This window comes from Haemorhous mexicanus, chromosome 14, assembly GCF_027477595.1.
Source record: "Haemorhous mexicanus isolate bHaeMex1 chromosome 14, bHaeMex1.pri, whole genome shotgun sequence".
NCBI classification, from domain to species: domain Eukaryota; kingdom Metazoa; phylum Chordata; class Aves; order Passeriformes; family Fringillidae; genus Haemorhous; species Haemorhous mexicanus.
Genome location: NC_082354.1, coordinates 5035700 through 5099836, shown reverse-complemented (window position 1 = coordinate 5099836; position 64137 = coordinate 5035700). Strand labels below are relative to the sequence as shown.

At 53.3% G+C, this 64137-nt stretch overlaps 2 protein-coding genes across 2 annotated transcripts; both read right to left on the bottom strand.

Annotated features, from left to right (window-relative positions):
* Nucleotides 1–3762: 3762 nt before the first annotated feature.
* Nucleotides 3763–15843, bottom strand: PRPS1 (phosphoribosyl pyrophosphate synthetase 1). The gene is made up of 7 exons (XM_059859740.1): nt 15559–15843; nt 13179–13362; nt 12746–12844; nt 10953–11077; nt 9044–9217; nt 8150–8309; nt 3763–5856 (listed from the first exon to the last, which is right to left on the bottom strand). Exons 1-7 carry the CDS (start codon nt 15678–15680, stop codon nt 5764–5766), a joined length of 957 nt encoding a protein of 318 aa, XP_059715723.1. The 5' UTR covers nt 15681–15843; the 3' UTR covers nt 3763–5763.
* A 9676-nt stretch (nt 15844–25519) lies between these two features.
* FRMPD3 (FERM and PDZ domain containing 3) lies at nt 25520–53795 on the bottom strand. Its single transcript, XM_059859468.1, has 13 exons — nt 53693–53795; nt 53303–53348; nt 52084–52188; nt 50947–51054; nt 50314–50445; nt 49175–49294; nt 48910–49046; nt 48044–48167; nt 47351–47440; nt 45819–45998; nt 35190–35334; nt 30176–30997; nt 25520–29374 (listed from the first exon to the last, which is right to left on the bottom strand). Exons 4-13 carry the CDS (start codon nt 51049–51051, stop codon nt 26517–26519), a joined length of 4713 nt encoding a protein of 1570 aa, XP_059715451.1. The 5' UTR covers nt 51052–51054; nt 52084–52188; nt 53303–53348; nt 53693–53795; the 3' UTR covers nt 25520–26516.
* Between the last annotated feature and the right edge of the window lie 10342 nt (nt 53796–64137).

Below are 64137 nucleotides of genomic sequence, written 5' to 3'. Positions count from 1 at the left end.
CTCAAATAAAATAAAGCAAGCTTTGGGCTAAAGCCAGCACCCCATTCTCCCACCTGTGAGAGGTGCTTGGCCACTGCCCAGCTCACATCTACACTGCCTCTGGCCACAGCACTTCTTGGGGAGGTCTGGTAACTAAATAAGCAGCATGGGTGGACAAGAAGCTGACCATACTCACAGGCTCTTGCTTGACAGCAGCAAGCTTGGGGAGCAGCCCAAACTGTGCAGATGGGCTGGTGTGCAAGTGGAAGAAACACCTTTGGTGGTAAAAAGCCAAGGGTAGCGCAGGCGCCCTGTCTGATCCCAGCAGGAAGGACAGTGGCAGTCTGGGGGGCACTTGCATGCTGGCCACCAGCATAGAGAGCAGTAGAAGGCCAGCAGGGTTTTCTAGGTGCTGAAGGGAATGAGGCAAAGGAAAAAGTATCCTGACTGCCGATGAGGCTTGCCAAAACCTTTCTGCAGAGATCCTGGTGCCGTAGTGAACAGGAACCTGTTACTGAGCACCAAGGGGTAGCAGCTGTGCTGCAGCAGCTCTCACCTCCACCTCCTCCTGGCCTGCCAACCTCTGGGTTTTGCTCAGGGCTTATTGGAGATTTTGCAGAGAAAATCCCCAGCAATCCGGAGGGAACACTTGCTTTGTGTTCTTTAGCAAGACGACTGCCTTCTTGGCAGGAGGGACTGGTGCTATCCAGCGACAGCAGGTCACGGCCGGAGGTGGCCCTTTGCCGCAAACCCCGAGGCACCTTCTCACTCCTGCCAAAATATGGGCTCTGAATTCAAGAAGCACCAAGAGCTGGCAAACGCTGAAAAGACAAAGGCCAAGATCTAAGGCCAGGTTGCTCCTCCAAGAGGAGTCTGGATGAGAAGCAGCCTCCCGTTCCTGTGCTGGGGGGAGGGAGGGAAAGGCTGCAGGCACATCTCCAGGCCAGGCTGCTCCCAGAGCAGCTCTGATTTGGTGGTGCAGCCCCAGGCAGGGCTGCCTTCATGAGCATCCCTCAAACCCACCCTGCAGAGCCCGCATCACACAGCCCAGCCCCAGTGAGAAAAGGCTCATCTTTCCTGCACAGCCAGTGAGAGCCAAAACATCCATTCAGTTTCAAAATGAACGCAGGAAGTGCTTTTTGCCTTCATGCAAATAGTCAGACAAGTATTTTACCATGTGTTTTACTCTCTGGCTGTGCTCACCTTCCCCTCAGCTTCCCCCTTTGCTTGCCTGTTCTCCACATGCTTCTCCTTTGTGGATGCTGCAGTCTGACGTAGCTTTTGTCCCTGGCAGGCAGCGAGTGCAAAAGAACCTGAACCCCACCCTGCCCGTGCACAGCCCCTCACCAGCACCAGCTGCACCCAAAAACCTGCTCACCATCCCCCCAGCTCCTCAGCAGATCAGCTGCACCCGGCACTGGCAAGGCACAGCCCCTGGGCAATGTGTTGCATCTCCTGATGCTGCAGCACTTTGGAACCCCCGGGTCTTTGTCTAGGCACAAAGCCACCACGGTGGCCATGCAGGCAGGGGAAGGGGAGCTCCCCCTTCCTCAAGCCACACAGGCACCACCACACTCGTACAAACCACGGCCAGAGCAGCTTTAAAGCCAAGCTTGTGCACTGCCAGCAGGGGAGAGGTGGGGCTGCTGCTGGGGAGCTGCTAAAACCCATCTTGCACAAAGAACAAGAAAGGAGCTTATATCCCAGCAAGAGCTTTTCCCCGACAAATTAGCAAAGCCTCCCATAAAAGCACAACCAGCTTCTTTCTTACGTCTTTTGGCATTTCTGCTTTCAATAATTTATAACAAAAGAACTGAGACATCAACAGATAGGGAGAAAGCAGAAACAGCCCTGACCTGAAATAGCACAGACTGATTGCCAGCCATTTTAGATGGGTTTTAAATCTCGCACAGAACAAGGCTGCCAGGCTGATACAGCCTCCCCAAGAGCCATTTCCAGGAATGCCTTATTCTCCTGTACAGGAAGGAGGCAGTTTTCTCTGATCAGAGGTTTTTCTCAGCCTCCTGACCCATCTGCCTGCAGGGCACCACCGTGACAGCTGCCAGGCTGAGCCACTCCACAGGGTGACAGCACTTTCTCCCATTTTCACCTCAGCCTCCTGCCACAACCCTTCACATCCATCAGGGCAGGAGCAGCACACTGGGGAAGGCAGCAGCATACTGGGGCTGTTGTGTCTTACAGGAAGGCTCATCCCTCCTGTTGACGTTGCTGCAGTTCACAAAAGGGCTTGCTAACACCACTTTCCCCTTGCCCAACTGCAGCAAGGCAAGAAGGTGCTTTCTTTAGATCACAGCAACACAGGCTCCAGGAGACCTCCTAACATCCGTATGGCAAGAGGGAGGTGCCAGCAAATGATTTTGAGGTGTCTCATTGTGCTTGTAACATCCTGCTACCTGCAAGGCACACCTGGCAAGCTCAGCTTCCCCCCCCTCCCCATGCATTAGTTTCAGGTACCCAGGCAGGTGAGTGAGGCTGATACCGGACTAGTGATTGATGTGTGCCTTGTTGTGGTGAATTAACAGTAGGCAGCAGACAGGCATGAGATGGCTACCAGCACCAACATCAGCATCCTCACACCTGCAGCCACACTCTGGCTGTGCCTGTGGCACATGGAGCTGCTGGAGCCCTATCCTGGCTCCTCCCGACCTCCAACTGCAGGAGCACAGCAAATGACTCAGTTGAGATTTTCTCCTGGGAAATAACTTGTTTTGTGCAGTAGTAACTCAGGCAGCTGTGAGGAAAGCCTAAGACACCCCACAGCTCACCTTCAGACGTTGGTAAAGTCTCCATCCCTTCTGATCTGAAGGCTTCAGAGCAGTGTAGCTTTACACAGGTATGAGAACACTCCCAAGGAGATATCTCCCGTCCTCTGTAAGAGCTACAATGTCATACAGCACATTAAGTCTGTGCCCTCTTCCAACTCAAACTCCTGGTTTTATTAAAGTAACTAAGAAAACAATATATACTCACTAATAGCACTGGTCTCCTGTGTGCAAATGGCTGTAAAGCTATGTTCTGTTTTTTTATCAAAGGAAGGTGAAATCTGCTACATAATCCTGATTAGACCCACAGCACCCACCCTGCTATTTGTGGCAAAAACACCCCATTTTTTTTACTTATTCACTGGCCAGTACTACAAGACATTTTAACAGATGGACAACAATTGTGATCCTCAGCAAATGCCTGCCTGAGGCTGTGGTCATGTTCAGTCTAGGCCTGGAGGTCTATTTGTAATGCCAAGGACCTTTCTCTAGACCTGCCATCTCATCCTTCTGACTTCAAACTTTCCCATCTGCAACACACAATGAGAAAGGATCAGGGCTTAGTCAGAACAAGTGCTCCTAAGGACATAATCCTACTGTCTCTGATCATCAGCTTTGTGCGAGACACTTACAAATTCTTCATTTGTACTTGTTAAAATATTCAAGCTTCCCCTACCTGAACATGATGTGAACAAATCTGCTCAGATACATAATTGAACAGTACCAGAGAAGCTGCACTACCACCTCTAACAATTAAGTCCAGGACATCAAACATGGACAAAAGGAATTACTCAGTGCTTGGCCCCATGCTTTTCCTTCCATGCAATATGAGCAGAGCCAAGCTGAACCTCACAGCTGGCCACATGCACAAGGGTTAAACCAGATGACCTCCCAAGGTATCTTCTAAAATAAAAGCACTTCATGATCTGCCCTTAAAATGATCCAACTCAGAAGATTCATCTCACTTAAGATATTTAGAAGTATTTACAGGCAGAGGCCATGGTTTTTAAATAAAAGTTTAATTCCTTCATCAGGTCTTAACTTTGAACACAAATGCTGCTGAAAATCCTCCCAGCACTGCTCTGATGTCCTGGCTTTTGGCTCTCAGAGCAGCAGCAGGATGGCAGCAGGGGCTCCCATACAGGAGGTGGGATCACAGACTCTCAGGAGAGCTCAGTGCAGGATGCAAAGCAAAGAAGCAAGAGATGCACAGTTTCCAGACAAACACCAATTCTTATACAAAAAGAAAAGCTCTACACTAATAGAAGTGTTAATGTTGCCACAGGACAGGAGTTTAGGAAGGGAGAGAAGTCTTCAGTAAAAGGCACAACTAAAGAAGTACTTCCCTAGATTTTAACCACATCTTTCAGTCAGTTCCACTTATACCCCAGCCCCCAGCCTCTCAAAGCCATGCTGGTTACTGTAGAAAGTAATTTCAAGTTCCTTCTTTTCCCTTTTTCCCTTCCTCCAGCTCAAAAACAAATAAAAAAGGAGTGCTTATTAAAACAAACAAATAAAAAAAACAAAAAACAAACCAAAAGAAAACCAGAATAAAACAGTTTGGTCTATAAACCGTAAGAGTTCAAGAGAGACTTAGCAGTTTACCTTACGATTGTCTGGTACATTTTCAAAGTATTCAAGTTTCAGATGATACTTATTACATCCAAGAGCCTCAGCCAGCTCTCGTTTTGGTATTTTTCTTTCAGGCACTTTGTGGCCTGTCAGGTTGGTGTTAAATCTGCAGTTCTCCCAGTTATTATGTATCACCAGCCTCTTCAACCCATTGCCATAAACACTCCTGGGAAGCATCAGTCCCACTCCAAGGGCTCCTTCAGGTGTTGTTGTCCTGCAACCTGCAGCGCTCCTTGGCTTAAGGTATTTTGCAAGAAGCAAGGCTTTCAAGGCAAGGCAGACAGTGAGCAGGACAAGGTGTCAGTAACTTCCAGGATAACAGGACTGTAACAGGCACTGAGTGAGAGGCTGAGCCAGCTGGACACAAAGCTGCTGTGTTTCAGGTCACCCCAGCATCTGAGCAGGCACTTGCTAGATGCAACAACTAACAACCTTGCTGCTGTTGGACAGAGGCTCTGTTTACTACTGTACTGGTAAAAAAAGAGTTGGGGGTTGCACAGCAGGTCAAGGTGCAGCTGCAGCACATGACAGCAGTGCTCTAGTTAGCTAGCAAGGCTAACAGGAAGCTGTGAAGTTGAGAAGCTGGTTTTAGCCTGCACTAGAAACCAAAGCACATAACCACCACAAGTTTTCAGAGCTTTTGGAAAAGAACACTTGTCCAGGATGCACCTTCCCCACTAAGCTAGCACAGCACTGCACAGACTCTGCTCTCACCCTCACTTTGCTGTGTAGTGCACTAAAGGGCATTTAATTTCATCAACAATTAAGAGGAATTCAAGTTTGCAAGCTACACTGATCTCCTTTTATGGGAGGAAGCTGCAGCAGAACCACTCCCAAGGTGTCTCCCAGGGCTTCACCAAGGGTCAAGCTTGGCCAAGACACAAGCCTTCCCCCCATCACTCTCCAAGGGCTCTGTCAGGTACAGAGTGGTAAGACAGCCAGCAGTCTCTTGGGCTCTTGCTGTAGATCCAGATCAACATGTCCTAGGGAGCTCTACTTCCCAAACAATTTAGGATGCACATGCCAGATCATCTAACCCTGCCCACAGACAAACCCTCTCCCTCCCCCCCTCAAAATAATTGTGGCAATTAGCCATGTGTCAGTCCTGCTCTCCACAGACCTGCAGAATTGAGTCAGTGCTACTGATAAGCTCCATGCACAGGGGTGCTGGTGGAGTTGGCTGTCACAAAGATGAGCTTTCCCCCTCCAGCCTCCCAGTGCTGGGAACAGAGCCGGTAAGCCTGACTTAAGCAGGAGATGTGGAGAACTGCACTGGAACAAGCAGAGTCTTCTACTGAACTTTACAACAAGCTGAACAACTTTTGGTTTTAAAAAAAAAAGCCATACAAGCAGCAGCTGACATCTGTTGTTATAAAGGGACATGGCTGAATAGGTAGGAAACAGATTCCCCATTATGAGTCCTCCTGATGGCCTCTGCAAGGATCATGGAGATGTCAATCACCTGGAAGGGAAGAAAGATGCATCAGTGCCATTGGGAAAAGGCATCAAGCCTGAAAGAACTGCTGGGAAGTCAGGAACAGCCTAAAGAATAAACTCATCACCCACATTTTAACATGCCGGATGCAGATAAATTACTTCTACAGGATTAGGATTTAATTACATCTAAACCTGAAGATACCCTGCAAAAAGCACTACAAATATTCTAGCTGGTCTGTCAGTTACAGCTACTGTCACCCTGCTTTGCTCAGACTCCCTAGGCTCAATCTGTTTACCACAGGACTCTCTTATTCACTTTGTGCAGAGAAGTTAGGGCAGTCTAAATCAAGATGAAATCACTTCCCTGAGCCAAGAGGTTTTACCACTGCTGCCAGCAGTCTGAGAGATGAAGCTGCTGTGCTGCAGCTCAGCTCCTGGGTGCTGTGCTGGCTCCATCTGGTGGGGTCAGAAAGGTACCAGGAGGGAAAGCTGAGTCTCAGCCAAATCCCAGCTCTGAATCCCCACAGCTAAAGCATTTCAATATATGTAGTCTAGTAAGAATCACTATATTCATGGTGCATTAAGGAAACCAAATGAAAATAATATTTGATATTTTTTACCTTCTAGATAGTTTGTCTCTGAAGGAAAGAAAAAATGAACAAGCTGCAGAGTAAAGCCTGAGATTTGTGACAAATCCTTTACCTCTGTGCTCCTCAACACAAGACACCAGTGTAAATGTGAGGTATTAAAGGAGAGCCTGGAAAACTGCTCCACTGCAGTCTTTGGCTACAGCTACTTGCACAGAGGTTGCCAATTTAGCATTTTACCTACACCAGCTGCTGCGTGGAGCCTGGAAACAACGTAAAGCACCAGAAATGTTTTAGACACTGCAGGAATATCATCCAGAAGTTAGTGCTGAAAGAAATGCAACACAACAGCAGCTTGCAATCAGCTTATAACATATTTCCAAAAGCAGCTTAAAAATGACTGCAGCTTCAACTAGTTCAGCTTGCCTCTCACCAGCAGCCCAGTACTGGGGAAGCCTCTACACCCACACCACAGTACTGGCTGAGTGTGAGTAGCACCAGAACTTCTCCAAATGCTCGTGTCATAGGTTTTGGTGCTGTGAAGCCAAGGCTCTTCTGGAATAAATCTGGTAAAGGACATCAGGGACAAAAAGAATGCTTTCCTTTTGTTATTGATGTATTTGGAAAAACCTAAGAATAATGTGGGCCTGTTCCTAAAGGGAGGGAGGACCCTGGTGACAGAGGATGCAGAGAAGGCAGTTAGTGAGCACCTTCTTTGCATCAGTCTGCAGTGACAAGCAGGAGACCTGGGTAAGGGAATGTTGGAAGGAAGACTTCCTTAGGGAGGACTGAGTTAGAGGACACTTGGCCAGACTTGATATCCATAAGTCCATGGGGCCTGATGGGATACATTCATGAGTACTGAGAGAGCTGGCAGACATCACAGCCAGGCACTCATGATCAGCTCTGAAAGGTCCTGCAGATCAGAAGAGGTGCCTGAGGACTGGAAGAAAGCAAATACAACCCAGAATTACTGGCCAGTTAACCTCACATCAAACCCTGGGCAGGTGACAGAGCACTTCATTCTGGAGGCCATCTCTATGCACATGATGACAAGAACATGATCAGGAATAGCCAGCATGGATTCACCAAGGCAAATCATGCTTCACCAACCTGATCACCTATGAGGAAGCAACTACCCAGATGGTTAAGGGGAGAGAAGTGGATATTGTCAACTTCAGCAAGGCTTCTGACACTGCCTGTCATGAAATCCTCACAGGCAAAACTCAAGAAGTGTACACTGCATGAGTGGATTGAGAACTGGCTGAACAGCAGATTCTGGGGCTCATTATCAGCTTTTAGTTTTCATATGGATGGCAGAGGCTGGGCATAAAGTGACAGATACACAACAAAGCTGTCAGCACCAACATCAGAAGCTCCTGTCTACCTCTGTTTCAGCACTGCACATCAGCACATCACTCCTCCAAAGGGCACACATCCAACTACTTGCCTACATCATGGCCCCATTAAATCAAACACCTGATCTGGATAAAACAAGCCCTGAAAAAGATCCTTTGTGGACTGTTTGAAATGAGCTGCAACAGAAGCTGCTTTATAGCAGTGTAACATGTCTGTTACCCCACAGCAATAGGGCCAAGAGAACTAGGCAACACTGATGGCAGTACCAACAGAACCACTGCCAGCACCACACAGTATTGTGGGATTTTCACCCCCAACACGTGAACAGACAAGGCTACCACCCCCCAGGAATGACAGAAAATAGATGCTCACCTGGATTTTAGGGCACTGCTTCATCTTGTCCTCCTGGGGTATTGTGTTTGTCACTACAACTGCCTCAAAACAGGCATTGTTGATCCGGGAAATTGCTGGCCCAGAAAAGATCCCATGAGTTAAGATGGCATAAACTTTGGTGGCTCCAGCTGACACAAGCCTGCAAGGGGGGAGTAAAGGAGAAGGATGAGTAATTCTCAAGTATTAAGTGACATTAGTGCAGGGCAAACATGACTGGAGACAGCACCATGTGCTATGGGAACAGGTTACCTTTGATTCCCCCACTCTACTGACTCAGGAAAAAAAGACAGTTTTACAAGTACCATGAAATCCACTACAGGCAAAGCACACACTGAAAAAAACCCTTTGTTCTTAGCTCTAGAATATTTGGAACAGATCATACAAGTGACCCTCTGTAATTTTTGCTTACACAAGGTAGCAGATATTTAATACTGTGCTAATACTTTAATACTTGTATTTAATACAATATGAAATAATGAAATACTGTACTAATTTTTAATACTGTACTTAACAGTTAACCATCTTGCATATATTGCTGCTTCTAGTGTAAAAGGCATGAATGATATCAAAGTTTGAAGAGCTTATTTCAAATACAAAACCAGCTGATGGACCACACAACACTTAGTTCTACCCGGCATGGTCAGTGATGGTCCATTTTCAATGCAGGGAAAAAAAGAGACACTATGGTCTTCTACCTATTCCCACTGCAAGAACTTTTACTGTTTTTTTTCCCTTATTTTGTATGACATGAATAATCAAGAGACTGCATGAGCCTTGTGAAACTTGTCATGCAAATAATCTGCTTAACCCATTACACAGTGCTCACTCAGAGCAGGTTCCTGGGTTAGGAGGGCAGCAGCCAGCCCCACTCACTTGTCTGCAGCGTGGCAGATGGTGCCACACGTGTCTGCCATGTCATCCACCAGGATGGCCACTCTGTCCTTGACGTCCCCCACCAGCACCATGCGATCGACCTCGTTGGCCTTCTTGCGCTCCTTGTGGATGAGGGCAAAGTCTACGTTCAACCGATCTGCAATGGAGGTCACTCTGAAGAGAGAACAGTTCCCAAACAACACTTAACTCCACACAGCAGCTTCAGGCAAAGCTCTTTCAATATCAAACACACTGCACTAAGAGGAGCTGTCACCACATCTGCTACTGCTCCCAAGCAATTAATAGAAGGCACTCTGCCACCTTAGTTTCCCTTTGAGCAGCTAAACTGCAACCTCTGATCTAATCTCTCTCAGTGACTGCATATAGATCTCATCTTTCATCATGACCACTGTAAACTAATTTGCATTTAAGCTGGAAACAAATCTTAATCAGCAAGGTCAGCAAACTTGAAGTGATCCAAACACTTGGGAAGTTGTCATCCTTGTAACACTACACTGGAAGGGCTTAAGTTGTGCTATGACAGGGCTTTACTGTCACTCCTGTAAGCACTCAATCATCATGCACACAAGCACTGGCACAGATTGTGGCAGGATTACACATCCAGGAAATTCAAATACACCACCTCACATTTATTTCCATTTAAGTGACTGCAGAGCAACTTTACTAGAGGGATCTTAGCCTTATATATTGATACTGATGAACAGTAAAGAGTTTAAAAGCATTAAGAGTGGAAGGAGTAAAACACACATGCCCCCAAGAAACTCTACACTTGAGGCAAGTAGACTCTTAGCCCCACTAGATCAGACTTACCATCCTGGTGGTCCTACACAAGACTGTTATACTAAACTGAAGTATTTGGCTTTGCATATCTCCATAAAATACTGCACCAGCCAAGATCGACACATTTCAGTATAAGAGGCTTTTGAGCAGATTTTTTCAAGAGTCAGATTATATCTGGCTGGCTTGGCACTTCATATACTGTGTTATGCAACAAGCTACAGAAATAGCTGAATGTACAGGAGGTCTTGCCCAATTCAGGGACCACAGCAAAGCTACAGAAGACAGCCAGTGACCTCCACTGTGTCTCTTGGCTCTCTGTAGCACATCACTTCAAACATTCTGAAGCATGTGAATCAGATCAGCACCCACCAACATTTTGGTATGACAGCCCATGATTAAAGAATACATCTGTGTCCCTCTACTGTTCACATGTAGCCCTCAGACAGAAGCATCATGGAACAGCCTAGTTTCTCCTAAAAAGCCTCTGAGAACATTCTGGGCTGCCCACAAACTGGCATGTTTGTCTGCAGAGAGATGGGAGATTGTAAGGCTATCAAAATAGAAATGTGCTATAGCATATGCTGCTGCTTTTTGGAAAGGAACCATCTATCTTCCTCGTTCTCAGGGAAGATGAAGAGAGGCAGCAGGCTTAAATCACAGCTAGACATTCAAATCCAAGGTAATGAAGTAAGAAAATACCTCAAGAGATTACGTTTAATTCTGCAAAGAAAGCAGATAGAACTGTATCATTAATCAATCATCAGCAGTAAGCTTGCCTTGGTATAGGGGTGTAAGCTACACTATTTCCTCCTTCAGTTGGCATAAACACCCTTGTACAAATTGATTTAGTCCAAGGGAGGTAGCTGTTGTGCAATTCCTAGCTATGCAGCTGTGATTCTAGAAGCTATTAAATCCTCCATGTAGCCCAAGAAACCTTCTAAACATTCCCTAGGAAGAATAACTGACCACTCTTCACTCGCTGCCCCAGACTGTCTGAGAGAAGGCAGACTGAAAGAAGGAACATGTTTTAAAAACAGAGTCACAAGTATTCTTAGGAACTGAAGTTGACACAGAAGCAGCATCTCAAGCTACCTGCCTGACAGCTCACCTCTTGGCTCCACCAGCATCTGGTGAAACAATGGTGCAGTTCTTCCACTCTGGAATATTCTCTTTGATCCATTTCAGTACAGCAGGCTCGGCATATAAATTATCAACAGGGATATCAAAAAAACCCTGCAAGGAAGACAACAGGAACAGATGTAGCTGAAAGCCCCATTCCAGAAACAGTTGTAGGAAGCCTTCTATATTATCAGACATGCAGACATCACCTTTCCACAGCTTTCAGCTTTCCTTTTTATTTCCCTTGATGTAAGGGCAGTAGTCTTTGGGATACACAGCATAGTAATGCAAGAAGTCTTCAGACTCAGAATTAGTTCAGCAGCATAAATAACACTTTATATTTAACACCTCCACAAAATGAAACTAGTTCCGTCCTGGGGGCTGCAGAAAGCCTGCAGCAAATGCACTCATTTCCAGAGCAGCTGGCTGCCTGTTTACAGTCAGTCTTTAAAGCTCATTATCCAAACTGTTCACATCTACAGAACAGGCTTGAGCAACATCTGTCTTTAAACTAATGCAGCTGGTTCCATAACTTTACAGTGACCCTGTGGACTTCTCCAAATCTCACAGGTCACTAAATGCCAGAAGTTAACCCTGGAGTAAACAGTCAGGAGAGTGAGGGGCAGCAACTCCTGAGGAATGCTTCAAGGTACAGGGTAACAGACCCTTCTCACCATCATTGCTTCTGTGCTCAGCAACACAGCAGCTACAAGAACCAGGCTGAAACCAGCCAGATGCTGGAAGCACATAGGCACAAATGATCCCATTAAATCCCATCACTGCTGCTGGTGCAAGGTCAGCCCTTTCAGTCACACCAATTCCAAGCCCTGTAGGAAGAGGGACCCCCTTGGGCTCAGTTATTTCATGCTCTTTCTGAGAGCCTTCTCAGCTGTGCCCCCTACAGATTTTTTTCATCTGAGACAGTATTTCTGGGCAAATCATACTGGAGTGTGAATGACTGCACTTCCGAGTGTGAAAACAGCCAACCAACTTACTTCAGCAGGCAGTAGCTACATTACCCTTTTTACAGCAATACAACAGACATCCTTCCCTCTGCCACACCCCTCTCAGTTGCACTGAGTTGGTTTCTTGGTTTTGAGCACTTGCTCAAGGGTAGAGAAAAACAAAATCAAATTGAGCTTGCAGCCTCTCCTCTCCCTGGCAATTATTCCTGCCAGCTTTCTTACACAGCCCAAGTCAAGACTTTAGTAGCTCTGTGAGATATTTTGTTCATAAGCCAACAAAGGCTATGAATGATTTTCAATTCACTACCAGCTTGGGAGAGAACCAAGGCCAGGCTGCGTGGGAGGGTGGTGCTCAATGGATACAAGTGGGATTGCCAGAGGCAGGCTATCACATCACTGTCCTGGTCAACTAAACCCACAAAAGCAGCTGTGCCAGGACACCAGAGGGCAGAACTAACTGCTCCCTTCTCCAAGACAACACACTAATTACCAGAAAGCTCTGCTCAGAATTTAAGGACACTCTCCATCTCACATTCCTCCAAGGTTTAGCGAAGAACAAACAGTATCACTGTGTGGCAACAAAGCTGTAGTGATCATTTACTAGTTCATTTACACAAGACTCAATACACTCAATCTATGAAGAACAACTGTACTTTCATTTACAGGTTAAGCTGTTACCCACCTCCCCATCCAGTCCCAAATTCCCAAGTCTTGATCACTGCAGTATCTCCAAAAAGCAGATGACTGGAAAGCTTGCAAAGCAGCCAAGAGGCTCAGACTAGAACTGGTTAAGCCCCTTCCTGATTTTTGCTCCTACCTGAATCTGAGACGCATGCAGGTCCATGGTGATGATGTGATCTGCACCTGCCACAGACAGCATGTTTGCAACCAACTTGGCAGAGATTGGAGCTCGACTCTGGTACAGGAGAAAAAAAAGACAAGTTCAACTCCTTCATCAAGATGTCAGCCTTCTGCTTCCAGGCAGTGATTCACAAGCAGTTACTAAAAGGAGCACTCATTAACATTGCATCTTCTCATCAGCTGGTGATTAGACTTTAGTATATTTTCAAGAAGAACTAGATCTTTATGAAAAGATCATTTTGCAGTCCAATAGCCTGAAGTTTAACAAACTGAAGAAAGGCTGGATATTCAGAGGAGGCGACAAAACTTCATTTAAATCCTCTCCAGCAGTCAGGACTTGCAAGGTGTGCATTCAACTTCCCTGCAGAAACCTTTACCACATCCCTTACCTTGTCCTTTTTGTCCTGCCGGGCGTAAGGGAAGCAGGGGATGACAGCTGTGACTCTGCTGGCTGAGGCAATCTTGCAGGCATTTATCATGATGAGGAGCTCCATCAGATTGTCATTGATTTCCCCACAGCCACTCTGCACAATGTAGACATCCTCCCCACGGACACTCTCGCCTATTTCCACGCTGGAAACATGAGAAGACAGTTGGAGCCAAACAGAATTAAAGCACAGCCATTACCTGTGCCTGCAGAGCAACCAAGGCACTGCATCCCCAAGGTTCTGTGGGTGACAGTGCCATATAATCAAGGCTGTTGAGCAGCAACTGCTGTTTATTTGCTCAGTGGCTATTTTACAGCACTCACTCATCAGATTTAATGAGTGAGCAAGTAAGGCTAAAAGCACTCAGCCTGTGCTCTTGATCTCAACACAAGCTGAGCATGTAAACACCCCAGAGCAGGCCTTGTTCCCCTGGAATCACAAGCACAGCCACCTCTAAAAGCAGCAGTGCACAAAGGAGCAAGGACCATGGCCAGCCACCAGCCAGAGTGGGGTCAAACTGCTACCAAAGCAACACTGCAGCCAATTATCAGATTGAGATTCATAACAGCCATTCAGGGGCTCCAGCAGAGAAGCACTCCAGCCTTTCACTCTGGAAAGGCTTCTGGGGTTAATTTTCTCCTGGATGCAGTGCACACTAATCCCTGCTGATGAAGGGCCTGAACACAAGCCAAAGGTCCTGTTTGCCAGCAGCAAAATGCCAGCTCCAGTACATGTATGGAGACACCCGCACCAGAAAGAGTGGGAAAGAAACCACTTAAGTTATAGACCCCCTCAGGGTAGAGCTCTAATTCTAATATTTCCTTCTCTGACCTTCCTGATCTCTTCTTCTAACTTTTTTTGATGACTTATCTATTTATATCTTACTGCTCAAGATCCATCAGCAAGCTGCTGTCATCTTTACTGCCCACTGACTTACAGGATGCATCCATCTCTTGTGGAGAGTTTCTATCAATGAGAACTCTGCTGGGGAACTGTCTGATTATCAGCAGTTGGCATCAAAGTGTCATCTCCAGTATTAGGGTGATATAAAGTATTTATGGTACAAAAAAGTCTATGAATTACTCTGTTGAAACAGTCTTACTCTTTTGGGGAAGCACCTACTGTCAGTTTATTGGGGTAAATAAGATGCTTTTTAAGTCTTCAAGTCACATTACCTCCTGACATAGGAACTTGCTGGCCAGCCAGCTAGTAAGAGCAGTTAATAAAGAACAATGAGAACAGTGCAAGGGCTGTAAATCAAGCAGAACTTTTTATAACTCCTCTACAACTCTTTGTACTGCCTCTGAGGTTTCACTATCGATACCCATGGCAAGAGAAACATAATACTCTATGTCACATGTACATCCTGGATTTTCATGGGAAAAAAATTTCTGTTCCAGAAGGAGTGGGTTGGAGCAATCAAGGTTCTTTATATTGTACTCTGTGGCGTATACACAGTTAGTGTATTCTCTAAAGCAAGCTTAAGGAGCTCTGAACAAGTTTAAACCTCTTTTTTAGCTTTACGTAGGATGGCAGCAAGGTTTTTAAAGCACAGATACATAAAACAAGGGGAACATTAGGTTTCAAAGCTGGAGGGAAACAGACTGCGTGACTGCAATTGCACCGTGGGATGCACGGAGGTGTGAGCCTCCTCTCTCTCCTTAAGAATTCTAGCAATACTTTCTAAGACTCTGAAGCTCCTCAGAGAAGTTTAAAGGCACCAGCTACATGCTAAACACAAAATTATCAAGCCTCAAGTCATCAGAGTTTAGATTTAAGCATGAAAAAGCCTGATCAGCGTAGGTGTAACTCCGAGATGTGCCGTCCCATCAGCTCGCGGCTTTGCGGTGGAGGGGGCAAGGTCCGGGTGCCGAATTGCACCGCTCCAACACTTGCCACGGCGGCCAGATCACACAAACCCTCCAAGCTCAGGAGCCCCGAGCGGCCCCGGGTACAGAGGAAGCCCCAAAGGGGGCGGTGGAAGCCCCAGAGGCGGCGGTGGAAGGCCGCGTGGGGCCCGCGCCGTGAGGCGGGGGCCGCTGCAGGCACGGCCCGGGCCGCACATGGCTCCCGGGGCGCACCGCGGCCCGGCCTCGTCCCGCACCGAGAGCCGGCTGTGCCTGGGGGGACGTGCGCGATGCACCCGAGGGCTCCGGGCAGCAGGGGCCCGGTGGGAGCGCTCCGGAAGGTCTCCGAGCGCAGCTCCGCCGCCGGGCCCGACCGCACGGCCCCCGAACTACAACCCCCATTACCCCCGCGCGGAGGCCGCGCGGTACCCAGCGCCGCAGCGCCGCGCGGCCTGCCGGGAGCTGTAGTGCGGCCGCGCCCCGCCCCGCCTCACCATGTCTCCTGGTTGCTGAACTTCTTGGTGACCACCTTGCCCAGCTCCAGGCCCAAGCGGTCGGCGATCTTCTGGGACAGGTCCTGGTGCGAGCTACCGCTGAAGATCTTGATGTTGGGCATGGCGGCGGCTGCGGCACCGGCACCCTTTTTCTCCCCCTCCTCGTCGCTCCGCCACGCAGCGCCTGGGGCTGCCGCGCGGGGACCCGCCCGCCTCCTGCGAGGACGCGGCACAGTGGGTACAGGTCACACCAGTCGTCTTTACGCCGCCATCTTATCCTTTCCCGCCTACCGTGCCGACACTTTATAGCCTCTCCGCCCCGAGGACACGCCCCCAATCGCTTCCCATTGGCTGTACCGCCACAGGGGGCGGGGTTCCACTAACCGGCGCGGCAGTAGTTGGCGTGGCTTGTCTCGTCTCCTTACCCTTGAGGGTGAGGGGAGGTGTGCGCGGCCTCCAGCTGGGGGCGAGGCCTAGGGCAGGATGCGGTCTGCGATTGGTCCCTGAGTGAAAGCCTGGGCTGCCATTGGCCAGAGCGGCGGCGGGCAGAGCGCGCGGCCGGCCCTGCCCCACGTGGCCGCGCGGGTGCAGCCGCCCCCCGGCGGCCATGATGGCGCCCCCCGCCCCGGAGGAAGCCGGTGGGCCACGGCCTCGCTGCCGCCTCACGGCGCTGCGACCGCGGCTCACGCCCCGCCACCGCCGCCCCACCGCCGCCGGCGAGACCCCGCCGCGCCGCCGCCACCGTTACCTCAGCATGCCGGCCTGCCCGCGCTCGCCGCGTCCGTCCCCGCCGCCCTGCGCGGCGCTGCGCGGAGCTGGCGTCACCCGGCGGGCCGCGTGTGAGGCGGTACCGGCTGACACCGGGTGGCAGCGGGCCCGCTGCGGCACCTCCGAGCCCCGGCCCGGGCTGCCGGCCCTGCCCTTCAAGGGTTGTTTAGATTTCGGGCCGGGGCTGCAGCCTGCCTGGGGGTTATTTTAACAGGCTGATTAATTCCTGAGGGGTTTTTATGTTTGTAGTCGGGATTTTGTACCCAATTCCATACCAAATTATGTATTTGTATCTATACATACATACTTACATATGTATATAAGATAGATACATATCTATCTTATATATACCTATATATGTAACTAACTATAGACTAATACCGAATCAGTCTTCTGTGAATTATCTGTATGTGACTGCATTATGCACATTAATTTATCATTGGCAAAAATAAATACTGTGCTTAAGGGTTTTTAACCTTTAAACATGGATATAATTTGATCATAGAATATTCTGGGTTGTGAGGGAATCACAAAGTCCTGACTCCTGGCCCTGCACAGGACACCCCCAAGAATCCCACTAATGTGATTTTTATAGTGGTTTATTCTTGTTCTAAATTTCTGATCTGGTCTCCAGTTGTTAATAGGCCAATATATTCCTGTCCTTTTTCTAAGACTTAATTATCTCAAATTACATTTCACTCCTGTGAAGGAAATGATGTATATATTATTATAAACCCCTTCAAAATAAGGGGTTTAATCACAGAAAATGCAGGAATTGATAATTGCTCACATTTCTGTGTTTCTATCAGAGACCCAGCAACCAGGGTAAGGATGAGACCAAGCAGGGACTCTGCACTCCCTGTCTGTTATCTCCCCATAAATTGAAGGAGGAAGATTGACACATTTCTATAAATATACAAAAATATATATAAGAATAAGCCACAGCTTCTTCAGTATTTTCATGCAATTGTGTAATTCCTACTCATGTTACCTGAATTTCTGAGAGGCAATAAACTTCTGCAGTGAATTTGACATTGATTTGCTTCCAGTCCTTGAGAATTCAACTAGAAGAAATCATCCACAGTCAAGGGGAGGTGGGGCTGGCCATGTTTTCTTTATTTTCTTAAACTCTCCTGGCTCCAAATGCTGCTGCCACTGTCCCCAAAGACCCATAAATTAATGACTACAACTATTGGAGGAGGTTTTGCAGAACACTTTGTACAGTGTCATTAAATTTGGAATTCATCTGCATAAAAATAGATATCGATTCCCATGCTTTGCATTGGTGGAACTGGAATATTAATATTGGTAGTTTTGATTATTTTCTGGTGTAGCTGGAGCAGTTTTGAGGTGCTGTGACAGACAACAAATCCAGGGAATGGGTAGGGAAGAACACAGCCCTTTGCTTCTAATTTGTTGCTAATCATTGCTCATCTTAGCAAAGAACAATCATCTTAACAAACAAAATTAATCTTAGCAGTGAAGAAGACTTCACTGGGGAGTGGTTTACCTGATGGTTCAAGTGGTGGGATTTGAGACTACCTCCCAAATTTCCAGCAGACACATTTTTGCCCCAAATCCACATCCCTGCAGCCATTCGCTGCTGCCTCCGGGCCTTTGATCTGGGGCACACCTCGGCTTTGAAGTATTTGCTTCACTCTTGTTTTAAATTCCATTTAATGGAACACAGAACGAGAGTTTTCTGTGCCCAGGCACAGAAAACAGAAACATCTCAGTTTATTTGTGAACGAGGCAGTGGGACCCTGAGGCTGAAGGCTGCAGAGAGTATATTTAAACTTGCAAATTATGCCTCTCATTGATGAGCCCTGCCTGGGCTTCCCTCCACAGGACTTTGGAGGCAGCTTTCCTATCAGGATCCTCCTGGCATCACAGAGATGTGGTCTGGGGGAGTGAAAAATCTGACCAAAAAAAAAAAAAAAAAAAAAAAGGAATTAAATCCTTAATCCTAAAACCAAAAAAAAAAAAAAAAAAAAAAAAAAAAAAAAAAAAAAAAATTAAAAAGTAATTAAATCCTTAATCCTAAAACCAGGAAGTAGCAACCTGTTCTGTGTAAAATCAAAGATTTTTTTCCCTTTCTGAGCTGGCAGCCAGGTGTGTTTTCACACCCACACGCTTCCCTCCTATTTCAGCCTCCACCGAGCCTTTGTAGATGAGCCAGGGCTTTGTTCCTGAGGACAAAAGTCCACCTCCACTAACGACTCCCCGACTCTGGGAACAGGATAACCTCAGGGATTTGCTTTAGGAGAAGCTCTTAATGCACCAGAGTCTGAGTTAAACACAGCCAAAACTCCTCAGGAGGTTCCTCAGCCACAGCTGGTCTAGAGCAGTGTGCTTTGCTATGCAGGGACAAGGAGGAGCAGCTTTGAAGGGTGAGAGGTTTATCTAGTTCTTGGGATGAAAGGAGACACTGTGCTTGCATCCCTTGAAAACCAAACCAAACTGGCCTGGGAGTCAGGATTTCTGTCAAAGGATGCTCAGGGAAATGGTCACAGATAACGAAAAAAGTGCATTGGAGTGTCTCAGCTCTTGTGTGGATGCCCTTATTCACATTAAAGCACCTCATTGCAGCTGGAAAGCCTCATTCTGAAAGCAAAATACGAGAAATTGAATTATTTCCTTTCAATCGAAAGGATTTTATTTAATTTTCCAGTGGTTTACAGTAGGGACAAGCACAAGCTGGCCTGGACAAGTAGAAAGGACAAGCTCGTAGCCTGAGGTGCTGTGTTCCATCAGGTTCTGAAAATTGTGAATTAAATTAGCTTCCAACTAAGGAGAACCTGAAAACACACAAACAGCCAAAAAATCTTTACTTACCTGATTCGAAGGAGGTGCAATTAATCAGAAATACCTTTGTGTGTCACAAGCTGAGAATGAAATTCCCAGGAAGTTTCCAGCAGCACATTAACAGCATCAAATTTCGTGGTGACATCAATCAAGACAAGTAGCCTTCGTCCCCCTCTTGGCACTTTCCTGCATACAATTGCCACTCAATTACCACCAGCCACTAATCAAGAGCACATTTTCATGCAAAAAGCCTTTGGCTGAGGGTTGTTATTTCTTTCTGTTGCCTTGTGACTTCAGTGCCTCGCAGCCGGTTCTGTTAATGAATGGCACTTGATGGAAATAACACCGGGCTCTGCCCTTTTGCCTTGGTGGCTGAAAAGAGGAGCCGGGAAAAATTGGAGGTCAAAAAAAAGTAAAGAAAAGTAGAGGTAGAGAAAAGGTGGGAGGATGGATAGGAAAGTAGAGGGTGAGGAAAAAAAGCCTAAAAGGTTGGAAGGCTGAAAAGTAGAGGCTAAAAATGGGAGGGAGGTTGAAAGTTGATGCCAAAAGGGGGTGAGAGACTGACATGAGGGCAGGCGGAGAGGGGGAAAGTTTCGGAATGGTTCTCATCCTTAGCACTGTAAATATTCCCAGAGTTACACAGGACATCCCTGGACCACACCCGTCAAGGAAAAACACACCGTTTATCGGGAAAAAGTGAAAATTCTGGGAAATAAATGGTATTGCCAAGTCTCCACTGGAAGCAATACAGACTTAGAGACCGTTTTTAAAGGATCCTGACTGGTTCCCTTTGTGTTCCCGCTCTTCCCACTCAGCGTTTTTACTGTGCCTTTCTAAGGACCCCAAGTAAAAGTGTGAGGAATAAGCTGCCTTGCCCTCGGAATAGGTGAATATTCATTAGATTTAGGAGTATTTCCAAGCTGCTTTTCGAAAGTGGGATTTAGAAATGCATTTTAAAGTGTCCTGACCTGCAGCATGTCCCCAGCCCTTTCATCTTCTCCACCTCAGAGGGGCAGCACTGGAATTTCTGCCACTTTGGGCATGGTGTGTTTGCTTTTAATACTTTAATATTGCAGCTGCAGAAACCCCTCTCCATCCATTCTGTAGGGGGGGACAGGTGACAGCCAGGGGCACCATCTCAGCTGGCCTGGGGGCTTGTGCAGCAGCTGCAGTGGCATGAGATGTCTGCTCATGCCCTGACATGGAATTGCATAACATGACACAAAACCTCTGGAAAAATTTCCTAATATACATGAAACCAGACTGGTTTTGTTAATATGAGGCATGTTTGGGTGCTGTCAATAGGCAGAGATGACTTTGCTCCCTGGCAGACTTCTCCCATGTGCACAGAAGGCCATAGGTGTCCTGCCCAGCCCCAATGTGACTGCCCATGTGAGGAATTTGTTAGGATATTTCACACAGGCATCCAGGATTTTTTAGGATATTTCACACAGGAATCCAGACACTGTGCTTTAAATGAGGATAAAATTTAGACATTACTCACTCCCATTTGACTGTCAGCTCCCCTGGGCACGATGAAAGCAGCAGTGGGTCCCAGTTACTCTGCTGTTGTATCTGGGGCTTCTGCAAGTCCTGTGTAGTGTTGCCAAGACCTTGGAGAGGGTGGAAATCCTGACAGGAGAATGTGACTGCTCTGCCCTGGGGATTAGAGTTCAAAGTGCTCTCAGCCATGGTGCCCAGTTGTTGTCTCCAGCTGACAATGACCAGCAAAGTTCATGGAGACACAAAACCTGTCTTGGGACTTTGGCTTGAGGGCTGCTGGTTTTCCAGCCTCTGCCTTTGACACTTTAACCCCTGTCAGCCAGGTAGTGAGGTTTGACATCAGCTGGCAAAGCAGCACCACACAGCTGAACAGATAAGACAAAAGCTGCACAAGCAAGCAAAGCTAAACAGGGAATTCATCCACTGCCTCCCATGGCAGGCAGGTGCTCCAGGAAGGCAGGGCTCCATCAGTTACTTGGGAAGACAAACTCAGAATGTTCCCCTTCCTCCTTCTCCCCCAGCTTTGAGTGCTGAGGGTGATGCCATGAGGTCTGGGATGTCCCTGGGGTCAGCTGGGATCAGCTGTCCTGGCTGTGCCCCCCAGCTCCTCAGTGGTGAGGGTGAGGAGCAGGACAGGCCCTGGCTGTGTGCAATCCCTGCTCAGGGAGAGCTCAAACATCCCTGGGTGATCAGCCCTGCTCCCAGCACAAAACCAAACCCAGCTGCTGTGAGGAGAATTAACTCTAGCCCAGCCAAAACCAGCACACCAGGTCCTCTGTTGGTCTCCTGAGCATTAGAGGGACCAGCCTGGCCAAATTTTGTTCCTTTTCTGTCCATGGTCACTGATAGAGCCTTGGTGAGAACTCCTTGAGAGTAGACATAGATTAGAGGAGGTTAAGGCAGGGAGCAGCCTGTGGGGATGCAGGGACATCAGATGGCCAGGAGTGCATGCTGTGGCTGGGCCTGGGAGCTGGGGAGGTCCTGGAGGAAATCTGCACCAGCTGTGAGGCTGCAGCAGAACACTCGGGGTGAAGGCAATGTGAGGAGGGCAGGTCCTGCTGGTTTGTTGAAGGGCAGCAAACACAATCTGCCACTCTCAGGCAGATTGCTCTGGTGGGAGGGGATGCAGAACAATTGGTTTATCACACAATATTTTATCTTGCTTTGACTTCCTGGGGTACAGTGGCTTTGAGGTTAAGAACTGTTGGTGCTAAATGAGAACCAGGCAGTCTGCAGGGAGATGGGCAGTGAAATAGGAACTAGATTTGGAGGGAAAAATCCACTTTTCTCTGTGCTATGTTACTGAGATGCATTTTTTGACAATAGCTGTGATTCAGAACCATTAACAAGAACGTTTTACCTGGATCATTTCCTTTGAGAGTATTTACAAGTCCCCAACAAGAGCAGGGACCGAATCTGAGAGAGAACAGCAATATCATCCTGCAGGGAATGTTCCAGTCCAGCTCCTCTGCTCACAGAGGGACATCTGGCTGCTCTGGGAGAACATCCCTGTGCAAAGAGCACCATTCTGATGGTGAGCTTCTTGCCCTCTAGATGGTACCAAGCACCGAGTCTGCAATCGCTGATTTAACTGCCTGCTGTCAATAACATTTTCAGGCTCTGGGGGTTGTTAGAAAACCTCTTGGCTTTTCCATGGTTTTGATCCATATCCAGCTTTATAAATAGGTGGGTTTCGTGCCATTCAGTGTCACTGTTAGTTCAGCATGGGAAAGGGTGTGATGCAGATTAAAATAACGAGCCTGGAGGCACAGAGAGCTCAAGTGCTGTGTGAGTCTCAAGTGCTGCCGCCTTTGCTTTAGACAACACGTCCAACCCCCGTATAGAGAATGACCCAGTTCCTATAGGGTTGGTTTTTTTGTGTTGGATCCTTATTAGACTTGGCTTTTATAATTCCTGGAGGCTTTGGGGTGTGTAGAGGGAACACACATCAACGCCTCCCTCCCTGATAAACAGAGAGCAGTTCATGGTGCCAGGCAAAAACATGTACACTGGATATCATCTGTAGCTAGGAAATTGTTTGCCTGGCTCTGAATTCTCCCCTGGTCTGGCATTCTGCTTTGCTGGGCTTCCTTTCCCCTGCAGACCCACCAGAGCAGTCCCAGAGGGCAGCAGAGCCATAGGCCACTGATGGCAGGGCCACACTGTCACCTCAAGGCTTGGGTGAAAACACAGACTGGAGCTGGCCAGTGGGTGCTCACCTTGGCTCACCTGAGAGGGATCAGGCAGGGCTTTGTTAAATCCTCCCTTCCTCCCCAGCTTTAGGGCAGGAGGGTGTCCCAGCACAGCCACAGTGCCCAGTGCCAGCATGGAAGGGGTGACTGCTGCTGCCTTCCCCTTCTGGGGGAGAATTAAACCAGAAGAGCCATTAGCAAAATAAAAGTGACCTTGGCAAGTCAAACAGTTCATTTCAAACCTGTCTGTGATACCTGCATTTCTATAGCAACAAAAATAGGAGGTTTTGCTTACAAACACTGTCTTGTACATCTAAGAATAGCCACATTTCCACAAAGTTCTTAAAAAAAGACACAAATGCTAGTTTGGATATTAAGATTAATATATTTAATCTTTCTTGTTTGTAAAACAAGACATAAATTTGTGTATAGATATAACATATATTTTTTTTAATTTATATATAATATATACAGACAATAAAAAAATTTTCCTCTGTATTAGACTGAGAGATTTATGGAGGAATGATATAGGCATAACGGGGAGCTTTGAAGAAACTCAGAGTTTCATACTAGGTAATTCCCAGGGAAAAGGAAAACACCCTGTCAGCCTTCAGCACTGTAACAGGCCTTGCCCACCATGGACTGAAGTCCCAATTGGCTCTTCCACTGGATATTTGCTACATGGTTCTTGAAATCAGGAGGCTGTCCCCCCAGCAGGATGCTCTGTGCCTTGCTGACAGCCACGGGCCAGGGGAGGTTATTGCACTCCGAGGATGCACGTGTTAAAAGCACATTTGTGCATTTCCATAGCTCCTATGGAAGAACGAGACATTTCCAATGTGCATATTTATCAAAAATCATAGAGATGGGAAGCGACTGCTCATCCCCAAGGGCTGGGGCGAGCTGCCTGCGTTGGACAGCTGCCCTCACCCCCCTGAGGCCTGGGCTGTGACCTCCTGCCCGGCCAGAGGGGTGTGACAGGGACAGGCACCGGGATCCGGCGGGACATGAGCTGCAGTGGGTGGCAGGGTGAGGGCAATGCAATGTGTGACCTTGCATTTCTCTCCTTGTTCTCTTTTGGAGGGTGGGTGGCTGCAGGGAAACACCAGTTAAGGCTGTCTCATTGATTGTGTCTATTACTAGACTGGGAGGAGGAGGAGGGGAACCTTGGGGTGGGGAGGAACACAACTAGGAACCATTTTACCATTCACCTAGGAGTGAAAACAAAAACCCCAAAACAATCAAACAACCCCAACTCCAAGTAAATAACCACCTCAGAGAACTAAATAATGGTTCATATGGCAGTCAGCCTGGTGAAGACAGAAAAAGAACCCCAACACCCTGGCAGAAGGAGGACAGCCCCTGCCTGGCTCAGGGTCAGAGCTGATCTGGGGCTCCTCTCTGATGGTCACAGTGAAAAGAAATAGGAGAGGGTTTGGGCTGAGCCTTGGGGGCACGAACCTAACCTCTGGAGAATGGTGTGAAAGTGGTCTCCCCTCAGCTGCTAGCCCACCTTCTGTCTTGCAGTGGTCAAAGATTAATCAGTCTGGGTTCCTTGCAGGGTCTCTAGCATGGATTCAGCCATCCAGAAGAGGAACACAGATTGGTTTTGGCTGGAAAAGACCTCTAAGACTATTGAGTCCAACCCTTCCCCCAGCACTGCCAAGGGCATCACTAAACCATGTCCCCAAATGGCACAACTAAAAGTCTTTTTAACACCTCCAGGAATGGTGACTCCACCACTTCCCTAGGCAGCCTATTCCAATACCTGACCACCATCAGTGAAGAGAATTCCTTACATCCAATCTAAACCTCCCCGGGCACAAGATGAAGCCCTTTCCTCTCATCCTGTCTCTTGCTACCTAGGGGAAGGGACCTATCTCCACCTGGTTGCTCCCTTCTGTCAGGGAGTTGTGCAGAGCCAGAAGATCCCCCCTGAGCCTTCTTTTCTCCAGGCTGAGCCCCCTGCAGCTCCCTCAGCTGCTCCTCATCAGACCTGTGTTCCAGACCCTTCCCCAGCTCCATTCCCTCCTCTGGACACGCTCCAGCCCCTCAGTGTCTGTCTTGTTGTGAGGGGCCCAGAGCTGGACACAGGAGTTGAGGAGTGGCCTCACCAGTGCCCACTCAGGGGACAGTCACTGTCCTGGTCCTGCTGGCCACACCATGCTGGGACAGGCCAGGTGCCATTGGCCTCTTGCCCACCTGGGCACACCTGGCTCCTGTTGAGCTGCTGTTGAGCAGCACCCCCAGGGCCTTTCCCACCAGGCCCTTTCCAGCCCCTCTGCCCCAGCCTGGAGCTGCAGGAGGTTGTTGTGACCCGGGACAGGACCTGGCTGACTCTCAGACAATTGGCCTCAGCCCATGGACCCAGGCTGGCCAGATCCCTCTGCAGAGCCTTCCTGCCCTGCAGCACAACACTCCCACCCAAACTGGTATCACCTGCAGACTGACTGGGGGTGTCCTCAAAAGATGCTAAACAGGACAGGCCCCAGCACTGAGCCCTGGGGAACACCACTGGTGATGGCCCCAGCTGGGTTTAACTCCATTCCCCACCACTCTCTGGGGCCCGCCCATCCATCCATCCATCCATCCATCCATCCATCCATCCATCCATCCATCCACCCATCCACCCATCCACCCATCCACCCATCCATCCATCCATCCATCCATCCATCCATCCATCCATCCATCCATCCATCCATCCATCCATCCATCCATCCATCGTGTTTCTCCAGGAGAATGCTGAAGAACACAGTGAAGAACACAGTGTTAGATTTTTTACTCCACAGCCTTTCCTTCACCCACAGAGAGTCACCCTGTCATAGAAGGAGGCCAGGCTGCTCCAGCAGCACCTGCCTTTCCCTGTGCTGGCTGGGCCTGATCCCCTTGTCCTGTGTGTGCCATGGCTTGGCACTCAAGATCATCTGCTCCGTGACCTTCTCGGCACCAAGGTGGGACTGACAGTCCTGTAGTTCTCTGGACTGTCCCCCCTTGCAGGCATTAAGCCCTTGCCTGTGGCACAGGCAGTGCCTGTGCTCAGGACTAGAGCACTGGGCCTAAGCTGTGAGAGCAGAGCCCAGTGGGGTGCCCTAGCTCTGTGCCAGCATTATGGCAACCTGCCATAACCTGCTAGCACTACTTGCCAAGCCCTAGCACAGCAGCAGGGGCTTGCACCCCAGAGATCCCTTCTGCTGCTAACTGCGTTGTGTTTGTGGGCCAGGAGGATCCTGGAGGCAGAAGAGTTGTTTACGTGGCAAGACACTGGTTTGGCTCCAGACTGCCCAAGTGGAACCAGGAGATCTCAGCTCAGCTCCTGATAGCTCACTGGCTCACCACAAACTGTGACAAAGGTCTGCAGGAGCGAGGCCCAGAGCCCCATGGAACCACACTGGTGTGGAGATGGGGTGCCTGTACCTCCCAAGTACTGTCACCCACAAGCCAGTGTGGGACAACAAGCAGAGAAGCTGCTTGAGCCCCTGGACCAGCTGATTGCACAGCTTGTGACAGGGCACAAATTCACCCTTCAAACCCATCACCAACACAACCATGCATTCTGCAGAGATCAAAGAGTGTCTTGGCTACCGCAGACCCCGGTCAATGTGGGCCTGCAGGCGTCGCATCCTCACCAGACCTGTGAGATGTGAGAGCATGGCCTGGCACACACTGCCTCGTTGGTCTTCACGGCTGCCTTTACTTATTGATCAACGTCTTCAGGGAGCGTGTCAGGGTGCTCATGACCGTGGCCACCGTGGCTGACTGGCGGGCGAGCTGCTCCACAGTCTGCTGGTGGCTCAGCGTTCTGGCCGTGGACTCCTCGGCAGCCTTCAGGAGGAAGGTGTAGTTTCTCACCACCTCCTCCACCTTCGTCAGCAGCTCCTGGCGCTGTGACTCCGAGCGCACGACGTACACCAGCCTCACAAAGGTCTCGATGAGGCTGCTTAGCACCTGGAAGCTGCTCGTGATGGCCGAGAGCATGTGGGTGGGACTCTTGTCGACGGCGGCCACGCGGCGGCAGGACGCCCGGAACTCCTTGAACTTGAGGGCCAGCTCCTGCTTGTACTCAGCCAGCTGGGAGATGTAGGGCTTGCAGTCCCGGACCTCAGGGCTCAGCACACACTGCCTCAGGATGGTCAGGAGCTCGTTGGTGTCCAGCTGCACCTGCAGAAACCCATTGGGGAAGCTGTAGGCATGGCCTCGAAGGGTGTTGATCTTTGCCAAGCTCCCCTCAAAACTGGAGGTCCTTAAATCTATCTCCTGGGTCTGGCTCTCGTTGGGACTGCTGCAGGCTGTTGCGTCCAGGACCTGAAGAGTCCTGCTCATGACTGGGACCATCTGATTGTCCAGCTTCATTCCCGGGAGTATCTGCATGGGGATGGAATAGGACAGCTCATCCTTCTCGCTCCCATCATCTGCCACATCGCATTTTCTGTAGTAGAAGCAGTACCGGATGGAGCAGCACTTCTCATCCTCCATGTCTTCATCCCGCAGCTCAGCAGGACTTGGGTACATCTCCTCCTGGACAGAGAACACTGCTGAACCCTTCTGGTTCTTTTTGTCCTGTGCTATCTGGACGTAGGAGGGCTCAGCCACTCCAGAGGCTTCCTGGATTTTGCTCTTCAGAACAGGACAGAGGATGCTGGGCTCAGGCTCTTTCTGGGGGCCTTTCTGCTTGGTTGTGTAGATGTTCTGGTAGACGTCAGAGGACAGGGACGTCCTATCAGTCTTATCTATTTCACTGACACTGTAGCGACGCAAGAGCTTCCTGTAGTGGGGTGCACCCATGCACTCCCCTCGGGAGGTGCACGTTGTCAAACAGGACATGCCGTTCTCTGGATCTGACCGGTTGTCTCGGGACTCCAAACTTGTGGATCGTATCCGTTTGCCTTTGGAAGGGCTGCTCGTGCTGGTCAGCCTAATGGCTTCCACCTGCTTCTGGTCATCTGCAGCTTTATCCCTGCCTCGCCTCTCCAGTTCTGGTACCACCAGCTGGTTGGGGGGTGGCCTCATTCCCCTGCAAATCCGCTTGCAGTCACAGCTGCGCCTTTGCTCCCTGGACATCCCTGGGACTTTTTGCACAGGACTGCTCCTCAGCTGGCAGCTGCAGCGCCCAGGGGCAGGCGGGTGCAGATACTCCTGTGGTGGGAGGTCACCTTTGCTCTTTGGCTTGAGCAGCTCTTCAAGGAATTCCAGCTCATACTGCTTCACCTTCTGCAGCTGGGCCTGCCGCTCGTCTGTCTCCTTCTTCAGCCGGGTGGGAAATGTTGCAGAGAACAGGTTCCTAAGCCTGAAGGGAGCTTTTGGGGCTTTGGGTTTAGCTGGGACATCAGCATCTTGCTGGGTTACCTCCAGGACTTTCTCTACTTTTTTGGAAGGCACAGTGCTAATCTGCAGGCTCTCGGATCTGGGCATCAGCTGGATTGGCCCTTTGGCTTCCTCACTGGTGCTCCTGAAAGTGCTACCAGGTGATGGAGAGTGCACATTGCTGCTCTCAGATTTTAAGATTTTGGCTGAGCTTTCCTGTTGTGTTTTCTGTCCTTGGTTTGAAGGAGCTGAGTGTTTCTGCAAGACGAGGCTTGTGGCTTCCCCACCAGCCTTCTGACCTGTCTCTCCGCTTGCAGCTTTTCCTAGAGCATCTCTACTCACTTTTTGCTGGTAGCTTTTAGAGGCAAAAGTCTTACTGGACATCATTTCCTCGCCTGCTGAGGCGAGGTGGAAAGCTTCAGCCTGACTGCCAGGAGCTTCCTTAGGACTTGGAGAAACTTCACAGTGCTGCTGTGGAGGGACCTGCTGCTGCTGCTGCTGCTGCTGCTGCTGCTGACAGTTGCACAATGTCTCTGCAGTTTGTGGACCTCCTTTAAGTGTCAAAGGCTTGCTGCTGGTACCATTCATGTTCTGGTCTTCTTTTAAGGCTGATACGACTTGGGGAGCTGAGGCTTTTGCATTTGCCACCTGCTGCAGGGCAGCTGAAACAATGGCTGGAGTTACACTGCTCTTCTGATCCAGGAGCAGCTTGGAGCTCGGCTGCACCTCTTTGGGCATCTTCTCTTGTAGATCCTGTGCCTGCTCCCTGCTCGGGGCTGCTGTGGCTTGCAGAGATACTTCAAAGGCAGCTTTTGTGTGACCTGCGGCTTTGCACTCAGAGCTTGGCACGGAGGCCCCCTTGCTCTGCTCACTGAGCTGGGGGCTCAGCCCTGGCTGGGCAGCCGAGGTGCAGCTCCGCTCCCTGGGCTGCTGCTCCTGCTTGCTCTTGCAGTTGGTAAGGCTGGGACTTTGGGTGGAGAAGGCTGGCTTCAGTGAGGGGTCCTGGCGGCCCAGGGGGCAGGGGGAGGTGAGAACAGCCTGGGCAGCACAGCTCTGGATTCGGAAAGGCAAGTCCTTCCTGGCCAGGAGGTTTTCTTTGTTGATGTGTTGGGTGAGGAAGTAGGCTGCATTCTGGTGCTGCTTCATAGCAGAGACCATCTCTGAGACATCGGTCAGCTCTGAGGAGTTCGTCTCGTGGCCAGAGTCCAAGGATGACTCAGGAGTGATGGCAGCCAGGACAATAAGACCTGAGGAGGGACACAAAGAAAACCCCACAACAACCCTCACACCACAGTGCTGTGTGGAGGAGAGGGGAACTCCTTGCAGCAGGAGGGTCCCAGGAGTGCAGGGCACACTGGAGAAACTTCTGTGACTTCTCACAACTAAGAGTTAGGGCTTGTAAGGGAAATCACTTTGTCAGCATTGAGCTGGCTTGATAGCTCAATTCAGCAAGAGCTCCTGGCCCAGGAAAAGATCCTGTGAAGCTTTCTATTGTTGGTGGGAGCAGAGCTATAGGGATGTGTCTGGCACAAGAAGGAAAACTGGGCAACAGGTACTCTGCCACAGTGAGTAGGGCAACCAAGTTGGGAAGAGGGACAAAGGACTGTGCTGCCAGCAGGCTAGTCCCAGAGTCACCCATCTGGCAGCAGGTTTGCCTTGTGAAGGGCTCACACACTGCAAAACCTGGGTGGGAACCTGCAGAGACCGATGGGCAAAGGTCCCAGCTGAGGGGGGTCACAGTGGGGAGGAACTCATGCTCACAGTACTGGATGGTTGGAGACTCGCCCCAGCATCGTGGCCTATGGCAGATTTGGGAAAAACCAAGAGACTCCTTCAGCCTCTGTCAGGGAGAGGAGTCCCACCTCAGCTTCTCAGAAGTCTTCTGAGCAGCAACTTGGCTGCTCCTGCTACAGCCTGCTGCCACAACCTAGTTTTTACTAGAAGCTGCTTCACAGTCACTTTATAGGATGGGAAGAGACTAAAGGGAAGGATGTACAGTAGGAAAGAAATGCTATAGGGAAAAAAGGGAGTCACAGCCACTAAAATACCTGCTGTCTGCTGTGGTGGGGGATGTGGACAATCCTCTGAAGCAGCCAGTGCTTCCAGCGCCTGCAGGGTGGACACCAGGGCATCATCCAGCTCTTGGGCGTGGTCTCGGACAGTCCGTGGCTGCACGTTGTCAATCAGGGTGACCGGGATCTCGTCGTAGAGGATGCCACAGAGGTGCCGACCCTGCTCCTGGCTCTGGGCAGCTGCCCGGCGCTTGGGGTCGTCCTCGTCGGAGCTGTTGTCTCGGAAGCCAGGAGGGGGAGCGGCGATGGCGGGGAGCAGGGATGTTGTCTCGTCTTCTTCCTCGTCATTCCCGGGAGGGGGAAGCGACATCAGGTCCACCGTGGTGTCGCGGGTGCTGCCGGGCTTGCCCCCCGTGCCCGAGGCCAGCCGGCTCCTGATCTTGGCTTGGCAGGACTCGCAGTACAGGTGGGAGGTGTCGCCGCGCAGGTGCGTGTCTATGGTGTGTGCCCTGGCCCTGCTGCCCTGCCTCTCTTGCTCAAGGCCGTCCGGGTCGTACTCCTTAGCTGCCCCGTTGTAGCCTTGGCCAGAGCTTTTGGAAGTGGGGTCAGATTTGGTCCTGGGCCGAGTTTCCTCGAAAAAGATCAGGTTTTCATTGATATCCGTGCCGCTCTCTCTCTCCTTCCTCTGCTCTCGCATGTGCAGGTAGCAGAAGCGGATGAGCTCCGAGTCCGAAGCCCTGCTGGCAGAAGCCCCGGCTGCTCCGGGGACAGTGGCAGAGCCACCCACCAGCCCATTCTCCTTCTTTCCCATGTGCCCTGCCGTGGCAGGCCGCTGGAAGTTGTGTGCGTTGATGTAATCTAAACCAAAACCACAACAGGCACATTAGCAGCAGCACCGGGTGAAGGGAAAACAGCGTGGGGAAGCTCCTGCTCACCCTGGAGAAGCACCCGTGGGCTCTCTGCCCTCCAGTGGGACACCCGTGCTCCCTGCAGCACAGTCAGGCCACCTGGCTGGTCCTTTGGAAAACCTGCTGGGCCTGTCTGCCAGGAACGAGGGGTAGGAGAAATGTCCTGCACCTCAGAAGGAATTGGAAGGGACATTTCAAGGCCATCTGGTCCATTCCCCCTGCAATGAGCAGGGACACCAAGTAGATCAGGTTGCTCATAGCCATGTGCAACATTGAAGGAAACCTTGAATGTTTCCAGGGATGGAAGCCTGTGCCTACACCTCAGCACTTCCATCATAAAACCCTTCCTCCTTGTATCCAATCTGAATCGACTCTCTTTCTATTTAAAAAGTAGCTACAAGCCCTATTAAAAAAGCCTCCCTGGAGCCTTCTCTTCTCCAGACTAAAACCTCCAACTCTCTCACCTAGGAGAGGTGCTCCAGCACTCTGATCATCTTCATGGCCTCCTCTGGACCTGCTCCTACAGCCCCATGTCCTTCCTGTGCTGAGGACCCCAGAGCTGGAGGCAGCGCTGCAGGTGGGGTCTGACCAGAGTGGAGCAGAGGGGCAGAACCCCCTGCTGCCCACAGGACTTTTGCTGCAGCCCAGGACACTCTTGGCTTTCTGGGCTGTGAGTGCACATGGCTGGGTCCTGTCCAGCATCTCATCCCCCAGCATCCCTGAGTCCTTCTCTGCAGGGCTGCTCTCCATCTGTTCATCCCCCATCCTGGATCAATACTGGGGTTGCTCTGCCCCAGCTGCAGCACCTTGTGCTTGTTGAACCCCATGGGATTCCCACAGGCCACTGCTGGAGCTTGTCCAGGTCCCTCTGGCTGTCGCTGTGTCCCTCAGGCATTTCAACTGAATGACTCAGCCTGGTGTCATCTGTAAACCTGCTGAGGGTGCTCTCAATCCACTGTGTCCTTGATGAGGACATGAAACAGTCCTGGTCCCAGGACAGGTCCCTGAGCTCGATCCCTCTGCTGAGGGCAGGGTGGGCAGAGCCAGAAGAGGGCTGGCCAGCACAGGTGACACTGGGACACAGGGATGTGGGTGCTCATCACTGACCCACCAGCTGTGTCCAGAGGGCAGCAGGAGGAGCCTAGCTGCTCCAGCAAGGACCTCCAGCCTCAGCCTGCCAGCTCACATGTAATATGGCAAGAAGGATTTGTTGCCATTTTTGGGTAATGTTGGCCACACCAAGCAGTGTTTGTCAGGAGACTACTAAAAGTGGAGTAATATTGCTTTTTGGGGAGACATCCACTGTAGTTTGGCTGTGTTCCAGTGACAAGAACAGCCCCTTGTCCCTCACTGCCTGTGATCCATGTGCTATTTCTATCTGGCTGACAGCTATTGGATCAGGCTGGCTATAACAGAGCCTGCTGCTCTTGCTGTTAAGCGTCTCCCAGTGACAGCCTCCCCTTGTTCCCTTGTGCAGGGAAAGTGGCTGAAATACTACTTGAATTTCTGGCCAGAGGTCCATCCCTCAGGAGGGGAATCTGTCTGCATTGCAGGTTGGATTGTGCAGCTGTGCCGAGAGCCAGGGGATGCAGGTTCTGCCTGACCAAGGAGAAATTCAATCAAATAAATCCTAATTAAATTCATTAGCTCGGCAAATTGGACAATTTGTCTCCCCAAACACATGTTTATATTATACTGCTCATCACCTGCAATGCTAAAATCCCAATAAAAACAAAATCTCTTTGATGCCTGGCCATGGCAGCCTCAGAAATGACAGCAGGGCGAGGGAGCACAAGGCTGCCAGAGCTGGGGATGTGTGGGCTCTAGAGGGGTGGCAAAGGCTGAGGCAGAGGCTTGCTGGCTGCCCATGCCGAGCCAAGGCCTGCTGCTGAATGGGACCAAACCCCAAAAATCCAAAATCCAGCTGCTGCATGCTCAGGAAGGAGAAAACTTCCTGATGTTGAAGAGACAGAGCTGAGAGAGCAGCTCAGGGCACAGAGCTGCTTGGCTGATGCTGGCTGGTGGTGACAGTGGGGAGAAGAAGGGACAGGGAGGTGAATCACCTGGGTAGCTCCAGCCTGGCACAGTGGAGGGCAAGGCTGTGGCATGTGGCTCCACAGGGAAATGCAGAGATGGATCTCACTGACAACATTCAGACAGCGTGTGCATTTCTAAAAATGTCTGCTGTTCAGCAGGAGGCTCTAATGGGCCTCAGGGAAGATGGATGTGCTCCTCTTCTAGGTAAAAGCACGGGCCAAGGCTTGATTTTTACATTTAAGATTCTGGCACAGTCTGCCTGCAGCCTGGGAAGTCTGGGCTAACTTAATTCATCCCAGTGGGGCTCTCTCCTGCAAGGATGTGCTAATGATCAGCATCCCTGCTCCCTGTGATCCGCCCAGATCCACCAGCTGAGCCTGCAGCCCTGAGGAGAGCAGAACTGTGAGCAGGCTGTTTGCCCAACACACCCTAAATCCACTCCTCCTGAAGGGTGCCTGAGTGCCCTGGGTCTGCAAGGGAGCTGCTCCACTCCACGGGTCACAGAGGTTTCCACTGCACCCAGGAGGATGGACCAGGCCACCCAGAGAGGGCTGGCACAGATCCACTGCTGCCCTTCCCACTCTGGGACTCCCACCCCTGCAGGGCTACACTGGTTACTTGAGGCTGACAAGAGCAGGGCAGAATCTACAGCTCTTTTTGGTAGAGGTTTGGATGAAGACCCTGAAGCAAAACCTCAGGAAAAAATTCTGGCTATTGTCACAGTAGCTGGAATGTGGAAAAACACCACTTGCACATGCTGAGACATCCCCTGAGAGGCCAGGAACTGTGGGTGCTGCCAGCCTCCTTCCAAGCCCTTGGGTGTGGGATGCTCTCCCCTTCTGTGACTCCCCACAGCCACGTGTCCCCTGTGTCCCTGTGGCCCACATCAGGGTGGCAGAAGCCAGGGAAGGAGCACTCTGATGACAGCTGAACCAGTTCAGTTGCAAACACCCTCTGCTCACAGCAAAATGTGACTAAAGACATTTCCATGGGGCCACCAGGGCAGAGCACAGTGACAGCCGTCAGTCAGGGGCACGGAGGAAGAAAGGAGAGGAAACTGCTTATACTTACACCAAAATCACCTGCCAGGCCTTCTCTGGATTCACTGAGGTTGCTGCAGATGCTTTCCTGATCCCTCTTGTGAGTGTGTCCTCCCACAGGTGCCAAATCCATGCTTGGGTTCCTTCCTCAGAGGCACCAAGTGCTTTCCCAAGGACCCTCTGCCCTCCTCCCACCTCCCCAGGCCAGGCCCATCTTGAGAAGGGAGTTTTGACACTGGCAGCTAAACTGAAGACTTGTCACAGCTCTCTGGAGCTGCAGTGTCACTTAGGAGGTCTGGGGGTGACCTTGGATTGGTATTTTGCCCATCTCCAGTCACTAAACCCATATTTTATATTTCCTATACAAAATATATTGGATGTGAACACCTGGATGGAACAGCAGCATGTGGTTCATGGTTGGCTCTTGTTTGAAATCACTCTTGAGAATCATTGCTCTTTTTGGAGGGTGACTCACACCTGCCATCCATCCTTAAGGGACAGCATTGGTGCCTGTTGGGACAGAAGCTCCTGCTGTGTCCAGAGCAGCCTTGTGCTCCCTGAAAAGCTGGGACAGCCAAGCTGCCTTCCTGATTTGGGAAATCAGCAGAGCAGCCACGCTCACAGGGCAGCCCCTGAGGCTCAGAGCCCCAGGCTGGGGGCAGCAGTGTCAGAGACAGCCCCTGAGCTCACACACTCAGGTGGGAGCAGGATGCCAGCCAGGGACTGCACAGGCTGCTCTGTGAGCCCAGCTTGTGGCCAGCAGCCTTACAGGTCTCCTCAGACAGCACCTCCTGGAGCTGCTCCAGAGCTTCAGCACAGCTCATGGGGAGTGTTTAGGGGCTGAGCTGACACCACAAGTCATTTTGGCTGACCCAAAATGAGGAGCTGTCTCCCTGCTCCTGGCTCTCTGGTGCAAGAGGGAGTCTGCTGGCTCTGCAGGTGGATGGGAGCAGAGGGGAGGTGTCAGAGAAAGCCTTCACCTTCCTGATGCTGCAGAGTGCCGAGCACAGGGAGGGCAGGAGGCTGGGCAAGGGGCCGGCACAGAAAGCAGAGCCTGAAACGTACCTGCCTTGATAATCTGAGGTGGGGGTGGCTGGCTGGGGGCCCTGGACAGGATCATCCTCTTGGAGTCCACCAGGAGCCGGCAGTAGCCCGCGATGAGGCAGGCGAAGTTGGTGGCTTCAGGCCACTCCATCAGCAACACCAGGGGCTGCAAGGCAAGAGGGGCAAAGAGAATGAGGGCCCCTGGCTCAGCTGATGGGGACCAGAGCTGCACAGGGCTGTGCTGGGCCCTGCACTGGTGGAACTGGTGAGCTGCTGGTGCTCCCAGCACTGCCCGGTGAAAAACCAGCCTTGCTGCAGCTCACCCAGCTGAGCACAGGAGAGTGCCTGGCTGCAGCTGGGATTCCTGCCTCCCCCAAGGATGAGGGACCCACAACAATGTCCTTCTGATCCTTGTGTGCATGTCAGTGCTCTGAGCCCACCTGCAGCACCTGTTCAACCATCAGGGCCTCGGGAGGAGCACAGGGAGTTTGGGAGTCTCCAGCTGCCAGAACTCTTTCATTGCAGGCACCGTGTCTCCCTGCCATAAATTAAAATATCTGCTTCCAGCAAGATGCCAAAAGGGCCAAACCCCATTACAGGTTCCCCCAGCTACCACTCTGAGACTGTGGATCTTATTTAAACCTAACCCTCTGGAAAATTAAATTTGTGCTTAGGAGCAGATGGTGCCTTCCCTTTTAGGAGAGCATTTATTTGCATGCTAAAAAAGATCTTTGCTTTAAAGAGAAATAAAACTCAGACATGATCTGTGTGACACATATAACCTCACAGCACAATCTAGCAGCAGACAGTGTGATTCCCAGATTGTCCCAAGGAGATGATCAGCTTGCCAGGGAAGCTCTTGGGGTGGGATTCACTCTTACCCACCTAGTGAGGTGCTGTGCACTGCTGGGAGCAGGCTGGGCAGAGCAGTCTGTGTCAGCACAGCTCACCTGGGAGGTCCTTGCTCCACCTGAGCTCCCAGCACTGCTCAGGACAGACCCAAGAGATGGAAAAAATTGACAAGTGCCTTCAACAGTTCTGGCAAAGGCAGCTCCTGCCCTCACCTACCCCTTGCACAAAGCACCTGCAGCACCTAAAGGACCATTGTCCCCAGGTCCTGGGGATATCTGAGCCAACTGGGGATGCTGAACTGCTGCTCTCTCAGGCTGCCTGTCCTGCCATGCTCAGCCTCTTGCACACCGAGAGCCCTCCAGGACTCAGAACAACTCCTTTACCACATTCAGGGAACACCGAGGCTGTTTTACAAAACACTTGAGCCCACACAGTGTGAAAAGCATTAAAGCTATTTTGGTTTTCTTGTTTTATAACCACGAGAGGTTCCTGGCACCCACTGGCCAGCTTGGTGCTCTGCTTAATATTTGCTGCTGTAAGCCACCAAGCCAATTCTGGCACAGCAAGGCCCACCTTAGGCCAGTGTCATGCTCTGGACCATAAAGTGCAACAAACTTGGGTGTGAAGCCATCAACGTGTGATCCCAAAGCCATGCCAGCCCCTGGCACATTTCTGTGTGCCAAATGGCACATTTCTCCCAGGGCCAGGGTGAAGAAGTTCCCTCTTTGGCAGCTGTGCAGGAAGATAAAGGGAAAGAAATAACTTGATGTGGAAGAGGAGCAGCCTGACAAGTGAACGTGCTCTGCTGAGAGGCTCTGCCCCTGCCTGCTTGACAAGGCTCTCTCTGCATCTTGGAAAATAAACCTGAGATGACACAGATCAAAGGGGAAGTACCAAACCAGAGACAGAGAGAGCAGTGAAGAGATTCTCAACATAGCTCTGAGGAGGCAGGCATGCAGTGGTGGGGGGGTGACACCTCTTAGTCCAGCTCCAGTCTTGACATAAGTGATGAAAGGAAACCATGTGTTCTGTGTATGAAGCATCCTTAAAACAAGAGGCTTCTACACAGGGCTAAGCCCTCCTGGATTTTTCAAGCCATCTGTTGAATGAGGACATCTTTGTGCATTTTCCCTGCTCTGCTCTGCAGGGTTTGGAGTGTCAGCAGCAAGGGAGAGGGCAAATCCCAGTGGGAGGGAGGCAGTGGCTGATGAACACCCACTGCTGGGAGATTAAACCAAGAGGCCAAGGTGGGCTGAGAGTCCCCTTCCTAAAGGAAAACCAGGGCATAGTTTCCACCATGTGTGAATCCCACCAGGGCAGAGTGGCACAGGGTTGTGAACCTTCACTGCCCCCCTGTCAGTGCTCACCCTGCAGCCCCAGGGCAGCCCCAGTGCCCCAGCTGGAGACCAGCATCTCCAGGACCCAGTCCCATCTTTGCCCAGCTGCCTCTGCCTCATGATGCTCCCACCCATCCAGAGATGGGACTGTAGGTTCCTGCAGGCAGGACACAGCCTCTGGATCAGTCCTCCTGAAGGGTGGCAGGACTGAGACACAACAACCCAGACTGGTGTTTCTGGGCTACAAATGAAGCACCAGGGTGCTGTGAACTCCCTACCAGGTCTCCAAGCAAGTCCAGCCTCCAGAATGGCTTCCAGCAATAAATGCATAGCATGCAGGGCTTAACTGTGTCCCTCTGCTCTGAAAAGGAGGAATCTTAAACCTGGTTAATGTTACAGCTTAGAAAAGATTACTCTGATGTACTTACAGGGAAGCTGTGTGAGGGCTCTTCAATTGTCAAGCATTTAAATATTGTTATTGGGGATTAAATCACTTCAGGTGCAGCTTGGAGCCACCCACCCATGCTGTGGATGTGTCATCTCCCCATGGCCTGGCAGCCCACAGTGCCTGGGTGTCTTCCTGGTTGTTTTAGTTTTTCCAAGCCTTCTGATGTTTACATTCTTGTAACAAACTTCCTCACACACTCTCTGTAAATAACTCATTGTTTTGCATTCCTAATGGAGGAGGAGAAATTTGATGGACTGTTGGTTTGTCCAGTGTCATTGGAGAGGTGGCACTGTCACCCTCCAATCTACTGTCACTTTTGGAAATCTATAAATGTTGGAGTCAGAAATTAAATTTCCCTCCTTTCTACCTTGGAGAGCCCAGTGTTGTGTTTTATTTCATGTCCTAGAGCGACACAGGGTCTGTGTCCTGCTCGTGGGTTATGAGCTTTCACAAAGACACTGGCGGTGAGCAAAGCTGCTGCAGTCAGGCTGTGCATCTCCCCTGGCCCTGCTGGCTCCTCTGCTGCTCACTGACAGAGCTCTGGCACAGATCTGAGCCTTTCCCACACAGGGCTACAAGACTGACTCTCTCTCTTCCACTCTATTCAGTAGTTTTGCTGAGATTGCAACAGCTCAGCTGCCTTTGGGATGCCCACCCTGCTCCACATCCCCCTGAGAGTGGCCAGCAGATCTGGAACTGATTTATGGGGTCAAGAGGCAAAGAGACAACATGATTGCAGCAGCCCTGTTCCCTTGGGACATAATTCCACGAGGAGGAGGTGCCAGGGCTGGCAGCTCATGGAGGTGTTATTTTTAGGCATTGGCACCCTTGGCCTCCCTGTTCCACGTGGGCAAAGCAAACGAGATCCTGTGGAGACAGCCAGGCACAGGTGAGCTGAGCAAATATTGACTTGGTGAGCTGGTGCACCAGGCATGTCCAGCTCAGGGTGCTGAGGGCTTTAGATGGCAAATTCAGGGCAGCTTTGTGGGGAGCTGCTCTAAATGAGAACAACCCTGAAGAACTGCAGTCTGTGCTTTGGGTTTCCTTGGCTTTTGGAAAATAGGATTCATCATCCTGCAAGAGGCAGTGAGGGCTCCTGCCTGAGGTCAGGAGTGGCCTGGTGCCCCCAGGGCTGGGGTTTATTGTGACATCCCTGTGTATCTCCCTGCAGTTTTTTCAACTCACTGCTAAACCTCAACCAAACCCAACAAAAAGGCAGCAACCTGGAAGAGCATGAATCTTCCTAGGTTTTCCAAACCCAGGGGTGCAGTAGGGCAGAGACTTGTGTGAGCAGCTGGAAGGCAGGGAGGGCTACAGCAAGGGGCAAGAGCAGTTCCCCTGAGCCCTACTCCCTGCCCTGGCAGCACGGTGGCCATAGGGTGCAGAGCCCTCTGCCCCAGCTGCTGATCAGAAGATGATGTTGATCACTGATGGGGAACAAGTTATCAACCTGGATAACCCCTGGCACTCCTCCCACCAGGCTCCTCTGGCCTGCCTCATGCCCACCAGCCCATCCTCTGCCTCATTCTCACGGGCACATTCTTGCTGCTCCAGCTCCTCAGCAGCCCCCAAGGCTCTGCTTCCTTGGGGGGCAAAGCAGAAATGCCTGTCTGTGTTTTGTCAGCACAGCAGCACCCTCAGGATGAAAACTCTAAGTTTTACACAGAAGCAAACTTACTGGGATAATCCTACTGCTCTAAAAACTGGCCAAACATCAGATTCCCAGGTAGAGGTTCATCTCTGACCTGGAATATGCCAACATGTAAAGAAGCAAATTTTCACAAGGATGCTCTTCCTACATCTAAATGTGTAACACCAGCCTGAAATTACTGATGGCTTGATCTTTCATGGTTTCCCAGATTTTCTAGGCCTCCTGAGGAAAGGACACCTTTTCATTCAAAGTTTCCTGCTTGACAGCCAGTCTCTCTGTGAAGTAAAACAAAATATGTTTATAGTGGATAGAAGAAATGACTTTTGCATAAGCTTATTAATGATAAAGTGATTTTGCTATAATGCCCTGCTTTTAAATAAGATTTCAGTGTCCTTCTGGAGGGTATTTTCTTGCTCAAAGGTCTGTAGGAAATTTTCTGGCCAGGGTTATGCTAGATGATTTTAACAGTCCTCATACTGAAATTAATTTATGACCCAATCTATTAATACTATAACCTCTAAGATGATATGCATTTCCTTTTAATCTCCCCCCTTTATCATGTACTTTGGGTCCTACCCTGCTTCCTTTAATGCACTACAGCAGAAAGATGGGAGATGAATTTACATAATTTATGTTCCTTGGTTTACTTGAGCTGCACTGCCAAGTTTTTATTTAATAATACAGGCACCTGGGCCTAACGAGGCAGCAGTCAATTTTTCACTTCTACTTTGACCTTTCCTTCTCTCCCCTGCAGCATTATTAACTCAGCTCTATCAATACCAGGCTGCTTGTGACTAGGACCACTATTTCCCACTTGTTGATCAATAAGGGCACTGCCTTGGTTAGACCTGCAGCTCTCTCCTTCCTTAGAGGGCTGCATTTTTTTTGTTGGGTTTGGGGCTTTGCTTTTGTTGTTGGTTTTTTTTTTTGGTTTTTTTTTTAATGAACAAATCAAATTTGGCTTTGCAGGCTTGGAAACTCACCCTCTCCCCATGTTGTCTGCCTCCTGTCCTGGGTGCCTGCAGGCAGTGCTCTGGGTGGTGCTGGAGCTGGGAAGTGCTTAGTTTTGCATCCCAGTGCTTTGCTTTACATCCCATTCCTTTGCTTGACACCCTATTCCCTTGCTTTATGTTCCATTACTCTGCTTTTCATCCCATTCCCTTGCCTTTCATCCCACTGCAAGCAGGGATCTGTGTCTGCCCCTCCCACCCAGGTACCGAGCCAAAGGAAATCTCAATCCCTCTCTCCCACGAGATGAGGATGGTGTTTCAGAATGGTTTCACACAAATAAAGATTAATTCAGTGTAAGGAATCAGAGCTGCAGGCCCACTGTCACTCCAAAGCCTTGCTCTTCCTGTAGGAGAAAGCCCAGGGGCTTCAGTCAGTGCTTGCAGGAGCAGGAGGAACGTCAGCCTGGCCTGCCCTGGTGACTTTGATGGGGCTCCCCACTGTTTTCAGACTGGGGTTTGGCAAATACACATCAGGCACTGGCCTCAGCACCCCAGCACATCCCTGCTGTGATCAGCCCAGGGAGCACAGCCAGGCTGGGGGCTGGCTCAGAGGGGTCATCATCCATCACCTGAGAGAAAGGGGCTCCTTGGCTCCTTCCAGGAGGAGAGGAGAGGGCTGAACCCCAGCTGTGCATGGTGCTCTGTTTTCCATGGCAGGCTGGAAGCATGCCCTAGGATACCAACAGCAGTACCCAGATTCCAGGCACAGCAGCAGCAGCAGCAGCCAGGGACCTTTCTGAATTAATTTTTCCTTTGGTTTCCTCTCTCAAGTCTTGATCTCAGCTTAAGCACCAGGCTGGCTGCAGGCCCTGCTGGGAGACCAAAGTCAATTACCCCAATGCCTCTGATTGAATTGTGCCTGGCCAGCAGCCAGTGCCACGGGCTCCTGCCCCAGAGCCCAGCACAGGGACAGGGCACAGCCTGGGCCAGCTCCTCTGCTCCTCTGCAGAGTTTGCCCAGGCTCAGGTGATCCAGCTGTCCCCCAGGCACCTCCTGTCATTCACATTCAGAGTGCTTCAGCAGCCTTTTTCCCAATGTCAAGCCTGTTAATAACAAAAAGCCCAGTGGTGTGCAGCTGTGTAAATCAGAGAGGGGAAATGCTCCATTGGAAAAGACATTTCAGAAAGAACAAACCCTCTGCTCCTGTGGGAGCTGTGGAGCTGCACAGCCAGGGGAGCCTGGAGCTGAGCAGCCCCCCTCACACCTCCTGCACTGGGGAGCCTGGGGGAGCAGCCACCTCCTGTGCCCCATCCAGGCTGCCAGGCTTGCCCAGGTGCCAGGCAGGAGATGCTGACACTGTCCTTCCTGGGAGGTTCAGGAGGAATTTGCAGTGCTGCACCAGGGAGGTGCATGCCTGCAGCTCCATTCTGAGCTGGCTCAGGAGCATTGGCCACTCTCAAATGCTGGTCCCAGCAGGAGGGGGAAGCCCCTGGCAGATGCAGAGCCCCCAAACCTGACAAGATGCACTTAATGCATAAAAATCACAGGAGACACCTTGTGCCACCTCCCTGCCCCCAGCAAATGTAGGTGCTCCAGGATCAGTGCCCAGACATGAGGAGGAAGAACTGAGAAGCAACAGCCCCAGCAGAAAGGAGGCTTTGTCAGGTGAGAATGACCACTGGCACCTGCCAAATGACCACTGGCACCTGCCAAATGACCACCTGCACCACTGCAGTGCAGCTGGGGCTGTGCAGTCCTGCCCCCAGCTGCAGGCTGGCAGCTTTCTCAGCATTCCCAAGCAGAACTGCTCACTCCTTCTGTGACTGTTGAGAAAAACCTTCTCCTGTCCTCCCTGCAGCTCTCACAGACCTTGCAGGGAACAAAAATCCTTGGAACCAGCAGCAGAAGCCTGGAGGGTTTTGTTCTTCTGTCCCGAGGTTGCGTGGCTCCTCTCTGAGGGGTTCTGTCAGCATTTGCCCCCCTCTTGCCACAGTGGCAAAAAGCCAAAGAAGGCAAAGCAGAGGTCCCAGCCCTGGGTTTGTATCCCTGGGCTGTTCTAAATAGAAATTGAAGCCCAGGATGGAAAAACTCCAAAACAAACCAATTAACTACCTAGTGAATAATTCATAAGACAAACAGTATTTCCTTTCCACCCAAAATAAATGCAAATGGTTTATGATCTCCTCAAGCCTGTTTGTTACCTGAAAATCTCCCCCAGCTCCTTCCTGGCAGGTGAGTCTGGGCTGTGGTTGCAGCACAGCAGCAGGTAAGGATGTCTGGACTGTGCTGGCTGGTTTGGCCAGGGTGTTCAGACTCCCTCCCAGCTGAGGGCTACTTCATGACCTGACCCCTTTTTTAACCCATTTTAACTACACTTAGAAATTCAAGATGGTCTTTCTGCACAAAACCCTAAAGCATCATTGACCATCTGTGTTTCCACAGTAACTCAGTGAGCACCTCCTACAGATTCAGGCTGGGAGCTGCCCCAGCCACCAGCATCCCCTGACAGCAGCAGTGCCAGGCATCAGGGTGAATAGCCCAGGGGGACATCCCCTCCTACACTGGAGCTCTGACAGCCTCCCAAGGGTGACATGCATTTGACAGGTCCCCAGAGCAGCCAGGACACTACTTGGAGCCCACTAATGGTTTGCAACTCACAGCAGAAACTGATTGATTTGCAACCTGGGGCTTTAGCCAGTGACACATTGAGTGCAACAGAATAATTGGAAGGAGCAGATTAGCACTGGGAGGTAATGATCCTTTTGCCTGCTTTTCTTAGCCTGCCTCATCCATTGCTGTCCTGTGTAGGATTAGCATATGCCTCGTTTTGGAGCAAACATTCTGCCTTTAAAACCCAGCCCTTCGGAGAAGGGCTAAATGAAGACAGATAACAGCAGCCCCTGCCCTGGCACAGTGCTGTTGAGCCTGCTGAGATCCATAAATGGGGTGCTTGCTCCACTCCAGGCAGGCAGAGGGGCTTTTGGTGGCCAGAGGCAGCTGCCTGGAATTTCTCCTGGAGATAGATAAAGGCATCATGCATGCTGACGTGCTCGCAGGAGGGGTGTGAGCTGCCTACTCCAGTGAACTGGCTTTTCTCCAGCCTCTGGGGGGCTGGATAGCAGGGTCACAGGGGAAAGTCTGCTCCTGCAGCAGGAAAGGACTGGTGCAGGCACTGAGTGGATTTCTGCAGCGGGGAATGGCTGTGGGGAGCAGCGCCGCAGGATCCGCGGACAAGTGCGTGGGAATTGCCACCTAATTTAGAGCAGATGGATGCCAGCATCACCCAAGCCTCCAGAGCATCTGTCCCTCCTGTGGCCAGCCTCAGCTAGGGGGGACAGTGCTCTCTTCCACACCAGGGAGAGCACAGCAGCACCCCAAGAGCTCAGTGCCATGGAGCTGGGTGACAGTGGGGACAGCCACGCTCAGAGCACTCACAGTGAACCACAGGAACAGGGGCATGAGCAGCCTCTTATTAATGCATGAATGGGGTGATTTTATACACACAAATCCAAGGGGTGTGGGCAGCAGGAGGAGCCAGCAGGGCTGCTCGTGGTGCAGCCAATATCCCCTGGTTATTCCTGCCCTGTAAGGAGTAAATGGATGGATTCCTGCACAGCCCAGGCAGCTGGAGGGGCTGGGCAGGGAGGGCTTTGAGCAGGGAAGGGCAAGGGCTTTGAAGGGTTAGGACAGGCACAGCAGGACACCCAGGCTTGAACTGCACAACAACTGACCTCGGTGGGATGCAGAAGAAGGAATGTTAAAAATGTTACAGTTGACCAAATACCCACTGGATTAGGAATTCAAGGAAAGGGCTTTGTGGATGAGGCTGTGGAGGGGAGAGCTGAAGCAGAGGGGATGAGGATTAGCAGGGCTCTGGCAGAGGCTCCTGGGCTGTTACTGCAGGTGAGAGAGCTGCTGGAGCAGGCACAGTGGCAGCAGGAAAACAGACTTGGAGGAATTAATGAGATGGGTAGGAGAAAGTGCTAAAATCCACCAGGACAGGAGGCAGCAGGAGAATCCTAAACAGATCCACCATGATTACAGCTGTGAGACTACCACTGAAACAGTGCAAAGAGAGGGCTGCAGAGAGGGCTGAGGCTTGGAGACCTTGCAGGAGGTGAAACACAGAGACAGCTGGCAAAGCAGCTCAGCTTCATCAGTCTTGGGAGAATGCAGGGGCAGGAAAGCTGACCCACAGCCAAAGGCTCAGAGGGCTTGTGCAGCAGCACCTCCCTGCCCCACAGAGCCCTGCCCCACTGTGCCAGACTCTCTGCCAAGTACTCCTCCTGACTGATTAACTCCAAACTCAACCCTAACTCTGTCCTGTTGAATGCAAAGTGTGAGGAGAGGAGAAGACTTGGCATTTATCTGTGAGATCTCTGCCTCTCAGCTGTCCTTCCCCTGGGGGCAGGGAGGCAGGGACAACGAGGATGCCCTGGGGACACACACAGCTATGTGCCTTGAGTCTGTCAGGGCCATATCTCAGCTTGTTAAAAACCTGAGCAAAAGCCACGGGAAGATCTCCTTAGGATCTTGTGGCTGCTGCACTGGGCACCAAAGAAGGAAATAAAGACCTTACTGTACTGCTGACACTTTTCTTGGAGGGTTTGGGAGCCTTGAGGGGTGAGGAGGGGTGGCAGGGGCTGACCACAGGGACTGACCATCAGAACCAGCACTGCAGTACTCAACAACAGCAGGAGATGGGGGATGACGGCACACAGGGCTCAGCAGGGTGGGCCAAGGAGTGCTCTGGGGGCTGAAGGGGGATGTCAGGGGCAGCTGGCAGGGTACCCAGGGGCGGCTACTGGGCCAGGGACACACAGCCATCTGTGCTCACACTGAGCCTGACACCTCCTTCCCATCATTTCCACTTCATTCAACAATCCTGCCTGGCTCGACAAGTTCCACGAGTGCTACTAATGCATGAAACCTCCCAGTCCCCTGCAGAAGCTGCAGCCAGCCCAGCTATGGCCATGTACTGCTCCTCTCCAGCCCTGAGCACAGGTCAGGTGCTGCCCTGCCTCCAAAAGGGTCCTGCTACCTGCCTGGCCTGTGCCACCCCATCTGCCCCAAAGACCCTACTTGAACCATTAGGTAGGGGTTTGGGTCATGGCCAGAAGGGCACCATGCCTCTCCTGTGACCCTGGGTCATGGCCAGAAGGGCACCATGCCTCTCCTGTGACCCTGGGTCATGGCCAGAAGGGCACCATGCCTGCCCTGTGGCCCTCAGCAGCCATTCCTGTGTGGCACAGGGAGTCAGACCAACAGGGGAGATGCTGCAGACCCTGGTGTGAAGGGTTTTGGATTCTCTAGGAATCCCCAAGCAGATTCTGCAGCACACAGCTGTGATGTGAATCCCCTCAAAGGCTGGCCCCAAAGCCCCAGCCTCATCTCCACGGCACCCATGCCTACCTTGGCATCCAGGATGCTCGTCTCCACCCGGGCCACGCCCTGGTTCTCCCTGAACAGCTGGATCTTGCTGACCTTGCTGAACTCTGACAGCACCGTGGTGAGGTTGGTCTTCAGGTCAATGACGTGGCTGATGCCGTGCCGGGGTCCCACCAGCAGGGTGGTGGCTGGCTGCTTCTCATCCTGCTGGCACAGGCACAGGGGGAGAGACAGAGAGAGACAGGCAGGGTGAACAGACACACCCAGTGTGGCACAGCCTGCACCTGGCTCTCTCCATGCAGCCAAGCCTCAGTGTTGGCAGCCTGGTCAGCTCCAGGATGGCTTTGGTAGAGCAGCAGGTGAGGCTGGTGCCACCAGCCTGCCTCCCTGAGCCCCTTGGCAGAGCTGGGGGTGGTGTGCCAGGGCTATTTAAAAGTAAAGCTCTGGACTGAGCTGTGAACTCTGTCCACATGAAATATTCAGGCTCACTGGTGTCACTACACTGAAGCAAGTGTGTTACAAATCTGTCTGATCTGACATTGCCTCTGAGAGAAGGAAGCAAAGGAGGGAGTGAATGGATTTCAGAAAGACCAAAGCCTTGACTGGAAATAGGGATGTTTCTTGCTCTGGTCTAAAAGGATGCTTCAAGCCAGGTGTGGAAGGGAAGAGGAGCTGGGCAAACCATTGCAGAGGATAATAAGGGAATACTTTTTACCACTTCAACACAGTTCAACTCACAGGCTGGCTCAGAGGCACTGCTTTGGTGTCAGAGATAAAGAAATGCAGTCTACTCAGGCAGTGTCAGGGGCAGGCTCTGAGCGCTCTGCTGTGGCACCAAGCAGACACCACGAGGGTGTGCCTGCACTGATTTCCTGCAGGCAGCCCTCTGAGCTGTGAGGGGAGGGACAGAGCATCCCAAAGGCTGCCAGAGATGGAACCCAGTAGGCAAAGCACGGGAAGCCAGGGAAGTGCTGAGACCAGAGGTGGGGGTAAAGGGAGGGATGGCAGAGAGGTGACACCTACATGGGGACCTCTGGGTGGGAGGTGGAGTGAGAAGGATGAGGGGTGAGCCAGGCAGTGGGGAGCCTTTGTGGGTGCTGTTTGTGCTGGTGACTTTCCTCCTGCTGAGGTGGTTTGGGTGAACAGTGGAGATGAAGGATCACTGTGGCAGGGATCAGGCTGCAGCACCTGTGACAGGGCAGCAAGCCCAACTGTGGGCAAGCAGGGACCACAGTGGCCTTTGCCAGGAGCTGTCCTCCTCCAGGATGGAGGGCAGGATGTGCCAGGGCATGACTGAGCTACAAACACATGCCTGAAACTCCTCCAACTTCACTGAGCAGGTCACCTCTCTGCCCCCCAAGGCTGGCAGGAACAGAGCAGCTCCTGCAGACCCAAAACCCCAAGCTGCTGACAGCAGAGCCTCCAAGGCTTTCTGGGTGGGCTTGGAGCTCAGCAGGGCACAGCAAGAGACTGAGGGCAGTGATTTCTGCAGGAGCCACGTGTCCCCTGGCACAGTCAGGGGCAGGCACCTCCCAGCCCAGCCTGGGTTACCGTACCAGTCCCACTGTGTTGAAGAGAACCCCAGCGAAGGTGGGCAGCTCGTTCAGGATCCTCAGGTACTGCAGCTTTGCCTGGGCTGTGGAGACCTGACAAAACACCACACAGCTGATCACTGTGAGCACAGCAACAGAGGGCAGGAGGCTGGGGCAGAACTGGGGGCTCTCAGCTAGGGGGGCACAGCAAGTTGTCAGGCAGCTCTGGGCATGGCAGTGAGTCTGAGTTGTGGGTGAGGGGGGTCTCCACTCCCCTGCCATCCTGGGCAGCTGTTGGGAGGTAACTCAGAGCAGGGGCACAGCCAGGAAGGAGCCCCAGTGCTTGATGTATGATCCCCCTGAGATGCACAGCCCTCCCTCCCTGGGGAGCTGTGAAGGCTCCAGGGACCAAGGCAATGGCTCAGCTGCTGCCTCCAGAGCTTTCCAAGCCCAGAAGCAGAGATAACAACGAGCTGATGTGTGCCACTTCAGCCAAGCCTCAGCTGATCTCAGCTCTGATCCTCGCTGCACTCCTTGCAATCCACATCACCTCCTGAGAGCAGGTTCAGGAAAGAGAGTCTACCTGGCTGTCTGGGATTTATCCTCCCATCCCAGGGGATTTAATGAGTTCCCGAGGAGCTGGGGACACCAGGCTGGGCTGGAGGGCAGGCTGCCACCCCCCCAGCCCTGAACAGGGGCTCTGTGGGCTGGGCTCACCTTGGTGCCGCCAGGCTGGTGCTGGTGGGCTTTGAGCTGCTGCGAGAGGGATTTCCGGAGGCTCTTCTCTTTGATGAGCTGCAGGAGCGAGGGGGGCAGGAAGGGCTCCAGGCCCCACTCCTTCCTGTGGGGAGGGAAACCTGCATGAGCTGCCAGGCTGGAGGCACTGCCAGCGAGCAGAGAGGGACAGAAAACTGTCCCAGAGCATCCTCTTGCCGTCAGAGGGAGCTGGAGCCACACCAGCACTTCCTTGGCACCACAGCCCGACCCCCAGCTCGGGTCCCCAAGGGGATGGGACCCCAGGCTGGTGACACAGCTACCAGCTTCAGGCTGGGGAACAGCAGTGCCACGCTCTGCAGCAGACCCCGGCTCCCACTCACCTACGTGTAAACTTAGGGATGCAGGAGGACCCCAAACCTCTTTTGGGCTCCTCTCTTGGGGTGACCCCTCCCTCCTTCCTCCCGGTGCTGACTGGGCAAGGCCAGCCTGCACAGATGGGCTGGGTATGGGTTTAGGTGCCCCAGGAGGGCTGAGCCAGTCCCTGGTGACAAGCTGAGGTTACAGGGCCACAGCCTTCTCCTTGCCTTGGATGCAGGTAGAAAACCAGCCCAGGTTCCCATGGAAATGATCCTGGGCTCACAGCAACTGTCCCCAGCCCTGGCTGCTGCATGTCACTGTGAGGGGGTCTTAGACAGCCCTGTGCTGGGACCAGGGGTGGCTGTCACTGCTGCCAAGCCCCTGAGCCACCGCCCAGCTCAGAGCATCTCATGCTCCGCACCCCAAAACATGACTGTGACACAGGGACACAGGGAAGGGACAACAAAGGAGGGCAGTGTGGAAGCCTGGGGACAGGCAGGAGGACTCACTCCACATTCTTGAGGGAGACCTTCTGGCTGGGGCGGGTGGCTGACACAGTGATGTAGATGTGGAGGGCAGCCAGCCCCAGCAGCATCTCTGGCTTGGGCTCTGTGCCGAAGCGCTCTCTGATCACATCGTTGCGGCTCTGCGGGAGGGAGAAGAGGTGTCCTCAGACAGCCACAGGGACAGCCACTGCCACCTGAAGGGTGCTGTCACAGTGCCCAGCCTTGGCAGACGTGTGGGCCACGAGCAGCAGCAACCCCCAGGCCCTACCTGGATGTACAGGTACTCGAAAGCTGCAGGGTCCCGGCGCAGCAGCTCCACCGGGTCCTTGGGGAAGAAGCTCACACGGAAGAGGCATCTCATGCCGTGGTAGTGTGTTCTTTGCACAACCTGTGGCAGGAGCAGAGGGGAGCAGTGAGCCCAGGAACCACAGGCTGCAGGGCACGAGATGCCCTCTCCTCTCTTCTGGTGTTATATTTCATTTCTCTCCTCCATGCACCACCTTTCATCCCAACAACATCCCAGCCTTCCTCGGTGGGACAGTTTTGCCTGGTGCTGTAGGGTTTATGGCACTCAGGCTAACGTTTGCTCCATGATCCCCATCTTATCCCTGGTTCTGTGCAGCTTATTGGCTCTCCTAGCCAAGGATGCTCATGAGTGCTGTCTGCAGCTGCCCAGGCTGCAGCACAGAGCAGCTCCATGGTGCTGTCAGTGTGGGGTGGATAAAACCTGACTGTCTCCCTCTTTGGCCACCCTTTTCACCCCTGAGCCTGCAGGACCATGCCAGAGGCAAGGAGAGGCTGTGCCACCCCACAGCACAATCCCAGCCTGTCGCAGCACATGTCACATTTGAAATGGCCACGATAGACAGAGCATCACCATACAATTTCAGAAGGCTTCAACCCAGACAGAGTAACATCAGGTCACTGCAGAAGGCTGCAAGCATCTCCTCTTTCTTATTCTTCAGCCCAGCCTTTTACACCCCTCATGTTGATGCACTGCACCTGTGTGCCCTCTGCTCCCTTTGGTGGTTGCTCAGCACACCTGGGCACTCCATGGCTCAGTGCTGTCAGTGCTGCTCAGCTGCTGCTCACAGCTGTGCCCACTGGGGATGAGGCTGGGCCAGCCCCATCCCACTGACCCCAAACCGTGTGCCTGCAGCACAGCCCCATCCCAGTGACCCCAAACTGTGTGCCTGCAGCACAGCCCCATCCCAGGGACCCCAAACTGTGCCTGCAGCACAGCCCCATCCCAGTGACCCCAAACTGTGTGCCTGCAGCACAGCTCCATCCCAGTGACCCCAAACTGTGTGCCTACACCAGCCAAGGCCACACTGGGGCAAGGGGAGGCTCTCTGTGCCCAGCCCCTCACCTGGGCCATCCCAACACCCTCCCACACCAGCAGCTTACGTGGGCCAGTGGCTGCTTGTCCTGGAGCAGCAGGAAGCGGTGGCTCTGCTCCGGGCTGGAATACTCCAGGACCAGGGCAAAGTGCTCGATGTGTCTCAGTGACAGGCGGTCCTGCAACGTCACCATCACGTCCTGCAAATGCCACAGGGAAGGAGAGGACAGGCTTGGGTGCCAGGCACTGGCTGCTTCCCAAGGGGGAGCTGGGACCTCCTGAGAGACCACTCCGAGCTCACTGAGGGTCCCTGGCAACCGGGGCAGTGCCAGGATGAGGCTGAGAGGGTGCACAGGGTGGCACCAGTGACCGTGCAGCAGGAGGTGACCAGCAGCCAGAGCCCCTGAGCTAACCCCGGGTGTGCTGAGGGAGCTGCCCCTGGCAGGGCCACTCGCAGGAGATCCAGCCTGGCTGGAGGGCAGGCTCACAGCGAGGAGAGAAGTCAGGAGAGGCAGAGCCAGCAAAGCCCCATCCCTGCCAGCTGCAGAGCGTGCTGCCTGGGGAGGCAGACTGGCCATCCATCATGCCAGAGCAGCTCTCAGCCAGCCCAGCGCTGCTGATCGTGCTCGGGAAGCAGAAATGGATCGGGCAGGTGGGAGGAGAGGAGTGGCACGGAGCCCTGGGGGAGAGGAGGGGCTCACCTTCACAGTGGTTCGGCCATCGAACGTGAAGGATTTGATCTGCCCGTTCTCCAGGAAAACCTTCAGCACGTTGGGAATGAGGAGGAGAGCTTCTTTCTTCAACATGTCCTGGCATGTGAGGCCAGCAAAGGGGGAGGCGAGGAGGGTGGGGGGCACGGAGAGACAGAGGGAGGGTGGGGAGAGAGAGAGTGTCAGTGATGGAGCGCTCGCCCGTGGCATCCTTTGCTGCTCTGGGCTTTGTGCTAAGAGGCACATTTCCCCTGAAAAGCCAGCATTCCGTTGAGCCATCAAGAAGCCCAGAGCTGAGGCAATTCAGAGCTGCCTGACAGATTCACCTCCTCAGCTCTCAGCAGCTGCAGTGGGAACGGAGCGCCTGGCTCTGTCCAGCACAGCCCAGTGCCCGTGCCTGGCAGCCTGTCCTGCTCCCCAGCTGCTGTCCCAGACAGGAGGCATGGCTGGGGTGGCTCAGAGCTGGTCCCCCTTTCCTGATCCTCACCCCAAGCCTATCCCCCCCTCAGCCCTGCACATCCCCTCTGCAGGAAGTTGGGAGAAGGCTGATTTTATTTGGTGAGAAGCTTTTCAATCAGATAATTACCTAATTGATTTTGCTTAAAAATAGAACGTGCTAGAAGAGCTTTACAGGGCTTTTTCTTTAGTTTTGTTTTGTTGTTAATAAAACCTTTCTGCAATTAAGAGATAAAAGCACTGGGCTGGAACTCTTCAGCTTCCACAGCCATTCAGCAGTGCCCTGGTCACGCTGCCCCACACAGAGGCACTGCAAAGCTTTTGGGATCAGGCTGGAAGCCACAGATCTTCCTTAGAGCAGGCACTGGCATTGCCTGGATGCCTCCCCTGGGTGCTCAGGGGGACTCAGCTGAGACCAGGTTTCTGAGCCAGTTTTTGGGGCTCCTTCAGAGGCACAGGGGACAACCACGGAAAGTCCCCCCAGCAGTGACCCAACACACTGACTGTGCCCAAGGGCATCTGTCCTGCGGGGCTCCCCAGACCAGAGAGCTGCCCTCACCAAAGCAGGGAAGGGGAGCCCTGTGGCCCCCAGCCACCCCACACCCTGTGGCCCTGGGGACCTCTCAGGGGGTGAAGCACAGGGAAGGCAGGGCAGGACTTGGCAGGACTTACTGGGTCTGTCTCGCCGACTGTCACCTGCTCAGAGAATCGGACTTTGGCCGGGTTGGACCTTAGCTTCGCCTTCTTGGCTGCGCTGATGAAAGCGGATTTGGGAGACTGGAAAGAGAGCACTGGGTAAATCACCTGCCTGTCCTGGGAGCCATGGGGTGGGGAAAGGCAGACACACAGAGGAAACCCCTCTGGAGCCAGCATGATGATGGGGAGTGGGCAGCAAACGATGGAATGGGGAGGGTGGAAAGCAAATCCCCTTGGCTGTGGTTACCCAGTGCTGCAGGCTGGGCCAGAACGATGAGCAGCACCCCCAAAATCACACCAGCAGCACCAGTGGGGCAGGGAGGCTGCACCCCAGTGCCTGGCACCCCTTGTGCAGGCTGAACTCCAGCAGATGTCAGCCAGGACTTGCCTGGAGGCACTGGCACCAGCTGGATGGGAGAGATGAACCCCTTGGATGCGGGTTTGCAGCCCCAGGGAGATGGCAGCACCCCGGGCATCCCTGCAGGATGTTCTGGTGGCAGTGCCTGCACACACTCCAGCACAGAGGCAGTCGTGCCAGAGCTGTGTGTGTCTGATGGTGCCGGCACCAGCTGAGCTGCCTGTCCTGGCTGGCGGCCATCCCGGGCCGGGAGGAAAAAAGCTTTTTTGGAGTGTCACACGCCCCCGCTCCTGAGAGAGCGGCGCTGGGTGGGGCATCTCCTTCCCGGAGAGGAGGGGAGCACAGGGGAGCTCTCACACCTCTCTGCTTTCCCGGCATCAAAGACTCGGTGAAGCACAGACGGTGCCTCTGGCGTGACAGCTCGGTGTGCCCCGGTGCACCATCACTGCTGGTGCCCGCAGCATCTCCAGCCCTCCCATCCGGCCCTCCCAGCTCCCCAGGGACTCCCGGGCCAGCAGCGACCCCTCCCTGCCACCTCTGGCACGGTGGGTTACTCCATCAGACACACGGGATGGGGATATTTTCCCTCCCTCCCTCCCGGTGTCAAGGACAGGGAGATGGCTGCATGCCCACTGACCCCGAGGGGCCGTGGCAGCTCTCAGCCCACAGCTTGGAAGAGCCGCGGGGTGCTGAGACATGGCTCCAAAAAATCAGCTGAGCTGCCTGAGTGGTCTCCAGGTCTCCCAGGGTCTCCAGGGACCCTGCTTTGGTCTCCAGAAGGGCTTTTGCCCCCTGTCCTGGCTCCCCTGGAGCTGGCCACAGCCCTGCCAGTCTCACCTGGTGGGTGTGCAGGACCGTGAGGATGATGAAGTCCTTGGCCTTCCTGTGACAGAAAGGAGAAATGAAGATGGATGGGACCTTATGGTGATGGACCTCAACATGTGCAAATGGCTACTGAGAGCACATCCCACCCTTCCCAGCCCAGTGGTGGCAGGGACCTTTGTGGGCTCCTTGGGGTGCTTGACAACGTGGCTGTGGATTCTTTCCCACTTCTTGGCCAGCTGGGAACGGCTATGGCACTTGCTCCAAGGCTCTCCCCGTGCTCAGGCTGGGAACTCCCCACCCCAGCAGTGACCACTGGTGACGTGGGTGTGCACTGGCACTGCGAGGCTTTGGTAGGGGCACAGCAGCCTGGCCTGAGCCCCTTCCCAGGGGTGTTGTCCTCACCTGACAAGCTCGATGAATCTCTCTCTGGGGGCTTCACTCACATCCTCATCGTTGATGGCCAAGATCTGGTCTCCTGGCAGGAGTTTATCCTCAGAGGGGCCGCCTGCCAGGAGAGAGGGTCAGGGCCAACCCAGGCATCCCGGAGCTGCGGGGTGGAGGGGAAGCACGAGGGTCCCAAGCATCCCCAAAGCATTTGCCCACGTATGTGGCTGTGGAGGATGCCCTGCAGGTGCAGCAGAGGGGACAGGAGAGGACAGGAGCCCAGGGAGGGAAGCACGGCTGTGTTTCCTGGCACGCTGCAGCCGTGTCCAGGAGCAGCCCCACACCCTACCTGCTGCCACCGAGCGCACCACCACGGGCCTCTCGCTGCCAGCCACAAAGCCGAATCCGTAGAGGGGGTGGCGCTGGACCGTCACCTGTCGGAGCGTGGCCGGAGGCAGCTGCCCACATTCCATATCATCGCCACCGCGCTCCTCCGGCATCACATGGCTGCGCTGCAGGCACAGGGACAGGCTGTAAGGCGCCTCTCTGCACAGCCCTGCCCGCTGCACTGAGCCCTCCTGGGCTACGGGACTGCCCCAATCCCCCTGCAGCGCTCCCAGCCCCTTCCCGGGCTGCGGGACTGCCCCAATCCCCCTGCAGCGCTCCCAGCCCCTTCCCGGGCTGCGGGACTGCCCCAATCCACCTGCAGCGCTCCCAGCCCCTTCCCGGGCTGCGGGACTGCCCCAATCCACCTGCAGCGCTCCCAGCCCCTTCCCGGGCTGCGGGACTGCCCCAATCCCCCTGCAGCGCTCCCAGCCCCTTCCCGGGCTGCGGGACTGCCCCAATCCCCCTGCAGCGCTCCCAGCCCCTTCCCGGGCTGCGGGACTGCCCCAATCCCCCTGCAGCGCTCCCAGCCCCTTCCCGGGCTGCGGGACTGCCCCAATCCCCCTGCAGCGCTCCCAGCCCCTTCCCGGGCTGCGGGACTGCCCCAATCCCCCTGCAGCGCTCCCAGCCCCTTCCCGGGCTGCGGGACTGCCACAATCCACCTGCAGCGCTCCCAGCCCCTTCCCGGGCTGCGGGACTGCCCCAATCCACCTGCAGCGCTCCCAGCCCCTTCCCGGGCTGCGGGACTGCCCCAATCCACCTGCAGCGCTCCCAGCCCCTTCCCAGGCTGCGGGACTGCCACAATCCACCTGCAGCGCTCCCAGCCCCTTCCCAGGCTGCGGGACTGCCCCAATCCCCCTGCAGCGCTCCCAGCCCCTTCCCAGGCTGCGGGACTGCCCCAATCCACCTGCAGCGCTCCCAGCCCCTTCCCAGGCTGCGGGACTGCCCCAATCCACCTGCAGCACTCCCAGCCCCTTCCCAGGCCGGCCACTGCCCCAGTCCACCTGCAGCGCTCCCAGCCCCTTCCCGGGCTGCGGGACTGCCCCAATCCCCCTGCAGCGCTCCCAGCCCCTTCCCGGGCTGCGGGACTGCCCCAATCCCCCTGCAGCGCTCCCAGCCCCTTCCCAGGCTGCGGGACTGCCACAATCCCCCTGCAGCGCTCCCAGCCCCTTCCTGGGCTGTGGGACTGCCCCAATCCCCCTGCAGCGCTCCCAGCCCCTTCCCAGGCTGCGGGACTGCCCCAGTCCACCTGCAGCACTCCCAGCCCCTTCCCAGGCCGGCCACTGCCCCAGTCCACCTGCAGCGCTCCCAGCCCCTTCCCAGGCTGCGGGACTGCCACAATCCCCCTGCAGCGCTCCCAGCCCCTTCCCGGGCTGCGGGATTGCCCCAATCCCCCTGCAGCGCTCCCAGCCCCTTCCCGGGCTGCGGGACTGCCCCAATCCCCCTGCAGCGCTCCCAGCCCCTTCCCAGGCCAGCCACTGCCCTGTCCGCCCTGCAGAGCCGTGCTGCTCCCTGCCTGTCCCTGCCACTGCACCGGCAGCTCGGGCAGGGGACACTGATGGAGGGGCCACTCAAGGGTAAGTCACACCGTCCTCTCCAGCACCTCACCGTCCCACCCCTGCCCCAACACTGCACTCGTTAGATGGGACATCTCGGTGGTGTGGCTCTGGCCATTCCCTGAGGGTCAGGGCAGACAGCAGCCCTGGCACAGCCAGAGAGCTCTCTCTGCCATTCTGCAGAGCTTTCAGAGCAAACCCCAGGGCTGGCTTATTCATGCTGTGTAACACAGCTCAACAATATCAGAGATAAGTGAAAACAAGTTTAGCCAGTCTAAAAACTGGGATTAAGGCAGGCTCAGCTGTGCTACTACAACCAAATCTCCACCATCAGCCCAGGGACTCCTTGGAGTGGAGACAACCAGAAGATGGGAAGATCCAGCCCAGGCAAGGTCATGTCAAAGCTGCCCTTGGCATCCTGGAGCAATGCCAGCCATGGCTCCAGGCTGTGAGCCTGCCTTGGGGGAGCAATCCCAGCACCACGGGATGGCCACAGAGCACAGCACAGATGGCAACACGCACAGCCCAGCCAGAAAAACAAAGTGATGAACGTGCTGTTGTTTCTGTGCTGCTCATTGCTTGTTCCTGTCCAGACTATTTAGTCTATTTAAAAGAGATCCTTCCCGACCTTCTGACAACACACCAATTGTTCCATCTCTTATCGGTTTAGGACTTGATGCATCATCCATCGAATGCTATCTGTCTGCATTTCTGACACCCCCACGTCCTCCCAGCACTGTGTTTGGCACCTGCTGCAGAGCCAAGAGGGACAGCACACGGGGTTGGAGGGGACAGGAGCCCCTGGCAGCTCCACACCAGCACACAGAGCTTGGGCCTTGAGGACATCACAGTCAGCAAAGACAGCCTAGTGCCACACCTGATCCCCAGGTAACCACCAAAACCCTTCCATGGAGGATGCCACGTCTGCGACGGGAGCCAGGAGAGCTCTGAGCACAGGTGAGCCTGCCCAGGGTCAGGGATCCAGTGCTGGCCATGGGCGAGCTGCGCTCTGTGACAATGGGATGTCACCACAGCCAGGTGACCCAGCGCCCAGATGGGTGGGTGCTCATGGCTTTCCCCTCCCGCCTGCAGTGGCACAAGGCTGGAGAAGAAAACAGCGAGGCCTGGGGCAGGGAACTGGTGAGGAGCAGCAGGGTCTGGGCACCCCCGAGCACGGGAAGTGCCGCATCCATCAGCGCTCGCAGCAGGAGCGGAGCCAGCCCCAGCCCCGCGCCGGGAGAGTGCAGCTGCAGGGAAGCGCCGCCAGAGCATCTCCCCAGCCACTGTCTCTGCGCCGCCTCATTAGCTGCTCTGCTACTCCCATGAGCATTTAAAAGAACAACAGTAACAACCACAACAAAAAGAATCACGCGATCCAACCAATTTTCTCAAACACACGTTATCCAAGGCCATTGTGTGCAGCTGAAAAGGCTGAATGCAGCACTGCGTCTCCACCCGCCTGGCACGGCCAGGGAGGATGCCAGGGCTGGCTGCCACAAGGCAGCGGTCACCGAGCTGCTGGCCCCCCAGGGGACACTCCTTTCATCCCACCCGTGCTGCCCACAGCCACTGCAGCCCCCGGCCAGGAGCCCCTGCAGCAGATGAAGATGAGGATGAGCAGCAGGGCTCGGAGCGCTGGGATGCCTGGAGATGGGGCTGAGCTCAGCACGATGGCTCCGGGGAAACAGGCAGGGCTTTGCTCACCAAGTCACAGCAAAGTGCGTGGCGAGTCCCAGAGCAGAGCTGCCCAGTCGTGTCCCCAGATGTGTCCTTCTGTGTGCAGTCGGGGCGTCGGTGTCACCCTCAGTGTCCCCCACGGAACCCGCGGCTGAGCCACAGCCGGTGAGCGCCCAGCACCAGGGACAGCAGCGGCTCCCGCAGCCGAAATTACCATCAGAACTGGTTAGCCGGGAAATCTTTGCAGCTTTAACAGACAAAAGGAAAAGAAAGCACACCTTACTTCAGCCACAACCAGCCTGCCATCCAGCGTCAAAGGGAAGAGGGGAATAAAGAGATGGATACTGACAATAAAAACTCCTTTACCGGCCTTTTAAGCTGCTCCTCTCCTGATAAGACTTGGATGCTGCAGAAGCATTACCAGGAAATTAAATAAAAGAGGATGAGTGTCCTCCTAAGCAGGACTTATCCACTCCTGGAGAAGCAGTAATATGCTCAGCAGCAGGTACAACATGCCTTCTCCAGGCTGTGGCTCTGAGCATCCTTCCTGCAGCAGCTCTCCCATGCCGGGCTTGGGGATTAACGTGTGCTCACCCTGGACCAGAGTGAGAGGTCAGAGAAACCAGCAGCAGCAGTGGGTAAGGTAGCTCTCTCCCTAACTGGTAATTGGCTGCACCCCAGGAGCTATCACTTCCTTGGAGCCTGATTTTTCGTGTTTCTTCTTTTGATTTCTGGGCAGAGAGCTGCGCTGGGCTGCAAAGCTCACGGGCTCGCTCTCGCAGCAGGGAGTGAGGATATGAAACAATCCCTGGAGCTCAGCAGCTCTGGGGCCATCAGCAGCACCCAAACCCAGCCTCACCCTGGGGCCACACTGCCACCACCTTGGTGGGCAGGGACCAGCACTGACCCCATCCCCTGACCCTGTCCCCACCCTGCCTGTGTCCTTACCTGCCTGCTGCCCACCCTTAGCCCAAGAGCCTGCCCTGCATCCCCTTGTGTCCTCAGTCACCACCATGGCACAATGCCACCGAGGCACAGTCATGGGAAAACAGCCCAGCACTAAGTGAAAGGACTTGTCAGGAGAAGCCTCTCTGTGCCCAGCAGCAGCAGCAGCACACCACAGATGTACCCCTGTGGGAGCACCTGGCTCTTCACGGTGTCTTGACTGAGGTGGCATGAAGATATCCCAGTCCTGAGGCTGGGACACTCATCTGCCGTGCTCAGAGCTGACGCTGGTCTGGTCACACTCTGCCACCCAAGGGGAGAGAGACATCAGCTCGGTGCTCTCACTGCCCATCATGATACACCCACCACCAAGGGATGTGCCTTCAGCTTCCTGAGCACCTTCAGACCTCCCTGCCATGGAGCAGGGCTGAACACAGCCCTCATCCCCCCCAAACAGATAAAGGCAGAACAGGAGTTGCTCCAAAAGCTGACGCATCCGTTTTTAATTTCCTACCGCAATAAATCTCTGCTCCCTCTGAGGACTGATTTTCTGCCTTTGCTCTCAATGCTGACTGGCCATCTGCCACCAGAACAAAACAGCACCACCTGCCTGTGAAGAACGATGGTCTCCATCTACCCAGGACACTCACACCATTTCCAACTGCTTTTAAACAAGTGCACCAGGTGAAACACTTTGTGCAGCCGAGGAAGGGCTCACAGCTGAGCTCCAGGGTGGGGAGTGGGGATGGGAAGGTCTTGTCCCTTCTGCAGAGGGGCAGTTTCCAGCTGTGGGTGCCAGCTCTCCTCCTCCTTCCTCTACTGCCGTGAACAACCCAGGAACAAACAGAGTCCTGCCTCTCCTCCTGCAAGCCCATGGCTGGCTCCTCCATCTGCCAGGCTGCAGTTGGTGAGCGGCTTGTGAGGCATGTGGGATCCTGAGCACGTGTGCCAGCGGTAAGGAATGGGCCAGGAAGGGTTTTCATGGGGAACATATGGCAGCTCCAGCCTCACACCCCTGTCTGCATCTCAGATGGAGCCGTGGGGCTGCCGGGGCACTTGGGGACCACCAGCGGGGACAAAGGCAGAGCTGGCAGAGCTGGCTGGCACGGGATCCACCACAGTGTGTCTGCTCCATCAGCCCTGCATCTGCACCCAGCAGGCATCTGGGCACCTTGGCAGTGCCATTTGGCCCACGTTTAGGTGTCAGACACCCCCAGCATGGGCAAACAGATGCTGTCCTTCCCGAGGAGCTGCTCAGTCACACGGACCCAGACAGGCTGGTAGTGCTGCCCCTGCTCTGGCAGTGTCCAACAGCTGCCTGAAGGGAGGAGAGCTGGGTGAGGGGTGCCAGCCTGGCTGAGACCAACACTAAGGGCAGCACAATAACCCTGGCCTTCACGGGTGAAGCCCTTCATGGACCCAGCCAGGAGAATGCAGCCTGCACACAGCTCTGCCATATGGCCCACAACTTTACCCCCTGTGCTCCAGCTTGGATTTGCTGTCAGTATTGGGAAGCAGTTTAAACCCAGCAGAGCTCCTCAGAGAGAGCTGGCCGTCCCCAGCTGGCAGGCGAGCCGGGTACACTGCTGGGACCAAGGTGGGGTGCCAGATGGCACTCGTTGGAGGGCACAAACGCCCCTGGCTCTCAGTGCAGGGACAAGCAGACAGTGAGCAGTGTCCAGCAGAGCTGCTGGAGAAGCTGATGAGCAGCCAAAGGCAGCTGTAAATAACGAAGCAGCAGCCGCAGCCTGGCTCCTGCAGCCTTCTGCTGCTCAGCCTGCAGCTTTTTAAATGGTCCTGGCATCTCACCTAGAGATAAACACAGGCTGAGGAGCCAGGTGAGTTGGGGGCTAGTTGGAAATCCTAGGACTTGTTATATCCTGGGGGTGGCAGAGATGGACTTATTGCTCCCTGGCAAGGAGTGGAGCCAGCTCAACAAGGTGCTGGGGGCAAGAGTGGCTCAAAAATTCTCAAAGCAATGATGCCAATTCCAAAAAATAGAGTATAAGCATGGCTAGTAAAGACCCTGCGTGTCACCACAACCTCCAGCCACGCTCAGGTCACCAGAAAAAACAGCTTCTGCAGAGGGAGAGGCTGTCCTGAAACAAGCCCTGGGAGACACAGCCAGATGCAGCACCGAGAATCTGCAGCTCAGCCTGTATTGCACTTTCCAGAGGCAAACACACACAGACATTGCCTTCCCCAGCTGAGACTTGGCATTCCAGGCTAGAAAGGAGCAGAGGGACCATGGTGGTCCCTGCAAGCAGCCTGACACTGGCCAGGGAGCTGGCACTGACGAGAACTGGAAGGCATCTGTGGAAGGAGGTTTGACACATGGAAAAGGCAGCACTTTGCCACACAGGAACCAGTTAATCCCAGGAGCTCCCTGCCACAGGATGCTGGAGAAGATGGAAATTCTACTGGGTTTAAAAAGCAATTTCCAGCTACTAAAGCCAGAAGCCCCCACATTTTCCTTGCTTTAGCTTGCCAGATCCTGGGAGAATTTATACCAAGAGATGTCTGATCAATCTCCAGCAGGAGAGAGGACCTGAGCCCCCCTGGCAGGCACAGTGCACCTGCACGGGCTGCCCGAGGTGCACATGGGTGTGGCACAGATGGGACTGAGCTGAGAGTGCCACTGGATGCCCTTGGGTCCCAGGGCAAGCACTCAGCACCTGCAGGAGTGAAGGATGCTGAGTGAGATGATGACAACCTCCAGATTGTTCACTCATACAGCCTGGCCATGCCTGCACAAGTTTGGGACGGGCTGGGGTGCTCTGGAACCTGTCTAAATGCCCCCCAAAGACAGTGGGTTCCCTCATCTGTGCAAGTTTCCACCACATTACAAACACCATTCTCCTCCAAACTGTTTAATGCTATTACAGTCACCATCCTCCTCCACCAAATTGTTCCATCCAGGGGCTCCCACTCAGGTAAAAAAATTCTCCTCCAGTCTTCCCTATGATTTTTGGCTGTTTAAGGGATTTTTGTTCTCCCCAGCTGGAGAAGAGGATCAAAGCAAAATCCTTTAGCAATAGGGTCAGGCCCAGAAGGCTCGAGCTCCTGACTCAGCCAGCAGCAGGTAGAGGACCAGGGGGGTGCTGGCAAAACTGAGCAGAGCTGGAGAGCCTGGGCTGGAGAAGAGGGATTTGAGACAGGCAGGGCTTCCCTTGCAGGGCTCTAACAAATCTGCCTGCAGTGAGAGAGGGGTGTGAAGAGGAAAGCCTGTCTCCTCTCTAGTGCACTGAGAACACGCCCTGAGCAAGGGCTGCAAAGCCACACCATGGGACATTAGTTTTTTAGGGCATCTTTCTTTACATTTGGGAGTGCCCAAGCAGCTGGGCACTAATCTAGGGCTTGGGAGAGACTGGTTTCCAGCCCTTCCTCTGCCACCATCTGCTGTAGTGACCACGGGCACGTTACCCTGGTCCTCCCCTCTGTGGTGCTCCACTGGTGCCAGCCCACAGGAGCCCCCCCTTGCCCAGCCAGGCAAGACTCAGAGGGATTTTTGTCTTTGTGAGGACTACAGAAATACAATAAACAGACAGTCAACGCTGGGATAAAATGAGATGAACACATAAGAGGATTAATCAGAGATAAGGAGCAATAGAATAAAATTTGCAGCATTTTTCTCCATTCTTTGTGTGTTGCTCAGCTGCATGATGGGGGCTTGGAGTGATACCAGTTCCCCACCACATCCTGGCCACTCTCTGCCTGTCACTGCTGCAGCTGTAACTCAGGAGATCTCTGTGTTTTATGCACTGTGTTTTATTCACTGGAGGCAAACACCCTTGGCCCCGTGGGGAGGAGGGGGATGACACCAGCCCCAGGTGCTCGTGCTCCTCTCCTGCTGGCACAGGCAGCTTGAACCCAAACTGAGCCTTTCCTTGGGAGCCCCCAAGTGCACCCAGCGTGTCCCCAGAGCCTCGTGCCCCTCAGGGACAGGGTCTTGGCTGCATGGCACAGCCAGGAGAATGGCTCCCCCCACACCTGCGTGGGAACCAGGCACCCGAGGCCCACCTTGCTCCAGCAGATTTGCAGGAGGAGAAATTTATTGCTGCATATAAAGTTCAGGGGGGAGTTAAATAAGGCAGGAGATTTACACATCCTTTACATTCCATTAGCGAGCAGGCACAGCCTGCATCCCCTCCCAGGCACCAGTGAGGAAGATTCAGGGAGGCTGTCAGCCCTCCTCTCTCACAGCTGGCAGGGAGGCTTGAAAATCCAATCAAGCACTTTCCTCCGAGCCTTCAGGAATCCCAGGACTTTCACTGTGGATTTACAGCGAGCAATTTCCTCAGTGGATGACTTGGACTCCTATCTCTACCTAGCACAGTGCAGAGCAGGGCAGGGAAGGGACCTGGGGGAAGGAGTGCCAGAGGAGGCAGGACAGCAGGAGAGATAACAGCATCCCCAGCCCAGAGAGCTGGTGACAGCCCCTGGCTGCAGAGGGAGCCTGAGCTGGGCTCAAAGCTCATCCAGCAGCTCCAGCAACCCACAACCCTGCCCTGCCAGCCCATCCAGGGTGAGAGCTGGCCTTGACACAGAGGTGGCAAACTCTGGAGCATTTCTGGCACTACAATTCTGGTGACTTGGTCCCCCAGGCTGTGACACAACTGGCCCACAAGCTCACCTGCAGGGCAGCAGGGACTGTCCCAACAAGCCCCCAGTGCTGTCACCAGCCTTGGCAAGAGCTGCACAGGAACCTGCTTATGGAGGTGACAAACACAGCCCCACAGAGTCCCCCTCCACCCCTGCCCTTCCTAGGATCCCTCTCCGTGCTCCAGGGCTCAGTAAAGCTCTTGAGCTGATGCAAGATAAAGGCAAAAACATCAAGAAGAGAAAATGCACTGGAGCAGAGGAGCCTTTGTGTGTGATGCTTCCAGCCTGGGGCTCCTGGCCTTTCTAGCAGAGAGGTTCAGTTTGTACCTCTTTATAATCTCTTCACAATCAGCTCCCAGCTCTGCTGCCTGTGCCAGGGTGGCCCTGGGGTGCAGGGTGGGGAGGGGACCCTGCACACTGCAGACTCTGTGTGTGCTCATGGGTGCAGTGCACTTGCCAGGTGTATATATATATATATATATATATATATATATGTATATTTAGAGGCACACCTGCCCACGTGGACTCTGTTTTCAACACGTGGGCGTACAAATGCTGCACTGAAGAAGCAGCAGCACCTGTTTGTGCACAGCCCTGTGACTCCTCACCCTCAGGGCACCACAAGGTGCTCACCTGGAGAAATGCTGCAGGAATAGCACCCCAGAATGGCCTGGGTTGGAAGGGATCTCAAAGCTCATCCAGTTCCAGCCCCCTGCCATGGGCAGCAGCACCTTCCACCAGACCAGGCTGCTCAGAGCTCCATCCAACCTGGCCTTGAACACCTCCAGGGATGGGGCAGCCACAGCTTCTCTGGGCAGCCCGTGCCAGGGCCTCCCCACTCTCACAGGGAAGAATTGTTTCCTAATATCTAATCTAAATCTGCTCTCAGTTTGAAAGAGACATGGGGACACAGAGCTGCTCCTGGCATGCCCCAAGGTCCCCGTGGGATGCATGCACACACTGTCCCCAGGGGAAAGCCCAAGGGACAGCTCCATGCTGGTCCCCCACTGGCACACAGCCTCCCCCTGCCAGAGCTCCCAGGTCACACTCACCTGGCTGTGGCAGAGAAGGGGCTGCTAGCACAGCCCTCTGGTCCCTGGGTACCACATAGGACCAGAGCATCATCAAGAGCCAGGAGCTCCTTCCCCACGTGCTGTGGGTGCCCACAGTTGCTTTGCCCTCAGCTCTGCTCTGTGGGGCTGCAGCCCTGCACTCACCAGGGCGCTTTGAAAGCGCCTGTAATGACAGAAACACCCTAACAGGTTTCCAAACAAGGCCAAACCATTTATAAATATTGGT

Excerpts from the sequence above, each read along its gene's own strand:
- PRPS1 (XM_059859740.1), bottom strand. The coding sequence starts at position 15,680 with ATGCCCAACATCAAGATCTTCAGCGGTAGCTCGCACCAGGACCTGTCC. Across the intron at positions 11,078-12,745 it reads TGCATGCGTCTCAGATTCAG|GGTTTTTTTGATATCCCTGT; the intron begins GTAGGAGCAAAA and ends TCTTCCTTGCAG. Across the intron at positions 5,857-8,149 it reads AGCAGTGCCCTAAAATCCAG|GTGATTGACATCTCCATGAT; the intron begins GTGAGCATCTAT and ends CTTCCCTTCCAG.
- FRMPD3 (XM_059859468.1), bottom strand. The coding sequence starts at position 51,051 with ATGTTGAAGAAAGAAGCTCTCCTCCTCATTCCCAACGTGCTGAAGGTT. Across the intron at positions 49,295-50,313 it reads ACAAGCAGCCACTGGCCCAC|GTTGTGCAAAGAACACACTA; the intron begins GTAAGCTGCTGG and ends CTCCTGCCACAG. Across the intron at positions 47,441-48,043 it reads ACCAGCCTGGCGGCACCAAG|GTCTCCACAGCCCAGGCAAA; the intron begins GTGAGCCCAGCC and ends GTGTTTTGTCAG.